Raw genomic sequence first — 60,948 nt, 5'->3', positions numbered from 1 at the left:
TTTCAGTAGTGCATGATCCATTTTGTACAAATTGTGAAAAAATTGCCCGGAAATTTCATTACAAATGCAAATTTGCTTCACAGCCAAAAAACAATCTAACATAATAGTGCTCAAAAACATGTTTTGAAATCTGTTTTTCTAGTTTCTGTAAAGCACAGAAAAAACTTCTAGCTCCAGGCATTTGCTATACTCATAACTCTGGCACAACTTGAATACAATTTGCCTCATTTGATTAAAAATTAAAACAAAAATGGCAGCTAAAGGGGCTCAATATTTGTAAGACTTCCACTCTCATACTAAGGTGAAGTATAATATGAACACCACACACTCTGAGATAATCGGATAAATAAATACTTGGGAGAATACAAGGATCAAAAAGTCACAATAGAAAGAAAAAGCACAAAATGTTAACATTTTATTTACAAAGTTTTTTTTCATACAGAAAGTAAAAATGTAGCTACAACCTTGATTTGTGCAACAGGTGGCCACGCTAAAAATGCTGGCTCACTGGTTGCACAGCTGCTATAGCAATAATTTTATTGTGGGGAGGGGGGAAAAAAGGAACAGAAAAAGACAAAAAAAAACAAGAAATGATAAACCCAACAACAAAAAACAATTCATTCAACAAAATATTAAAAGTACAGACCCAAAAAGTTGATACCAGTCCCAAAGTCCTCACACGGGAGTACATAAAGAGGATGGACAGTGAACGTGGAATGCAGAATGGTGGCTGCCTGAGTCGTTTGAGGCGGAGTCCAATTTGAGAGGGGGAGGGGGGCAGCTCCACTCAGCCCACCCGTCCGAATACAGTCTTGCCCCATGACAGAGCTCTGGGGGTAAGTGTGGATTACAAAGGTGGCGAGTTGTTGAAGGGGACGGGGCATGTGGGTATGTTTGGGATCGGGAAGGTAACTCTGTAGGCTCTCGTATTTTAGTTTAGCTTCTAATCGTCGTCCTCGTCATCGTCCTCCTCGTCTTCGTCTTCTGGGTCTCGCTTCCTCTTTTCTCCTCTGCCGGATTCTACAAGACAAGACGACCGATTAAAATACAAAAAGACTGACACACATTCATATCTTATTAGTTAGAACACTGTATGTGAATGAGAACCATGTTTAAAGGTCCTATATTATGCAACATTTACTCTTGTGAGCTTTTAGTCTTGTTAAATTGTTGTTACCTCATCAAAAACTTACCTGGAGTTGTGCTTTGTTTCATTTCACACAATTTTATGAATAATTTTTTTATTATTAGTCTGTCTAAATCTCCAAAGCTCTAAATCAGGAGTCTCCAACCTGTCGCTCAGGAGCTACCAGTAGCTCTCCACCCCCTTCTAAGTAGCTCGCCAAGGGATTTCTGAATTACACATTTTGTGCTTAAAAACTCAAATCTGATTACCGTATTTACCATTGTAAATATATAATTTTGATGCCCAACTTCTGCACTACTGAATGGAGAATAGTGTGTTTTATAAGCTTCTAACTGTGTCTCTTCTAAGTCTCGCCATGGCTCTTACACTGTCTCAATTTCTTGTAACCACTAAAATTAGTAGCTCCCTGGCATTTTTGTTTTTATAAAGGTAGCTCAGCAAAGGAAAAAGCTTGGAGACTCTTGCACTAAATGCTCTTTTCCACCTTGTGATGTCATGAAATGGTAATTACACACTGTTAACACTGAACATGTGCCATTCAACTATATCTATGTGCAATTATTTTTAGGTCTATTTTTTTAAAAATTATTTTTAAGCCATTATTTATTATCTGATTTATTGTATGTTACCTTTTTCCGGCTGTTCTTGAATTGCGCATTGCAACACTGGAATTTCCCCACTGTGGGACTAATAAAAGCATATCTTATCATCTTATTTTATTTTGTTAATAGCAACCATTTACCTTTTTTTCAGTAGAGATCAGCAATTCCAAGGCTGAAATGATCAAACTTATTCTTGTGACAATATGTGGAGTTTAAAAACGTAGTGGAGCGCTTCCTGTATTACCACATGACATTACAAGGTGGAACTCTTTGAGATAAGAACGCTAAATGTACAGGGTTTGTGTGTTCAACGTGTATGTTTTTGGGGAGGAAACAAGATTATAACACGACTAAAAGCTCACAAGAGTAAATTTTGCATAATACAAGACCTTTAACAGATCATAAACTGTGTAATAAGGGCCCTTTGGGTAAAGAATGAGACTAAGTACATGAACATAGTACATACATAAAAGGTTAGTTACATAATTATAAAGCAGTACTCTACTCAACTTGACACTATAACCTTCTATGCACATTTCTATTCCTTTCCAATTATGTTTTAGTTTTTTTTTTACTTTCTTCCAAGTTGAAAAGCTATAACAATTAGTTCAAAAGCACTGATCCAATATTAAAACATAATATCTTCATAAATGGGTACAGTATAACAATACACACCATCCTCTTCATCGTCCTCCTCGTCTTCATCCTCCTCGTCTCCCTCACCGTCTTGACCAAAATCTTCCTCCTTGAAAAATAAAACGTGTTTGAATCCACAGTCAGACCAAACGCACAGACACACTTGTACTACTGAACTACCTCATCTTCTCCGCTGACCTCATCATCATCCTCTTCTCCTTCTACCTCCTCTTCATCCTCCTCGTCATCGTCCTCCTCATCGAAGTCCTCTCCGTCCTCGTCTTCCTCCTCACCATCTGAAAAAATAATGTTACGTTAAAGTGCGTTTTGACAAGTCTCTAAATTCTGCTTGAGTTGACGAGATAATACTTAGTGTAAATATAAATTATAGTTTTACACCAAGAAGCAATTTGTGAAGTAGAAAAAGAGACAAAACTCAACAAAATAAAAGCTGTTCACTCATATTTTTACTTGTCAAATCATAGTTTTAGAGGAATTTAGCTCCAATGGACAGCACGGTTGCTAGGTAACAGTCATGATTTCCAACCAGAAAGTAAAATTTCAAAAGGTAAAAAAGTGCCAATCTGAGAATACATCTTTTTTGCTAAATCTTAAATATAAAGAGCTCATCTGTGTTTTAGTCAAATGAGTCATCCAGCCTGTCGTAGGCAGTGTAAATGCTAATACACTGCAAAAAACTTGGCCAAAATTTAAGATATAAACACATAAATCTATCAGAAAATGGCTTAAAAGTAGTGAAATTATCTGTCGATGTTGCAAGATAGTTTATTTTAAGATAACTTGTCAATTAAAATGATCTCTAGACTAGAATTAAGCAATCTCAGAACTAGTAAGTCGATAATAAATCTGAAAATAAGATGAATAATCTGATATAAGTTTTAAAAGAGAGAAATTCACAGGGTAGTACGCAATTCCAGCAATAATACAATAATAATACAGTTCTAGACTTAACTTAGGTGGGCATATGTACAGTTATATGTGTATTTGTATCAAAAACTAAGTTGGATTGGGTGGAATTTCAACAGAATTTCATTTGGGTGGGAAATGCAACCCTTTTGTGTAGCTACGGCCCTGGGACAAAGTCTTACCTTCGTCATCCTCATCATCAACGCCATCTCCATCCCCTTCGACCTCTCCGTCCGAGGAAGCTTCCCGGTCTTCCTCATCAAAACCATCCAGGTAGGTGAGCTGAGTCAACAGCTTGAAGACACTTTCTTTGTAGTCGTTCAGGTTCGTGACTTCGCAGTTAAAAAGATCCAAACTTTTCAGGTTGCTCAACTTTTTCTGTTGGTTAAAAAAAAAAAAAAAAAAAAAAAAAAGCACATGTGAATTACTGAAGGTCTTATATTACGCAAAATTGACTCTTGCAAGATTTTAGCCGTGTTAAAACGTTGCCACCTCATCAAAAACATGCCTGGAGTTGTGTTTTGTTTTATTCACACATGTTTGAGTAATCCTAATTTATTAGTCTGTCTACATCTCCAGAGCTCAAAATGCTCTGCTCCACCTTACGAGGTCACAAAGCAGTTGTTTACAAGTCAATTCCAGGGCTGAAATTGTCCAAATGATTTTAAAGAAAGTGTTTAGAGTTCAAAAACACAGCAGAACACTTCATGTATTATCAAATAACTACACAAGCGTCTGAAAGAAGAACCTAAATATGCAGGATTTGTGTGTTAAACATGTGTGAATGAAACAAAACAACTCCAGGTATGTTTGTGATGAGGAAACATTACAACATAAATCAGAAAATAGCTATTATGGCCCTTCAAAACAAACACTCAGTTGCGTTTGCAGGTTGGAACAGTCAGAGCCACATACCAATGGTTCCAATGTGCTGATATCTTTCAATTTGTTGCCGCTCAGGTTTAGATGTGTGAGGTTGGGAAGTTTCTCTGCTAAAACATCGAGTCCGCCGCTGATTCTGTTATCACTCAACTCCAGCTGGAACAAAGGACACACTCCGGGTTAATTCGGAAAAGATGAATTCTTTGTGGGGGATAACATTGGGGGAAAAAATCTTACCTTTTTGAGTTTTGTTAATTTTGGTAGGTTGGCGATTGAAATTAAGCCAACATTTATCAAACTCAGGAATTCCAGGTTAACAAACTCAGACGTGAGGCCTTCTATTTTTCCATCTGGCGACCGGCAATTATCAAGAACAAGTTCTCTAACCTGTAAAAAAATAAAAATAAATAAAAGATTAATTATGTATGCGTTATTATAATTTTTGGAAAGAAATTGATTTGTTAAAAAAAAACAACACTTTTGCACAATTTTGAAGTATTTGGCAAACTTTTGGAGTGCAAAGACAGCAGTAAATAAAGCATGTAATTCTGGGGTACATATGTTCTTTGCTTGTGTGTACATTCAGTATAATATAGGAAAAACAACTCTGAAGGCGGAGTTACTTTGTGTCGGTTAAGCTTTCATTGGTTTCGCAATTGCATGTTGCACAAAACAGCACAAAAGTTGTTGTCAAACGTCAAACATGGTGATTTCTGGAGTAAAAGACCTAATGGCTGCAGGGTTCTGATAAAATAGTTTGTACAGATCGTAAATAGTCTTTCCGCCAAATTGTCTGCACATTGCTCAGTGTAAAAGCGGGCTTGTTCGCATGGCTCCCGCACTAATGACAAATGCATTGGTTTGCAGAGCTAGCTCGCTTGCTAGCATTGCCCTTTTAAACGGAGCCGTGCGATAGAGAGCAGCTCCAGCTCCGTCTGTCCGCCATTAGCGACCCAACAGCAGCGGAAAGGACTGCGAATACACCCTAGTACAGATGACACGCTCCAACACCGGCTTTCACTTGGGAAATGGAATATTTCTCGACGGCGAAACGAAACCGGCTGTTTGGTGCAGGGTACGAGATCGTTTTTGAGGTCGAAATGGCGAAGAAAACATGTGAGAACGGAAATTTAGTGAAAACAAAGATGGAGACAGTTCCTTTCTCCAGAGCTTCAAAGACGACAGAGTGACAACATGGCGATTCCTCAGACACAGTATGCAGCTCTCTGAACACTTCATTACCCAGACTATTGTTTACGATGAGGAAGTATATGTTTATAAATTATATGTACATTAGTATTGGCTATATTTCGTTTTAGCCGATGCATGGGTCGATGAGAAACACCGAGCGTCGAGTTTTTGCTGCCCACGCAGAGTGTGCGGCGCCCGGCTGAGCTCTGTGTCATTCCCGCAGGCGGCCCGGGGCTCCAGGCGGTCAGGGAAAGCTCTTATCCGCGCAGCTTCTTTAAATTTTATCATATTTTCGCATAACTAAGACAAACACTGAGTTATTAATCGTTTACCAGTTTACATTTCGATTTTTTTTCGATTGCATTGAGCGATGTGGCGAATGGGGTAATATGGCGGGAACAAAATACCAACTTACGTGGCTCTTGTCGAATAATCTTTAACCAGAACTACTTAAAATAACATTACCGCAGTTTATAAAGTATATATTAAACAAAGAACACGATTTATTTATTAAACGCATGATCACAGATTTCTCATTGTCCATAAACCTGCAGATTTAACACTCCACGGTGTAAATTGTGCAGTCACACGTCGTTTTTCGTTTGATAACCCGACATAAATTCAGTATTACAGAGGTTTATGGGTAACTAGAAAGGCATGGATGACTCGTGAATCAAGTGACTGTTTTTCGTTGTCTCTGCTGCTCGGGTATGAATGTCCCTGTGGCGTTTTTCGGTCAATACTTTACGTGTGTGAGGATATGGTTAATAAAAACAAATGTACATTTGAGGACGCTTGCAATCTGGAGACGTACGCGATTAAAAGGCGCTATACACTAGCTGTTAGCAGCAAACATGGCTACCAAGGTCTGTATAAAATGTACCACGACTGCCAAACGCCACCAGAAAGACAAATGCTCCTCATATGTGTGTATAGCAAGTTTGGGGCTCGTGTTTTCAGCGGGGAAATAGCAGTGATCCGCGTGTCCCCCCCAATGTGCGGGGTTGTGAAATGGTTAAAGCACCGCAATAATGCCAGCAAGCCTCTTCAAAGTAACCATTGAATATCGCTTTTCTCCCCTCTCGCCACATACGCCCATCGCTGAGGTGAATAAAGCTGTAAGTTTGAAGGAGCGTTTGCCGCCTGAATATAAAAAAGAAACACAACCTAAAGCCCATGTGGTCACCATTATCCTCACAGGTCACTCGCAAAAAGTAGCGAGGCTAGCTAACAGGGCTAGCCAGAAAACTATGGGTTGGTATTAAAAAGCACGACTTACATCAGACGGCGACTTGTTTCGTAGCTCCAAGTGGATCCTCTTTTTCATGTCCATCTTGACCCGTGAAAGTACTTTTGTGTCGTGCGTTTGGTGGGATCTTCAGTCCAAAGGCAGAGATGCCCTAATGGAGGGAGAATATAGGGCTGTATAATGAACAGAGCCAAACGCTAAGTTAGTCGGAGAGAGGAGAAACCATGGAGGGAAACGGGACTCAAACAAAATATATGCACAACAGCGCCATCTCCGGCCAGCGACGCCCATCTCCCGTAAAAAGGCAATGCAGTGAGAACATGACGCTACCCGAAAGAGCCCCCACTGCATTTTACGTGTGCACGCCATAAAAACACATTTACCGCGTATGAAAGTTTGTTATTACTCAATATACTTAAGTCGAAGTCCTGGAAAGTCTATTTGCGTCGGTCTGAACCTAAAAGCTCGACCAAAACCGACCAAACTAGGTCACAGTGTGAACTTTGTTTATCTTCTCCACTCGAGTTAGTTTCGTAAGTTGAACCGTGGCTACGGCTAAAAAAGTATGTTCATGTGCATTGCATGTGATGTGTTTAGACGGTTTTCTCGTGTTTATGAAGTGTACATAAGTTAGTGTACATAAGTGCACACGTATCCAGCTTTCTCTGACGACGCGGAGCCTGTTGAAATGATCTGTCACTTCAGCACAGCGCGCTGTTCCAGGGACTTCTGTTTTGTTTACGGTGCATTTAATTCAATAAAGTGTATGTTTTGTATCAGAGTCTGTCGTTTCTTTTTTAAACTCATTCAAACCACCCAATCCTATTCGAACACATTCCCTTAAAGGAGGGGTATGTTTGGTTTGCAGTAAAGGGAGCATTGTAGGCTACATGTGAGGGGTAACCCCCACCCTGTCTACTACTTCCTGAGATACGCTGCTACAACTCTTTTCTATAGATTTACTTCTACTTACTTCGTTTACCACAACAGGTTTGCGGGAATTTACCCAAAATTGTATGCTCGAATCACCTTCAGCCCATTAGTTTTGTATAATGTCAAGATTCAAATTAGTTTGTAAACAGAACATTTTGTCCTATTTTCTAGGCTGCATTATATCAAACATTAATAGTTAATTAAGATAGGACAAGTCGTTATCATAGCAGTGGCCAAACTGAGGAAAATAAAAATCCACACATTTGAGAGGAACATAAACAGTAAACACAAAGTGTAGTTCGGCCTGTTCGCCACAGGGTGGCAGTGTGCGCGTTAAATTTGGCCGTAGAAGATTTAGCCATTAGTGAAGCCCATTGGGATGATTAACCCATCATCAGGTTTTAAATGACAGATCAAGGAAAACAAATCTGGCATTTACTACTGGACACACTACAATAACAACTCAATTATTAACAGAGAAATATGTTTATTATCCAATTACAACTAATAATTTAAATAATTATAGGTTTTAAAGGCTAACTCAGAAAAAGCAATACAACAACATGCTACAGGAATAAGTGATTTTGAAAGGATGGATTTGTCTGTATTGATTTAGTTTAAAAATAATAATATTGACAAGCCTTTCACAGTTTAAGAGCTAGGACTAATGAAAGAAAATGATCACCACAAAAATTGATTACCAAGGAGTTTAGTTTGCAGCCCTGTAGAAAAGCACATGGGACATAAAGGTTAAGATGAGGTACGAGAGTCTTTATTTGTCCCAAAAAGGGGATATCCAGTATTGCAACACACAGAGAATAGAAATATACACTCAAAAATCAGGCAAATAAATATTAGAAAACAGGCTTTGACAGAGCACTGCAAGTAAAATAAAATAAAAACGACAAAATAAAATAAGGGGCTACGGCACTATTATGCAGTGGATAAATTATCAATAATTAAACGTGGCATATCACTAGTAAAATTTCAAAAATAGAATGTTAAAACCACACTTTATCATTCTCTGTAGAGATGAATCATTTTTATGCCATACTGTGGAATATTACAGGCAAAAAAAAATTCACTTTTCAAAAAAGAATCAGGTTTGTGGAGATACAGCCCATTCACAGTAAAGACGCAAGGTTTTCAAGGCAATAAGCCATGTTATAATGCTGTTTCTTCCTCAAAAACATGCTTGGAGTTGTATTTTGTTTCATTTTCATGTGTGAGTAAATCTTTATTATTAGTCTGTCTATATCCCCAAAGCTCAAAATGCTCTGTTCCAACTTGTGATGTCATGCAGTGGTAGTTTTCAAGCTTCTTTTTACCTTTTATTCAATAGAGATGGGTAATTCCTGGTCTGAAATTATCCAAATGATTCTAGTGAAGGTGTATGGAGTTTAAAAACACAGTGATATCAGAATAACTCAGTCTTAATATGCAGGGTTTGAGCGTTAAACATGCGTAAATGAAACAAAACACAACTCCGGTCTGTTTGCGACGAGGAAACAACATAATAACACAGATCAGAAAATATGAGCCCTTTAAAGCTCACACAGACTCAATGTGGTCTGAGAAGATTGAGAAAACACACCCCAACCGAGCCATGGGCAGACTCAAAGATAAGATGGGTATGTCCAAACTAAAATGAGACAGGATTCCTTAGTTGTAGCACTTCAGCTGTGTCCTGTACAGAATTTAAAAGTATTTGGGGTTAGTATGAAGTAAAATTGTTTCATTATTTACAAAACAAAACAAAACAAAACATTTTTTTAAGTTTAAATGTGCACGGTGTAACTTTTCTGGTAAAGGGTCCCCCACCTGCTTGACGTGATGTTTTTTCTGGAATGTTCTACAGTATGGCATTCAATTTAACTATCTCCATGGTGATGAACAGGCCACGTCACCAGGCCAAGTTACGGGTCAGATCTGTGAAGAAAGAAGTGAACCCGCTCAGAGTAATAACACATGTCTTTGCGTTAGTTTTGCGAAATAAAAACACCTGTAATTAAATAAATACAAGCTCTATTTGTTTAATACCAAACAGCGGGACATGACGGGCAAAGCAATAACATCACCATGGAGACAAGCAAATGCAGTGCACCAGAAAAGTTGCACAATGCAGCTTTAAGTGTAAGTTTGAAGTTTCTACAGGTCCAACACAAACTGTAGAATCAATAGTGTTTAATCATCTATAATTCCAAACAGAAACCATTGCATTGGCGCTCAACTCTAAGCTTCGGTCTGTGTCCTGTGCCAAGTCTTGCAGCTTTACAAACATGATAAGAGCCAAAGCGGCAAGAACTCTCCCAGCACTAGGTAATGTTTAACCAGATAATTCATTTAGGGGTGGGAATAGCACCGGCGTAACTGTGCGTTATACAGTCTGTTTGGTTCCAGCCCGCCTTCTATGATTTGAATTCATTCATCGCGGGACTCAGAATGGAGGAGTCGGTGCAAAAAGACTCACAGGAAAAACAACTAGAAGAACAAAAAGAAACATTTCAAGAAGAAGAAGTGGAATATAAAAGCCAAAATGAGCAAGGTAAGGGAAACATGGGCCTGTGATGCAAAACAGATAATTATATAACGCACAATGACAACTGTATTTGCTACTAGGTCTAAAATAAATGTAATTTAAAGGTGATTTTCGGCGCCGGCTGCGGGACAGAGACCTTCTGAAGAAGAGAAAGGCTGAAGCAGAGGAGAAGGAGACTGATGAATGGGATTTTGGGTAAGTTACTGTTGCAGTTTACATAGACTAATTTACTAATGATTCAAGTAAGAAAACTTAGCATGTTCAAACTGTGTTTTCCACTAATGGAGGAGACTGTGGTGGTCCCCTTTAGTCCAACATTCACCCCTGTAGTCTAAAAACCAGCTGAGTGAAAAAACAAACAAACTTTTTTTTACTTCTGAAGTGTTGCTTCTATATGCGTATGATAACACTAGTGTTATCATACGCATATAGAAGTAACACATTTGAATCTGTAATCAGTGCTTCAAATATAATTTAAATATATTCAAATATCATCACTTCAGGTTCAGGATCACTTATGCGACTGTAGTCTTAGTTTAAAACTGTGAAGAACATTGATTCAAATAAATTGAAAGATATTTCAAAAGCATTTTTTAAAATAAATTTTAAAATTAAATTTCAAGTTGGATCTTAAATGAACTTTCAAATGTTAAAATATACTTCCATGAAGGCAAATACAGTGACATGTCTCTTGTTTAGAGCGTTAGAGTGTCTGTGCGGACACTATCAGACCTCTTCTTATCAGCTCTGGTTTATATTGAACATGAGGCAAGAGCAAAGCAAAGGTCACTGTGGTGTCTGCGGTAAAGCCTCAGTACTAGGTCAAAGACTTTGCTCTTCTGCCAAGTTACAGACCAAAGCGAAATCTTTAATGTACTGTGTTTGTGCAGGACGGAGAGTCCACAGAAGAGAGCGAGGAGTGGGGCCAAAAGAGGAAGAAGAAGAGGAAGACCGCGGAAGACTGAGCCGAGTGTGAACCCTGATTCACAGTATGAAAGTGTTCTGGTTCAGGATGCTCCTGCAGTAGTGACAGAGGCTGTACCTGTCTATGAAGAACTTACTCCTGCACCACCACCACTTGTCATTGCCTTGGGACGTGCCGTGGACATAGCTCCCGCTGTGGTCCAAGATGTCTCCCCAGCTGCAGACTCTGCTTCTCTTCCAGTGCCCCCTGTCCTCAGAGGGCCCATGTTCACAGAGCTTCAGACTAAACCTGCACTAGACCAGGTCCTGATCGAAGACCTGGGTCCTGATGAGGCGGAAGATCTTCCATCAAAGGAAGAACAAGCTGATGAAGGTAAAGAGAGATATACAGATGTTATATAGAGACATACACATATTCTCTTTGTCCATCAATAATGATTCTATACATTTCTTATTATCTGTTCCAGGTTACAGTGAGAAACCAGAGATCAGCACAGCAGAAACTACGTTTCTCTCAGACCCGACATCGTCATCTGCACCTCCACCTCAACAGGAATATGTGCCTGGGAATTCATATTAATTCACTTTTCTTTTTTTAATTTAAAGTTACTTTTATAAAGAATGTCTGATTGCATCCATGCCGGTCAACACCAGTGACTTTTTCTATGATGCTGACTACTAGCAGACTAAAGACTAAAGACTAAAGACTACTGCTTTGCTTATTTAAATATGGATTTTATACAAACCTTCAGATTTATTTATTTAAGGTTTGTGTCTTGACTTTTTTCTTACATTAAAAAGGCTGTTTTATTTTGGTTGCTTTTGTTTAATTATGTGAACTCTTAGTTGAAAAAGTTGTTTTTGATGAACTAAATAAAGTGCCGTGCATGTTCATATTTTAACCATTTGCGTGTTGTATTATATTATATTTGTGTGTAGTATTCATTTCTGTTATGTCGATATAATGAAGTCATTTTATGTAACCACTTAAGCAGAACAGCTATACTAAGCTGCTGTATCTAAGAGTTTGTAATGTTATTAGTCCTGGTTAAAAGTGAGGTTTTAGCGCCATCTGCTGATCTAAATTTGTCAGTAACCCGAGTCCCTGTTTCAAGTGACGTGTTTAATACTTACATACTTATTACCTTTTTACGCAGTGCTCTTGTTGTAGGTTCTGTCAGTGTCTTTGGGCTCTATATATAGAACTATAACACATTTTATTAAAGATCCAAGACTCTACACAGATAAATTCGTCCTGTCGGGGTCCGCGTGCGCTTTTACTGTTTCTGTCACACGTGGAGCTTCTGATTGGCTGTCCTCACCGCTCGCACTTCCGCATCCACACGAGCTTTACTTTGGTCCATGTTTTTGACCATAAACCGTACAGTCTGTGCTTGGATCTTTTTACATCTCCCCCATTTACAGAGAAATCATGAGTCAGCGGTGCGACACGTGTCAGGAAAAGCTCCAGAAACTGACCCAGCAGGTTTCTGTGATGAGAAAAGAAATCAAAAACCTCAGGTACGTCCGCTGTTAGTCTGATGCTAAGTGCTAAGAAAATATTGTACACAGAGCAGACATGATAGGCTGGATATTGTCATTTATTATGTGTATTTGTGTCCATCTTTGTTGTTCTTGGCATGGGAAGTTGGGGTGTTATTAAAGTCATATTACACTATTTTCCAGTGTTTGGGAACTCGAGTCAGACTTGAGTCACTATTTTTTGGATTTGAGACTTGACTTGATGAAATGGACTTGGGACTCGACTTGGACTTGAAGGTCAGCGACTTGGGACTTGCTTTGGACTTGAGAAGACTTGATGCTTAAACTAGCTGACAAATTCACTGTTATTAAGCACTTTTACATCTTAAGTCTTTCTGTTCTGACCGTAATAATTCACACTCTTGACAAGACATTTAAAAAGGAAAAAATAGCATTTCTACAACTCTTATGACATGATTTTTAAAGTACAGTTTAGTTTAAAAGTCATATAAATTGCAAAAATCGAAGCGATATTTGATTCTTTGGTTTAAAGACTCGAAATGACTTGAAGCTCAAAGCAGACGACTTGGACTTGACTTGGACTTAGGGGCCAGTGACTCAAGACTCGACTTGGACTTGCCTTTATTTGACTTGGGACTTGACTTGGACTTGAGGTCAAAGACTTGAGACTTGCAAAACAACAACTTGCTATTTTCTGAAGTTATAATGTTGTTTCCTCGTCACAAACAGACCTGGAGTTGTGTTTTATTTCATTCACACATGTTTAACACACAGACACTGCATATTTAGTTCTTCTCTTAAACAGAAAACACTCTTTTCCACTTTGTGATGTCATGTGGTAATACGGGAAGTGCTCCACTGTGTTTTTAAACTCCATACACCTTCACTAGAATCATTTGGAAAATTTCAGACCTGGAATTGCCAATCTCTACTGAACTAAAGGTAAAATGTAGATATTAACTTGAAAACTACAGCTTCATGACATCACAAGGTGGAAAAGGACATTTTGAGCTTTGGAGATGTAGACAGATTAATAATAAAGGGTTACTCAAACTCCAGGTCTGTTTTTGATAAGGTAACAAAATTCTAACATGGCTTAAAGCGTAATATAGGACCTTTAAAAAAATACATTTTACTTGCTTAATATTTTGTTTCATAATCCAACTCAATAGTTCACCTTTAATTTGGTGTTTGGTATTTATTTCTTTAAGGCAAATGTTGGACAGTGCAACACGAGCCCATCGTAAACATATGGTATCTCTTCAGTCTGTTGTTTCCAAAATGGATCTGAAGGATTTTTGTAAAGCTCAGACTCCAACAAACATCTCGGCCTCCCCAGTGAGTGCATTGGAACAAGGTAATCACAAAGTTAAGTTATAATTTCAGCACTTTTCATAATGACATTTGTAAATAATCTCTTCATTCATGTTTTCTAATGCTAAAGGTGTCATTCAGACAGTTCCCATCGGTTTCCTCAGCTCCTGTTTCTCTGTAAAGAACGGGACCCCCCGACAGCCGACCATCTGCGGTCCGTCCAGGGCTGAGCTGCGCATCGAGCACAGCGTCTTCAACAACCCCGAGCACGCTTTAGTGGGACTCGAACAATACTCTCACGTCTGGTACGAACACTCAGGGCAGTAGACGGGGGGACAAAGGGGTCTGTTGTCCCAGGGTTTAAGGGGCCCATAATTTGACTCTCTTCTTATTACAATATTTTTTGGACTATAAGTTGCTTCGCAGTATAAGCCGCACCAGCCAAAAAATGCATAATTGAAGAAGGAAAAAAAACATATATAAGTCGCACTTTTTTGGGGAAATTTATTTTATCAAATCAGAGACTATTGAACTGACATTTCACCCTGAAAGGCAAGTTCTAGTAAAAACAATAGAACAGAGAACAACAGACTGTTAACGTCACATATGAACAGTTCTTCAGATAAACTATAACATAAACAACAGAACAGTCAAGTTTAACAAACTCTCCATCTCACTCCAAATCACTAAATCTATTGAAGCCTTCATCCTCGGTGTCACTTCTGACCAACTTTGTGACCTCCGGAGGTAAACAGAGCGCCGCTTCCTCTTCTGTGTAGCTGTCGTCAGACTCCGCATCAGTTCCAGTTAGAATTATTCCGGCCTTTCTGAATCCCGACATGATTGTTTCGGTGTCACTGAAGTCCAGGCTTTGATCCATCCAGTGACTTCCAGGAAAGTTGCATGGTGCACCCTCCCGGTTTTTGTGAAGCTGTGTTTTAAATCCTTGCCCTTCGCCAGTCCCCCACAAGTTTATCTTTCACTCCAAACTTTCTTTCTGCTGCTCGATTATATTTTTTGTCGCACCAAACATAAATCGCAGGACCACTCAAACCATGAAAAAAAGTGCGACTTATAGTCAGAAAAATATGGTAATTTATATTAGAGGAGGGACAAACTGCAATAAAATAAATAACAGAATGCAACAGTTAAGTAGTCGGCTTGCATCTGTGTCATAGAAGTTCATAATTTAACCTTCTACAGCTCACATCTCATTGTAGTTCAGGAAATTAAACACAAATTTCCCAGTAGTATAAAGAAAAAGGATAAATACCAACTCCCAAAAATAATCATTTCTGTCATGTACTGAGCTGTGAGCTGATATAGTAATAATCATGATGGGAGAACGATTTTTTTAGGTTTGGAATTGTTATTTGTTCAATTAATTATCTTTTTTTCTGCAGGATAATTTTTGTCTTCCATAAAAACGGTCACCTCTCTGCTAAAGCCAAAGTGAAGCCTCCAAGACTCGATGGTCAGAAGGTTGGAGTTTACTCGACGCGCAGTCCGCACAGACCCAACGCTTTAGGTCTGACACTGGCGAAACTCGACAAGTTCAAGGTCAGTTTTCTATTTAAGTGGTTTTGGGTTACACTATTTTCTGATCTGTTATAATGTTTCCTCACCACAAACATACCCAGAGTTGTTTTGTTTCATTCACACACGTTTAACGCACAAATCCTGCATATTAAGGCTGAGTTTTTCCCTCAAACAGAAAATACTCCATACACTTTTACTAGAACTATATGAATAATGGCAGGTCTATTCACAGTTCCGTCACAAATCAGGAAGACGTTTGGAAACATGCAATGACACCTTCTGGCGGACTCTGTTTGTGGTAGTAATGCCACGTTCTATTGAATGTCTGTAGTCGATAAATCCGATTCAGTTCTCCCGACATCCGTTGTTAATGCGTTCCATTGCAACAGTTGGGGAAAATATGGATGGATATATGGATATAAATATGGATGACTGAGAAATTTTAATGTAAAGTCATGTATCGCTATCTCCCGCTAATAAATAATCTGTTAGTTAATGTTAGTTGTCGGCGACTCAATTATGGCAGTGACTAAGAAAAAAACTTCTTTCTACTATGAAATGATGTGAAAGAAAGTCTTAATGTAACTACACAGTTTTTAGAAGACTTTCTCTACACATACACAACTTAACACATCAAAATTACGAAAAGACAGTTCTCCCTGTTTACTGTATACACCGACATTTTTGTTATGACGTAAATCCAACCAACTCAGTCTGCACCGAACTAACCTGAGTTTGTATTTCAGAAGCCTGATTTGTTTGGCCGTTCCATTGCATTTTTTAGAGGTGGTAGAGGTTTTCCCTGACTCCCAAGTACAAAAGAATGTAACATTAATTTGACAAAATCTAGGGAAAATGAGAAAATGTTCCAGTTTTCTTCACCTACATGTCATTGTAGTGTTCTGTCATGTTCGGCTAATCAACAAATACAACCAAACTCAGTTTTCATCATCTCCAGTGCACTGGGTGCATGAGATTAGAAAAGATGAAGGTGACAAATTCAAGATGATTCCAAACAACACATACATATGCAGTCTTCATTTTACCGCTGATCACATTTACTTCAGTGGGTTTGATCACAGTTGTCATTGCATGTTTCGTAACGTCTTCCTGATTTGTGACGTAATCGTGAATAGAGCCTATTTCCAATCTCTACTGAACAAAAGGATTTCTCAAACATGTGAATGAAACAGAATACAACCCCTGGTTTGATTTTCAGGAGGTAAATGCATTCAAACATGTCTTAAAGCTCACAAGAGTCAATTTTGTCTAATATAGGACCTTTAAAGTTGACCACCCGTGTGTTCTCTTTCTGCAGGTGACACTCTTTATCTGTCGGACATTGACATGATCGATGGGACCCCTGTGCTGGACATCAAACCTTACATTCCAGATTACGACTCCATTCAGTCCAGAGCAGAAACTGAAGTTCAGAATGAAGAGTGTCCAATTATAGAAGAGACAGATGTGGATTTCCCAAAGCTAGAAAATGAAGATATTAGAAAAGATACTAAACGACAGAAATTAGAACGTGATCATTTTGTTGGAGAAGCGATTGACAATGATCCTTTAACTCATTTACAAAGTGCGTTGGAGGAAGTCAAGACCTACGTGAGTCAAAGGGACGTTAGTTTAGAAGAGGAGGAGAAGAATAAAGTTCCCAATTGTCCAAAAAATCCATCGGAGTCTTCGTCAGAGAGGCCGTGTTATGGGGAAGAGGCTTACAGTACCATCGCCAGTTGGATCAGGGAGCCTCCAGTTTCAAGTTTGGAAGTTCGATTCACTGCTCATGCTGAGAAAGAGCTTGCGCAGTTTCTTCCAGCAGGTAAAAATATGTCTAAATAATACATTTTTAATACAACTAAATCTGAAACTGTTGATTAAAGGGCCCATGTAATGCTATTTTCTGATTTAACTCTGATTTAAACTTTGATTTAAACTCCTTTGTTGGCAAACGGGGCTTATTTTATTAGAATACATGTTGAATATAATAAAAATATAATGACTAGGGGGACCAGAATTTCAAAATAAAAAAAACTGGGAAAATTTTTTTTGGTGGTTTGTAATAATAAAACTGAAACGAATACGCAGAGACCATTTATGACTAACATGTGAGCTATTATAGTCACATTTTCTTTGTGTTTTGGTCGTTTTTAAGCAGCTTTTCTGTATTTTACCTAAACAAATGAGATAAATAATTACACTTTTTGACTAAATCTGAAACTGTTGATTAAAGGGCCCATGTTACGCTGTTTTCTGATTTATGTTTTTCTTGTTTCCTCATCACAAACAGACCTGGAGTTGTGTTTTGTTTCATTCACACATGTTTAACACACAGATCCTGCAACAATCCTTGAAAACTACCACTTCATGACATCATAAAGTGGAACAGAGCATTTTGAGATGTGGAGATTTAGACAGACTAATAATTTTTTAATAATTGATTACTTTAACGTGTGTGAATGAAACAAAACACAACACTAGGGATGTTTTTGATGCATCAGCTTTGCGTAATCTAGGACATTTTAAATTCATAGTCCATTTTCAACATCTGATAAATCGTTGTAATAATTTTTAAACTCTTTTTTAATACAGGATGCAAAGAAGGAGAGGGACCCAGGTTCAAGTTTCTGCGCAGTACAGACGAGGCCATAGCTGCCATCAGGGGTGTGCTGTCTGCCGACCCGCGCTCTGTTTACAGGAGGGGGCGCTGTACAGACAAACTCTTCTACTTCACACTGGACACGGCTGATGTCACTTGCTGGTTCGGACAGGATTTTGCAGAGGTTTTGCAAATTCGAGCCGTTCAGCAGCTCAGTGGAGTGGCAAAAGACTCACTAGAAGCAACTAAAATGCCTTGTAAGAGCTCAGAGTGAAAATGAGTTTAAAAAGTGCTTGTACTACCAAAAAAATCTAAGTTATGTTGGGAGACTGGATGTTTTTTTGCATTTTCTTTCCAATAAAGAAAGATTTATATTTATTTATTTGCATATTTGTTATTTAAAGCAGTTGCATTACAGTTATAGTAAAAATGTGTAGAGGCACAGACAAGGTATTGCTATTTCTCCATAAAGAAGACAATAAAGACCAATCCAGACTTGGACTTAGACAAACTTTATTGATCCACAAGGGAAATTACTTGGACACAGTAGCTCACACATCACATTACAATAACAAAGAGTAAAAAACATGTAAACAATGGTAATTATTAAATAAGTAGCAGTAAAAAATATCAAGAGACTGGCATCAATAAAGACATAAATTATATAAATGTATACGCAATAATTAAAGTACAAATATCGTAATGTACTCTATAATCTAATGTAATTTATTGTTATTGAAAGAAATTCACAAACTGCATAAAAAATAAAATGTTAAATCAAAATAGACGTTGTAAAAAACATTAATGTACACAAACATGTGCAGTATGATCATAACATTGTAGATAACTGTCCAAATATGTTATGAGAGTTGGGGTTTGTTAGATTAATGGAACTAAAACTTTAAAAACAGCCTTGAGTTTTGATCAATTTAGACAGAAGAGAACTCTACAGTAGGGGTCTACAACCACCGGTCGGTCTGGAGCCAAAAACCACACTGCAGGCAATCTGGTAAAATATAGTAAGAAAAAAGTAAGACAAATACTATTATATCTTTTATATCTATTAAAAAAAGAAGAAGAAGTACCAGCAAGCATGATTATTACTTTTTTTTTTTTTTTTTTTTTTTTTTTTTTTTTTTTTTTAATGATTAAGAGTTAAAAACCTTTTGTGCTGTTATTACTGACCCTACCACCGGTCTCTTAAGAAAATAAAATAAAATAAAATAGTAAAAATACTATCGATTCATACCCGAAAACAAAGCCGCCATCTTGGTACGGGAGTAAAATGAATAAACTTCAATCGGGGACAAGGCAATATCAGTGTTTCCCACAGACTAAGTAGCATTACAGTACATACAAATTATGTTAGAGGAAGACCTGTATTTTAAAATGTATGTTAAAGTTTAGTTTTTATCTAAACCGTATGAGTAAAAATGACAAAAAAATATCCAACTCCAGGAGGGGGCAGTAATGCTCTTGCTGCCGTACCATATATTGCGACGAAGAAGAGAGACGGACCAATCAGAGCGCAGAGATTTGTGTTTCGAATCAAACCAACGCGGTCGTCATCTCTTCTGTTTATACTTCTGTTTAAACTTCTGCTTCTTAAGTGTCTTTTATGGTTTCTGACAGTTTCCTGATCAACAAAAAGGTAAACGGATTTCATAATAACTTATTTTACTTATGTTGTAACATGAATTGATCCTAATCTAAAAGCTAAATTTATATTCAGTAGCTGTATTTATGCTGCCGTCAAACGCCCGTGTTGACAAACGGATCTTAAAGTGTATAAAGTGTATATTGAATAATTATTAATAACATGTTTATATTGCTACTGAAAGTATCTTATATGGTTTTTAACAGTTTCCTGATTTAAAAAACAACACAAAAAAAAAAAACTCGAGAAATTACTAAAAGGTAAACTGACTTTATAATCAGTATTTCAGTAATGATGTAATATGAATTTATCTTATTCTAGTAGCTGACATCACTTTCTATGACTGTGTTATCAAATGCTTATGTTGAGGGTTTATTTTATTAAAGGGTAGGAATAATTATTAATCTGATGTTTATACTGCTTCTGGAAATATCTTATATGGTTTTTGACAGTTTCATGATTAACAAAAAGGTAAACTGACTCCGTATTAAATAGTTTTACTTATATTGTAGTAAAAGTTGCCCTTAATCTAATACCTAAATTTACACTCAATAGCTGAATTATTTATGCTTCCATTAAATTTCTATGTTGACAAATGGGGCTTATTTTATTAGAGTGCATATTGAATAATTATTAGTAGGATGTTCAACTGCTTCTGAAAGTATCTTATATGTTTTTTGAGCAGTTTCCTGATTAACAAAAAGGTAAACTGACGTTATATTAAGTTTAGTAATGATTAGGGTGATCAGAATGTCAAAATAAAAACTGGAACATCCCCGTTTTTTGTGGTTGGTAATAATAAAATTGTGAAGCAAGTGCGTAATGAAGGAAAATTGTTCTGCAGAGACCATTCATGACGAACATGAGTCAGTATAGTCACATTTTCTTTGTGTTTTGGTCATTTTTAAGCAGATTTTTTTATATTTTACCTTAACAAATGACAATTTATGCCTCTCTTTACTGTTGGTGGGGATCAGATTGGTCAAAAATAGGGACACCTGGGACATTTCTTGTACAAAACTGGGACAAATTACTGGTTTTGGATAAATCTGCTGGGACAGGGGACACAGGGCTCAAAACTGGGACTGTCTGGTCACCCTAGTAATGATGTAATATGAATTTACCTTAGTCTAGTAGCTAATGTCACTTTCTTTTGCTGTATTATTTATGGTGCCATCAAATGCCAGTGTTGACAAGGGCTTATTTTATTAAAAGGTAGGAAGAATTATTAATCGGATGTTTATTCTGCTTTTAAAAGTATCTAAATCTTCACAAATCTCCCAGTTGGACCAGTTTTATGATCACAAAGACTGACATCGGCTTAGGAAATGTATTTTTATTTTATTCTTTAGGCTGGTGAATAGAAATAAGAATGTCATTCCGACTGTCGGCTTCTGCTGGAGACGCCTTGGTAAGTGTTTTTATGTGATTTACTGCCTGTACTGATCAAAAAGGAGTGTTTAAAGATGAAACAGTTACTTTTTTTATCATTGTTTAAAGTGTGCATGATAGGTTTTGATAGAATTTGGTTGTATAATACCTGTTGTTATTACATAATACAGTTTTCCACCAACCAAGAAGCAATTTGTGATGAAAAGCTGAAAAATATGTTAAAAATGACAGGAGGTGGAGAGTTCCATATTACTGAAAATTAGGGAAAATTTTATGTTTGGCATATTCTCCTCTTTTTTTGTTAATTATCTTAACTGTGTTTTTGTAAAATTATTAGTTCAACCTATCCAGCATTTTAATACCAATTTACTGCTCGGCTTGTTTTTAGACCATTGGGGCAAAAAACAGACCATAGGAAGCCACCACAACAAATCAGAAACACTGAAATGCATTTTAAGCAGTCACTTAGAATTAAAATGTTACTGTACGTAGAGGACTGAGATTTCATATTTTTTTTATTATTTATTTTATCTCTGGTCTCTGTTGTAGCAGTCTTTCAGCAGAAGTGGAGCGCGAACTCCTTTGAGAAGTCTACAAAATGAAATTCTTCCGGCAACAGAATCTTCCACCGCCAAATCAAAACCCCTCGTCAGTTCTGAACCAGTGAAACATACCAGGGTAATTATGTTTTTATGTTTATCAGAGCTGCACAATATATCAGAAAAATATCAATATCACAATATTGGGTGAAAGGAAACATATCGCAACAACATGACGTTCTCCATTTTACAGAAATGTATTGAATTTTCAAAGAAAAATTGACAAAAGGGAGATTTTATTCATGATAAATCTTGGTTTAGTCTCTCAAAATTTTGACACAGTTTCACAAGTAAATCAGAGATTTACAAGTTTTTATTTATCTAAAATTGCAATAATATTGTTATGTCAATACAGAACATAATTATGGAATATTGCATCTTTTGTCTTCTTGTGCGGCCTTACTTTTATATTTTGTTTGTATTTTTTATTTTTTTTCTAACAAATTAAAGGTACATTGTGTAACTTTCTGCTGGAGTGTCTGTCAAATACATTCTTCCTTGGTGATGTTATCGCTTCGTCTGGAATGTTCCACAGTATGGCATTAAACCTTTCTACCTTCATGGAGACCAAACCAGACGAAGTTACAGGTCAGATCTGTGGAGAGGCAATCCCACTCACAGTTAGAATGCCTGTGTTTTTAGGGATTTTTGAGCTATAGAACCACATGTAATTTAATAAACGTAACGTAGAGCTGTTTAATATCATATTGTGGAACATTTCAAACAAACAATGAAATATCCATAGAAACAAGCAGGTGACGGGCCCCAAAACCAAGAAGTTACATAGTGCACCTTTAAATATGTTAACTGGTGATATGTTGTGTTTACCAGGTAATTGTTGCACTCGAAGACGCTCTGAAAAACGCCTCTGCGAACGGCACTGATGGTACGAAAGCCCAGTCCAGCCAGGAGCAAACTTCTTACAACACTGAAGAGCCGGACACTGAGCGTACAACTTCTAATTCTCCTAATAATATAACGTTAAAGTCATATGAGTGTGATGGCGGGGAAGTGGAAATTTCAGGCGAGCTTGTTAAAAAAGCAGAGGACAGTTTTGTTTGCCTCCACCAGGGCTTAGTGAATACACACAATATATCCAAACTCTTGATTCAAGTTGTATCTCGGATGTCACTGAAGACTTCAACTTCGAAGAACAAAAACTGGACCACCTTTACTGCAAGAGAGAAGACGGTGCGCCATCTGTAATCAGCACGGGGGACATTTTACAAGACGACAAAGCAACTGACGCAATTACTGACATAACGTTGAAATTTCTGAACTGTACGGGAGGAGAGATCGAAATCGCAGACCCTGAGTGTCTTTATGACCAAACTATTCCTTTACCAGCTGAGCAGAGCGGGAGTGATGCTGAGAGTTACAGCGATGGCAAAGATTCAGCCATTTTCACAGAGGAAGTTGATCATACAGAGCACCCCTACTGTAACAAAAGAGCACTGGAGAGTTTTCACGTCACAAATGAGTCAAGTGATCGTGAAATTTTGCATGAGAAAGATCAGAAAAAAGACAACTACAAAGATGATTCTGTGATTAACCGTAAACTGGTTGACGAAAGTTGTAATATAAGCGTCAAGGGAGCTTCGTTTGTGTCTGAGGAGCAATTTTGTCAAGAGCAACTGGCTACCAACAGCTTATCAAAACAAACTGAGAATGACCTTGAAGAAAACGGCTCATTACAAGTAATAAAAAATGAAATCGTGGATGCCTCATTGACCGAAGATGCGCCTCCATTATTCAAGACTAGTCAATCTGAAAATCACCAACAAACTACACAAGAAAAATCATACCCTTACTATAATGAAGGAGCAGTGGACAGTTTTCACGTCACAAATGATTCCAGTGTTTGTGAAATTTTGAGTGAGAAAGCTCAGACGGAGAAAAAAGACGATGACAAAGATGATTCTATTAACCCTAAACTGGATGACGAAAGTTGTAATACAAGCGTCAAGGGAGCTTCGTTTGTGTCTGAGGAGCAATTTTGTCAAGAGCAACTGGCTACCAACAATTTATCAAAACAAACTGAGAATGACCTTGAAGAAAACGGCTCATTACAAGTAATGAAAAATGAAACTGTGGATGCCTCATTGCCAGATGATGCATCTCTGTTATTCAACACTAGTCGATCTGAAAATCACCAACAAACTACACAAGACAAATCACATCCCTGCTGTAATGAAGGAGAAATGGCCAGTTTTCACGTCACAAATGAGTCAAACGTTCGTGAAGTTTTGAATGAGAACGATCAGACGGAAAAAGAAGACGATGACAAAGATGATTCTACGATTAACCCTAAACTGGATGACGAAAGTTGTAATACAAGCATGAAGGAGCAATCTTGTCAACTGGCTACCAACAGCGTACTAAAGCAAACTGAGCATAAGCTTGAAGAAAACGGCTCATTACAAGTAATAAAAAATGAAATCGTGGATGCCTCACTGACCGAAGATGCGCCTCCATTATTCAAGACTTGTCAATCTGAGAATCACCAACAAACTACACAAGAAAAATCACACCTCGAGCTCAGTTCTATGGGTTTATCACGACATTCAGCCCACCACGAGGCCATATCCGCTCCATCCGACCCTAATCCCGATGATCAAGAGAGGAATAGATCAGAAAGTGAATCGGAAGTCCACTCCAGTGTTCGTCCTAGTCAAGGCAGTGATACAGCAGACAGCGCTCTCGGTTTGTCCTCTAACGCTCCAGCTCCCGTTGTCGCTACCGAGCCAACACAAGCCGAAACCCTTCCTGATGTTTTTAAGGCCATGTCGGAATGCACGCCTCTCCAGTTGAAATTCCTCACTCCCATTGTCCGAAGAGCGTCCTTGGCTTGTAAGCAGGCTCAGAAGGAACTGGGTATAGACCAGGATGATCTTAACCCTGCTGAGTTATGGAGAGAGCAGCTTGACAGCCCGTTGCCGCGGCCTCTCTTCAACTCCACAGAGCTGGTTCAAAGGTCACAGGCGTGCGTCGTCATGGAAGCGAATGGAGATGTTTCCCCTGTCAAGCCTGTGGTTGCTAAGGCTGTTGCAGAGGTCCCCGTGATACCAGAAGGTCCACTGCAGCAGCAACTCCGACAGATGGCAGAGTTTCTCATGTTGGCGTCGGGAAAGATGGGCCCCGTGCACGTGCCCACCCCCGCACCCCCGCCTCCCAAAGCCGAACACCACAGCGTCTCTGTGGGCACGACGCCGATGAAGATGGTCAATCACAGCATCAATACGTCCGGACAGTTTGAGAGAAAGAGGAACGTCTCTGTTGAAGATCAGGGGACGCTGACGGACCCGCTCCTGTGGAAGTAAGTAACAGACACAGTTAAAGAAGGGGCATGATTACGCTTTTTTACTATGTTTTAACGTTGTTCCCTCATCAAAAACATGCCTGAAGAGGTTGTAGATGTCACCCATGCATGTTTCTGTAATTTAGCGGTCTCCCCTGGGCCATATTTGAATCCTCCTTACAGATTAGCTGTAAGATTCTGTGCAATGCTCCACCCACAAGCCTACGTCACCCATGATCTCACACAACAATTCTCCATTAATATACTATAAAGTCCAAACATTTGTGAAGCTATAGACTGACGCGCTGTGCACCTTGTTCCACCTTGTTCCACCTTTTAAAAAGTGTCAATAGTGAAATAAATTCACAGAGAGTGATCCAAGTGCCTTTAAAAACTCTTTACTGAGTATTCACATATAATTGAGGACATACGAATCACACAAAAGGCAAACTTTAACAGGTAAAGAGTGACAGGAGGTAAAAAACTGTCTCCACTTCACTCTCCCATGGCACATCTGCACTTGTAGGAGCCATAGACCACAAAATAATACAAAAAATAAACCTTACTTAGGTAAACTTATGATTAACATTAGCAATAATTAATTGAAATAAAAATGTCAATGGATCAAATTATTTTTAAGCAAATAATTAACAAATAATCACGTTAATCATAAAGAATCACCATAATTACCAAAAATCATGCATTTAAAGTAAATATTAAATCAAACAAAATAAGAATAATTATCTCTAATAAAAAAAAAAAAATACGAAACTGGGTTTAGGCTTCAGCAAATACAAAACTGTACACAGTAACTTGACAAACTCATGCAATGTGCAGTAGTTTCATTAATGGGATGAATGATTGTGTTGTGATAGCGCTCTGAAGGGAGAGTGACCTAAAATGGGGAGCAAAAGGAGAGGAGACTCAGAGTAAAAACAAAAATGAAATTTATGAAAGATATTAATATGTTGTTTTCTGGCAAATATAGCATTTTCAAAACAATAAAGGGTAACATGGTGAGCTAAATATGTTATGTGTTTGCAGTTAATACCCCATAGAAGTAAAATCCCCCTCTTTATACTTGAATTATGTCTTATTCTCTTCATTTTAACATTTTCAGTGTCCCGGTTGGGAGTCTGGAGAGCGTTCCCAGGCCTGAGTTGGAGCAGCGGTTGCTCTCCTCCATGATCATTGTGGAGGCTCTGGTGCAGCAGCTGGGAGCAGCTCGAGCTCAGACACTGCCCCCTGCTGGAACTGCCCCGTCACAGCTCCGAGAGAGGGCAGCGCAGACGGAGCACACAGAACTCAACCAGGTAATGTCTTTGGAGAGGCCTTGAGACTGTATTGTTCAACTGTGAATGCTTGTAAAGTATTAAAAGGCTCGTATTAGTACACTGTTTTCTGATCTATGCTGTAATGTTGTTTCCTCATCAAAAATATAATAGTTGTTTTGTTTCATTCACATGTTTAACACTCAAAAAGAAAACTCTGTTCCACCTTGTGATGTCTTGTGGTAATATAGGAAGAGCTCCACTGTGTTTTTAAACTCCATACACCTTGACTAGAATCATTTGGATAGTTTCAGCCCTGGAATTGCCAATCTCTACTGAACAAAATTTTGACATCACAAGGTGGAGCCGAGCATTTTGAGCTTTGGAAAATGGAGAGTGGATAGACTATTAATAAACGGTTACTCAAACATGTGTGAATGAAACAAAACACAACTCCAGGTCTGTTTTTGAGGAGGTAACATTGTAAGACGGCTCAAATTTAGCGTAATATACAGGTACAGTCTTAAAAAAAGGTCTTGAATATCATGTTCCTAAATTAAGGCCTTAAAAGTCTTAAATTATGTTGTCCAAGTCTTATTTTTTTCACAAAGGTTTTAAATTTCATTAGCCTATTTTTTGTAAATTCAGCCGGGCTGCAGTTCAATGTTAAATGGAGGGGAAAAAAAAAAAACAATGTGAAATCACATAACGGAAATGAACGTCTAATTTGGAGTATGCACAAACAATACTTAGTTTGTTTTCTTAGAATGTTTTAAATGAATTTTTGGCCGTTTTACAAGCAAGCGCATACTACTAAAAATGAGTTCTGAATGAGATTTTATAATGAAAGTATTTTTTGTTTTTTAAATTAGTGGGTAATGTTCATTATTAGAATTGGATCTGGATAATGGGTGCGATGTTGGTCTTAATTTTCATTTAACTGGCCTTAAAAGGATCTTAAATTTGGGATGGTCAAACCTGGGGATACCCTGATATAGTTCCGTTAACAATGAGGTGTGATTTGTTTGTAGACGTCGATGCACAGGGACCTGTACTTGGAAGCTCTGAACAGAATTCAAGAGTTGGAGATGGATGCCAGTTCACTACAAAGTCTCACTGAGTACATGCAGAATGTGAAGACGAATATGGTAAGAAAAAAGATCCATATTTATTAGGGATGTAACGATATCCAAGTCTCACGATACGATATTCTCATGGTAAAATATTTATTGCGATGTCGTGGGAAAGCTCATGATATGGTGGGGAGGCTCACGATTAGGGATGTCACGATATCCAAATCTCTCTGTACGATATTTATTGTGATATTTTGTGGAGGCAAAACAAACAAAACTGTTAATATGATACTTTTTCCTCTTAAAATGCCTTGACAAGACTTAATCCAAAGAACTAAGACTTAAAAGTGTTAGAACTGTTATTTCTTCTTGTAGTCTACACTGAAATAGAGCAAAGGATCATGGTTTATGTAGTTCCCTCTGTCTTTTTTTTTAGCTGTTGCTGCACCATAGCTCTTAATTTAACCAAAGAGACTTGTAATTCGATATATTGTGATGGTCCACGTTATTATTGTTAGAACTTTGACGATATGATATCACGATATTTCGATTATTGTTACACCCCTAATATTTATTTTTAAGTAAATGTGGAAATGTATGTAAATGTCCCAATTTCCTTTTTCCACGCAGACTGTGCTGACCCACGATACTGAAGCAGCTCTACGTCAAATGAAACAACTTGGAAATGTTGTTACAGAAGACCATGATAACCTTGTTTCAAATGTACGTATTCATGCAGGAAAATTAAACACATCTATAGGCCTTGTCACGATAAATATTATATCAACTTCTCACTCAGTACATGACCGATGGGACAATTATTACTAGTTTTTGTACTTTTCTGAAGATTTGAGCTGTAGAGGGTTGAATCAGTAACTTCTATGACTCATTAGGTGTTTCATTTGTATTTTAGCTCATGTTCATGAACAAAACTGTACAAATAGAATAGATTTTTTGAGGAGAACCTGCTTGGATTATCATCTCTGTGTCATAATGGCATTCAATAGTATCGTTTATCATCTATATTTTCTTCCACAATATATCCTACTTCAAATGTGACAGCTATTTTTATTTTACCTTTTATTTTCGGTCTTTTTGTTGTGTTCAGTACGCTCGGATGAAGTCGCTCGTGGGGAGGTCGAAGGAGACTCAAGTGAGAATGATACAGAAGGTAAAGGACGCTTTCCAGGACAGAGAGGACATGCGCACACAGATGGAGGAGGCGTTCTCTGCTAAAGACGCTGTAAGTTTTTATAATCGGCCGATGGTTTCTTAGTTGTTTAAAATTTGTTTTAGTTGACTGAATCATTTTATTTAGAATCGATTATGAACATTTATATGGGACGACAACAAGGAAGCAGGAAAAGTTAGTGAGTTAGCTGAAGATTTGGCATTTTTAAAAATATTTTTCTAAAAAATATTGACACCAAATACGATTTCCTGATATTATTCAGAAGTCCAGAATGATATCTGTCTTTAATCTGGTCCCAACTCCCTCCATTCCGCCTCAAGCCAAACAAACGTGATCGTCCAGTCAGATTTGTTTATTTCAGTGACACGTGTGAAAATAAAGGAACTCATTGGTCACTTAAAGTCAAATTTATCTCACCTCAGGTTTATTTTTTGGCTCATTGATTCTGCAATTTTTCAGTCCTGTGTGATTATTTTGTTCTTTTTTTTTTTCACCTGATACTGTTGGACATTGCATTTTTCTGCATAAATAGTTTTTGTATGAACTCTGGTGCGGGTGTAGTCTTACGAGTCCAGTCTGGATCAGATACATAGAGATACCTAATAGTTTTGAAAGTTTTTGCTTATGGCCCCTTTTTAGTCGACTAATCAATCAGCAGCACATGTGTTTAATCGATTGCAGCCCGAGTGGCCAAGATAAAATCAAATGTAAAAGTTGTTCTAATGCTGCACAGTCTCTTTCTTTCTAATGAGCCTCGTCTCTTTCTTCTGAAGGCCTACGCTGTGATGGACCAGTTGAGAAAACACTGTTCCGCTGAAATCGCTGAGCTGGAGAAGTGTGTGGGATCACAGCAAGAACTGTTGTGCGCGCTGCGAAAAGCTCACCCCGAACAGGTGCCAGAACTTTGGAACAGCCCAGAGTTTATGCAGCAGAATCACAGAATCATAAACCAGTCATGCTTTAGAATATACTGAGGCTGCAGCGTGTGGGTATTGATACTTTGCAGTGACGTTATGCTGGGGATGCTCTACATGTATCTCTCTAACGGAATGTTCAGCAGTTACCATGGTGACACAGAGCACACAAACATTAGCAAACACTGTCAGAAGTTTCAGGAGAAGCCTGTGATCAATACAAGCATTCATGGTCCTGCTTAGGAAAAAAAACCTGTTGAAACTGTTGGATAATTCTAGTTATTTGTGATTGTAATTTTACGTGTGAGAGACTTTAAACAAGTTTAAACAACAGAAATCAGCTCACCTGTCATAGTTCGAGCTGTGGACTTATTTATGGTCAGATTGTGTTAGACTTTAATCTGATCTATATTTTAACAGAGCTTCAGTCAGAGCAGTGCCTCAGTTAGCATCACACACCCAGGGAACGTTGACGACATCAGCTGCAAAGTATCAATGTATTTGTTTTTTAAAGTCTTGTGAATTGTTATAAAAACCTCTTTCTCGTTTTCCAGGTTGCGTTGAATAAGGCTTATTCTGAGACACTGGACTCCGCTTCAGAGCTTCTGTCCAAAACCACAGAGGAACAGTCCAGTCTGGCAAACGAGGTGAGTCGTATTAAAATAACAACCTGAAAGCTGATCGTTTCCATGTGTATTTAGTCCTGTCATCGTAACTTTTTACGATACGATGGTGGAGTATGAAAGGAATGTAGGTAAATCGTCATTTGAAACTGATTTGAATTTGATTTTGCCTACAAAGTGTGGACAATATTTATACTTACACATTACAGTGCTTAATAAAAACATTAACTGAAACAAATAAATAGGAGAATGAAAGACATAAAGGTGCGCTGTGTAACTTTTTTGTTTCGGGGCCTGTCACCTGCTTGTTTCCAGGGTAGCCGCGGGGTCTTAAAAGTCTTACAAAGGTCTTAAATTTTAAATGTTCCTAAATTAAGGCCTTAAAAAGTCTTAAATTATGTTGTCCAAGTCTTATTTTTTTCACAAAGGTCTTAAATTTCATTAGCCTATTTTTTTGTTTACTCGACCAGGAGCAGTGCAATGTTTAAAAGGGGGAGGAAAAAAAACAAAAATTTAGAGTATGCAAAAACAATACTTTGGTTTCTGGCACCGGCGGCAATGTGTAAACAATCAGTAGAGTGGAGGAAGACGCTGGATGGATCATGGAGAAGTGTCAGTTTAATTCACAGTGGCTCTGAAATTCTAGATATAGTAGTTGTTTGGTCATTATTAGAATTGGATCTGGTGTTTTTTGCCCACATAAAGAGTGTGATGTTGGTCTTGATTTTCATTTAAGTGGTCTTAAAAAGGTCTTTAAAAAGTCTTAAATACCCTGGTTTCTATGGATATGTGATCACTCTGCTTGAAATGTTCCACAGTATGACATTAAACAGCTCTACTTTAGATTTATTAAAATTCAGGTAGTTTTATAGCTCAAAAATATCTAGAAAAACAGACGTTCTGACTGTGAGCGGGATCGCCTCTCCACAGATCTGACCTGTAACTTTCCAGATTTTGACAAACCCTCCACCAGAAAAGTTACACAATGCACCTAAAAGTAAAAAACAAAACAAAAAAACGCACAGTTGAGTTTTGCATATGGGCATACTAAAATTATAATGTATATTTTGTTGTTGCTGTTTGTAGTAATTTAATGCCATACTGTGAAACATTCCAGAAAAAGCAATAACATCTCCATAGAGAATCATTTGACGGAGCCTCCACCAGAAAAGTTACACAGTACACCTTTAAGTCATTAGGTAGTGTTTATAAATGTGTATTCAACCATCTTCAGCTCAAATCTCATCGCTTTTGCCCAAAGGAAAAGTCCTCACAATAAATATTCACCACCAAAAATTCCATCTTTTACTGAACGATAAGCTGATGTAGTACAGTTATTATCGTGTCAGGCCTACTACACTAATTGTTTTATTAGATGTACAAGCTCTTAATTATGCTGTGATGTTGTGACAGCTCCGTGCGGTGAGGGGGCTCCTGCAGAAGTGTAGCCCAATACTCCTGAGGCTGAACGAGAAGACCGACGCTGCGCTGAGAGAGAGAGACGAGAGGATCGCTGAGAGGGACCAAGCCGTACAAGATAAACTACAGGTGTGTAAAAATGTAGTTGTTAGTATTAAAAGTAGCATCAAAAAAAGTATCAAAGTAAGTATCAAAAAAGTAGAGGTGGGACTTGATTAAAAAAATAATCTAATTAATTCATCTCAATTAATCTCATAACAATTTTTGCCCCAAAAGCAACATTTATTTTATGTGAATGAATTTTAGTGGACGACTTTGTCAAATAATACACACAGACACGTTTAACCTCAAGATCTTTTAATGTCTGGAAAAATGTCTTGGAAAAAATGTATTGCATTTAATTTCAAAACAGTGGACAAAGGTAAGGTCCCTTAGCCTGATTCATCAGCTGGTTTCACTTCGTAGAAACCGTCTGACCTCGACGTTCACTCGACGGTAGGCGGGGCTAACTGCTACATTAAGCTTTTCCCAAATCCCGTAGGAAGAAGGGCAATAATGTCTTTCCCCTTGATAAAATTCACCAAATATTCTCTTTGTTCTGGCTTTAAATCCTCGATCTCGGGAATCGTTGACAACACAGAATATATGGCTCTTCGCTTCTTGAAACTTACACTTCCGGGGTTCTTGCAAACCGTCTAGTGTATATTGATTCCTGACCTAGTCGCTGTAGAGAAATTAAATGGTCCTTGTCCAAAATTGGAAAGACTAAAGTTAAAGTGCCATTTAACTTTTTTAAGTTGTGACCTTCTGAGCCTCGTGTTTCTGTGCTCGCTGTGACATGTTTTGCATTTAAATGGTGTCGTAGGGTTGAGGTGCTTCTGTGATATGCAAACTCTTTTCTGCACAGTTTTACCGTCCAGTAGACCCACAGCGCTTTCATGCTCCATTGTTCGGAACTGTGTGCGTCAGTATAATGGGCGTACCACGACATGCTGCACTGACAAATGTTCTGTATTATTTGGCATGCAAACTGCGATAAAATGCGTTAATATTTTCAGTGCATTGTTTTCTTTGTAATTAATTCATCATAATTAACGCATCAATGTCCCACCCCTATAAAAACGAGATACTAATCAATTAGGGATGTAACAATATCCAAATCTCACAGAACGATATTTTCATGATATACATCTCATGGTACGATATTTATTGCGATATTTTGTGGAGTCTAAAATTGTGAATATGCTACATTTTCCTCTTATTTCTTCATGTAGTTTGCACCAAAACGAAGCAAAGGATCATGGTCAATGTAGTTCCCTCTGTTTTTTTAGCTATTGCTGCACCATAACTATGAATTTAAGCAAAAAGACTTGTAATTTGATATATTGTGATGGCCCACGATATTATTGAGAGACTTTTGACGATACATTATCACAATATTTTGGTTATTGTTACACCTCTATAATCAATAATAAAACTGATATTCAAACTAGATACTCATTTGAGCAGGTATCGGTACTAAAAAGTCACATTCACAGGACAGAAATGAACATTTTCTGAATAGTTTTAGAATGATCTTGAACTATAAGAGCACATAGACTAGTATAAATACACCCACGGACCACTGAGGGATTACACAGATATGAAACCTCATGGGAATATAAAAAAGTACTATGATTTAATGTCAAAAATCATCACAGTGGTAAATATACTAAAGATGGATAAACAATACACAACAACAAAAAAACGAAAGTGAAACTAAAACATGTTCATATGTTGTTTTTGACGAATACACCTTTTTCAAAACAAAAAAAGGTAACATGGTGATCTAAATATGTTATGTGTTAATTAATCAATTCATACCCCGTCTTTAAAATGTTTGTCAGACTGAAGAGGAGCTAAACCAGACTCTCCAAAATCTCCAAACTGCAAAGGAACAGATCAGCGATTTGAATCTACAAGTGACGATTCTGACATCAGGTAAAGCACATTTATGATAAGTTCACGTCTTGTTACATTGCTGAATCTTATTTTCTGTTTGTAATCCTCGTTTTCGTGACAGAGATGGGAGTGTTGCGCCAAAAGCTGAGTGAGAGTGACGAGGAGCGGGCTCAGCTGGACAGAAAGGCCACAGAGCTGTCGGCCACCGTCTCCTCCACTCTGGCCTCCTACACGTTTTTGGAACAGGCTCTCGCTTCGGAAACTACAAAGTATGAATTCACTCTTCTTTTTCCTTTTCTCGTGGAGGGTCTGTCAAACACTGTTATTGCTGGAGCTGTTATTGGTTTATTTGGAATGTCTCACAGTATGGCATTAAACCTTTCTATCTTCATGGAGACCAAACCAGACCAAGTTACAGGTCAAATCTGTGGAGAGGCGATCCCGCTCACAGTCTGTATGCCTGTTTTCTAGGTATTTTTGAGCAATTAGACCACCTATAATTGAATAAAAGCAGAGCTGTTTAATGTCATATTGTGGAACATTCTAAACAGCGCAATGACGTATCCATAGAAACAAACAGCAACCCTGATCGAAAAGTTACACAGTGCACCTTTTACAGGGCCCATATTACAAAAAATGTACTCATGTGAGCTTTAAAATATGCCTGAAGTATGTTTTTGTGTATTGTTTCATTCACACATGTTTGGAGATGCAGATAGACTAACGCAGGATTACGCAAAGTTAAAAATGCTCTGTTCCACCTTGTGATGTCACAAAGTAGTAGTTTTCAAGTTAAAAGCTACTATTTACCTTTAGTTCTGTAGAGATTGGCAATTCCAGGGCTGAAATCTTCCTAATGATCCTAGTGAAGGTTATAATAATAATAATTTAAGTTTAATAATAATAATTTAAGTTTTATATATAGCGCTTTTCTGGACACACAAAGACGATTTTACAGATCATTATTCATTCACTCTTCCACACTTGGTGGTGGTAAGACATTATTGTAGTCACAGCTGTCCTGGAGCAGACTGACAGAAGCGAGGCTGCCAATCTCTGCCATCAGTCCCTCTGACCACCACCATCATTCACACACACCACTTTCATACTGGGCAATGTGAGTGAAGTGTCTTGCCTAAGGACACATCAACAGTTTTTGCCACTGGCGCCCCCCTGTGGCACCTGATTGCACATTAATGCAGGATTACTCAAAGCTCGAACTGCTCTGTTCCATCTTGTGATGTCATGAAGCGGCGGTTTTCAAGTTATCAGCTCCTTTTATTGAGTAGAGATTGGCAGTTCCAGGGCTGATATTGCCCTAATGATTCTAGTGAAGGTGTATGGAGTTTAAAAACAAAACACAGTGGAGCACTTGCTGTATTACCACATGAAATCACAAGGTGTCTTCTTCGTGCTCAGCCTCAGAACTCAGCCTAAATATGGAGGGTTTGTGATGAGGAAACAATTATAGCATCAGAAAATAGCATAATATGGGCCTTTAACTACTAGTATGTGTTTCTAAATGCAGTTTGTTTGTTTTTTTTAGGTTGCAGCAGTCATGGGCAGACATAAAACAAGCCAAAGAAAGAGCTCAAGAGTAAGTGACTACTCAGCTTTTTTAATCTTGAACTTGATTCTTATCCTTGAGTCTCTGTGTGTTCTATCAACTTAAATTGATCTTTCAAATACATTATGTGCGGCTTTCATAAGAGTTATTCCTGTATTTCTTCCCCTGTTCAGACTTGAGTTGTCTCTGGACCAGTCCGAGCGCTGCGTGAGTGAACTGTCGGCCGCTCTGGCTCACAGTGAGGAGCAGGTCTATCTGAGCTCTGTCTCCGAAGCTCAGGCGCTGCAGCTCCAGCAGCTCCAGGAGATGTGCGCACAGCTCCGAGGCGTGCGCGAGGAGAACGAGGTGAGGCTGCCATTGTCCTGCCCTGAACAAAGACCAAATAGGGCGGTTTGACAGTCAATCATGAGAAATTTAAAGGCGTTTTTGTGTGTTATTCACTTCTTTACGTTTGAGGCCATAAATCTTAAACAAATTACTATTCCCCTAATGAGTTATGACTGTGTAAATAATAAGTGAATTAGACTTAGTATAATGGTTAATGGTCCTATCTTACGCAAAATTGGCTCCTGTGAGCTATGAATCATGTCATAATGTTGTTCCCTCCTCAAAAAACATACCTGGAGTTGTGTTTTGTTTCATTCATACATGTTTTGAGTAATCCTTTATTATTAGTCTACATCTCCAAAGTTCAAAATGCTCTGTTCCACCTTCTCATGTCATGTAGTGGTAATTTTCAAGTAACCTTTCACCTTTTGAGAGGGGTCTGAGAGAAGAACTCAGTCTAAATACGCAGGGTTTGTGTGTTAAACATGTGTGAATGAAACAAAACAAAACACAACTCCAGGTTTGTTTGTGATGAGGGAACAACATTATAACATAGATCTGAAAATAACATAATTTTTCTCCTCAAAATACATTAGAAATTTTAATAGTGACATGCTTCTGTTTTTAAACTATATTTAATGTAAAACCTCAAACTGCTGCTTTTCAGTTTTTGCAAATGGAAAATGAGCTGAGCAGGGAGCAAATGGCGGAGAGCGAGCGCATGCTGAGGGAGAATCTGAAGAGTCTGAGGGAGAGGAACATCCAGTGTGAAGATCTGAACACAGAACTCTGTCAGCTCCAGTAAGTCCGGGCCCCACACATCACGGTCTCTCACTGTATTTATGTGAAATAGAGAAGATACGAGAGCTTTATTTGTCCCACAGTGAGGAAAAACGAGTGCTGAAACGCTCTTTTTAAAAACAAGAGAATAGAAACAGGCATTTAAAATCAAGATAAATAGAAAATTAACTTAAATTTAACACTTCTCTGAGCAAATAAAATAAGATAAATAAAATAAAGGGCTGCAGCGCTGTTATGAGCAGTAAGTGGCTCCTCCTGATCATTTGTTATTGTTTATTTTCTAAACACAAAGACCCTGCTTCTTAGACTTACACTTACACAAACTTTATTGATCCACAAGGGAAATTATGTGGACACAGGAGCTCACACATCACAATATAATAAAATAATAAAACACAAAGGAAATTCAATCAACTCTGGATTAATCTCCCCTGGGACAGACGACTCAAAGTTTTCTGTTTCATGAAGCGAGTTTGGAGCACATTTGGAAAACTCTGATAATAAACCCTGAATTTAGCAGAAGACACACAACTTTATTGAGCCCAGAAAAGAGGATTTACCAATTCAACTGTAAACCAGAGGAGGCTCCCGTTATAGAGGGACAGAAGTCGCTGTGGAAGAATCAGGTTTAATATAAAAGAAATGTGAAGGAGCACGTTGTTTAATCAATTTATTCTATTTTAGTATGAAGGTATAAATAATATTACTCAAAAGGCCTGCATAATTTTGCTGCAGCCTATTTAGATAAAAACATTAAGCTGTAAAATAAAAAAATAAAAATGAGCTAATTACATGTTGAGAGCCGTGCAGCTTATCGAGGTTTTAACTGTATCCTGCATAAATCAAATATTGAACCTGTGAATTAAACATAATGAAGTATGAGCCATAAATCTGACAATGTGCACTTCCCAAAACACTGACAGGCGATGACAGATGAGCCATTAAGTCATTTGAGTAAAATAAGTGTCAATTATAAATGAATACAAGGCATCAGTAATTAAACTCTTGTCAAGCCTAATTAGGTTCACAGATTGAGTTTCCATGGTTGACCTTTGCAGGGTTAACAAAGTCTGAGCCTAAACCTGCCTCTTGAAACTGGGCCAAGTGCTGCGGTAGGCCGTAACCCAGCACAAAACACGCACAAAACGCACAGAAAAACACGCACAAAAAACACAAAAAAACACACAAAAAAGACACACAAAACTCACAGAAAACAATCACATAAAATGTGCACAAGACACACAGAAAATAGACACAAGACACACAGAAAATAGACACAAAACACACAGAAAATAGACACAAAACACACAGAAAATAGACACAAAACACACAAAGTACACACAAAACACGCACAAAGCAAGCACAGAACATAGAAAACACGCACAAAAAATAGACACAAACCACAGAAAACCATGCACAAAACACACACAAAACACACAAAAAAGACACACAAAACTCACAGAAAACAATCACAAAATGTGCGCAAAACACGCACAATACACACAGAAAAACACACACAAAACACACAGAAAAGCTCACACAAAACATACAGAAAATGCACACAAAACACACAGAAAAATTCACACAAAACACACAGAAAATACACACAAAACACACAGAAAAACTCAGAAAATACACACAAAACACACAGAAAAGACACACAAAACTCACAGAAAACAATCACAAAATGTGCGCAAAACATGCACAAACACACAGAAAAACACACACAAAACACACAGAAAAGCTCACACAAAACATACAGAAAATATACACAAAACACACAGAAAAACTCACACAAAACACACAGAAAATACTCACAGAAAATACACACAAAACTCACAGAAAATACACACAAAACTCACAGAAAATACACACAAAACAGAAATACACACAAAACACACAGAAAATACACACAAAACACACAGAAAATACACACAAAACACGCACAAAGCAAGCACAGAACATAGAAAACACGCACAAAACATAGACACAAAACACAGAAAAACATGCACAAAACACACACAACACGCAAACACACACAAAATACACAGAAAAACACATATTAGAAAACATACACCAAACACACACATAAAACAAGCACAAAACACAGAAAAATACGCACAAAACACACATAAAACAAGCACAAAACACACATAAAACAAGCACAAAACACAGAAAAATACGCACAAAACACACATACAGAACACAAAATACACGCACAAAACACACAAAATACACAGAAAACACACACAACATGCACCAAATACACAGAAAAACACACACACAACAGACACACAATACACACAGAAAAACACACACAAAACAGACACAAAATACACAGAAAAACGTGCACAAAACACAGAAAATACACAGAAAAACACGCACAAAACGCACATAAAACACGCACAACACGCACAGAACACACACACAGAACACACACAATACATGTACAAAACACATAAAATACATACAAAATACATAACACACACCAAACGCACAAAGCACGCATAAAACAAGCACAGAACACACACAAAACACAGAGAAAAACGCACAAAACATACACACAAAACACGCACAACACAAGCCCAAAATGCACACACAACACACACAAAACACGCACATAAAGCACACATAAAACACACACAGAACACGCACATACCAGCAGCAGTCTCGGCAGTGTGTCTCTGACCATTCACTGACAATAGGCCCCTCCCATCAGCCCGTCGGCATAGCAACCACGTGTCACATACAAAAGCAGGAACGTTAACAACAACATAAACATTTACAAAACCAACAAAAGGTGTCAACCCTGAACTAAACACAGAATATGTGATCATTATACAAGAGCAGCTAAATCGACTTGTGTGTGTGTTGTATTGTACACGATGATTCATCTAATGATTTAATATAATGTTACAGTATGGAGCTCAATAATGACCACACACCCCCAGGGCTTGGACGCACATTTTCATTCATTTTTCCCATAGACTTTCCATAAAAAAATATTAAAAGTTTGCACGTTTACTCTGTAACTCGATCATTAGTTACCAGCTATGTGGTAACTAATGACCACAAGACCTATAAATGTATTTAAAATATATTTCTGAATCTTTATACACGGCAAAGTTATTAAAACATTTCACAGAATTTTGCGTTTTAAATGTGCTTTCTGTTCTTAAAACGCGTTATGGATGTTAGTCGGCGCATAGCGGGTCTGCCTCATAGATGTCTTTGAACTTTTAATATTTGATAACAAAACACTGTTGTATCAATATATCACTAAGAGTATTTTTTGGTACATTTTACTAAATTATTTCCTTACAGTGTTAGTTTTGTTGCTTGTTTAGAGGAAAGAAACTGGTTTACGCAACACATTTGACATTTTCAGTTTTGATGATTAAAATATTTGTGTTTCATATTTGCTTTGTACAAGAAACACCTTTTTTATTGAACCATTTTGAAACGAGTTGAAATATATTGTATCGGATTAAAAGTGCACTGTATCGACATACATAGTGTATCGTGGCCTATGTATCGAGGTATGTATCGTATCGGCAACTTCTTAATGACACCCAGCCCTACTGAACAATATTTTTTTGTGTGAGTGAAGACTACAGATGTAACGATGTCAAAATCCCTCAATACGATATTTTCACAATATGCTTCTCACGGGTCGATATTTATTGAGATATTTTGTGGAGAAAAAAATGACAAAAATTGTGAATATGCTACTTTTTCCTTTTAAAAGCCTTGGAAAAGCCATTGGTCCAGTTATGATATGAAGAATTAAGTTTTTAAAGTTAGTTCTTCATGTAGTCTGCACTAACGACACCAAAGGATCATGGTCTATGTAGTTCACACTGTTTCCCACTGCTGCAACATGGCAAGGCAAAACACATTTATTTGTACAGAAAATTCGTACACAAAGCAATTCAAAGTGCTTTACAGAATAAAAGACGCTAAAATCACAAAACGAAAACAAATAAATCGAAACATAAATAATCATAAAATTAACATTAAAGCTGCTTTGTGTAACTTTTCTTTTGGAGGGTCCGTCAAATCCTTTTCTCCATGCAGATGTTAAACCTTTCTATCATCATGGAGACCAAACTAAGCCAAGTTACACATCAGATCTGTGGAGAGGCGACCCCGCTCACAGTCAGAATGCCTGTTTTTTTGAGTAGTTTTGAGCTATAAATCCGCATGTAATTGAATAAATGTAAGGTAAATCTGTTTAAAGTCATACTGTGGAACATTCCAGGCAGAGCAATGACATATCCATAGAAACAAGCAGATGATGGAAAAGTTACACAGTGCACCTTTGAAAGAGAGCATGGACAATTAAAAGAAAACGTTCACGTGCGCAGCTAAATGGAAAATTTTGAGCTTGGATTGTAGAAAATACACTTTTGCGTTTTTAAACTTTTTACAGACACGCGAACAGGAACCTGCAGGAAGAGCTGGAGTCGGTCAGAACCAAACTCTCCGCGGGCAAGACGGAGCACAAGGAAAAACTAGAACAGATCGTCACGGAAATCGCCATTCTGCATCACACCGTGAGGAATCTGACCAACGAGCTGCACGATTCTGTAAAGGAAGAGGTGAAAATGCGTCTCAAAGTGTGTTTTTTGTTGATACTTTGCAGTGATATGACGCCGGGGGAGTTCTGTATGTATGCCTATGGGGGAATGTTCAGCAGTTACCATGGTGACACTGTCAAAAAGTTTTAAGATAGTCTGAAAACTCAAATACAAAATTGATTCGAACAATGCATTTTCAGAAGAAAGAGTTCATGGTCCTGTTTATCAGCTGCAATGTATCAATAAAACAATATAAAATAAAAGTGTAATTTAAGTCAGATGGGAATTTAATCCTTTTTTTGTATTTTGTAGCTTTCAGATCGGCTGTCTCCTCACAACACTTCTCCCAGCTCCTTTGTGGACAGCGTCGCTTCGGCACCGACACCTGACAAGGAAGAAAGCCCCGAACCTGGTGAGTAACTGGATGGGAGTCTCTAAAAATTCTCAGCATTTTGTCCATGTCAATCAAAGCTAACTAAGTGCTGCGTGCTGTATAGACCTTTTTCACAACGGTCAGAAGTGTCGCGTTGTAGGATAAACGTCACTTATGTTCATGCTTTTCTACAGCAAAATATCTGTGGAAATGTCTCACGTATTTTCCAACAGCTTCATAAATCTGCCCCATTACCAAATCTTCATCCAACAAGGTCGACAAAAGAGAAACATTCTTCCATAATCAATTTATCCACAACTATCATGGTAAGAAAGACGAAAGCTTAAAGGGACAGTTTGGAATTTTGGACATAGGACCTCATTTCCTAATGAGCCAGACTGTTGGAGACGTGTGGAGACACTTTTTAAAATAATCCATCCAGTCCTTGTATTTGCAGAGGTCGTTGGTGCTAGGCTAGTGCATATCAATGGCCATAGTTAGCCTGCCACTAAAAATAGTCTTACGCATTCCACAAAACACCCGAAACAAATCTATTATTACACCAGACTGTCGATGTAAATGTCTGTGTTGATAGAATAATTTTAGAAGTAAAACCAACCTTGCATTTGAAGGATTTATGTCTGAGCAGCAGCAGCGAGTTGTACTTCCGGATAAAAAGCTCGGCAGTGGCGGACTGATATATGAGAAAATAGTCCCTCAACATGCAACGATTCATGCGATGGAAGGTTAATTTTATATCAAACATTATTCTATCAACACAGACATTCAAATCGACAGTCTGATGTAATAATACATTTTCTTCGGGTGTTTTGTGGAGTGGGTAAGACTATTTTTAGTGGCAGGCTAACTATGGCCATTGACATGCACTAGCCTAGCACCAGCGACCTCTGCAAATATAAGGACTGGATGGAATATTTTAAAAAGTGTCTCCACACGTCTCCAACACTCTGGCTCACTAGGAAATGAGGCCCTATGTCCAAAATTCCACACTGCCCTTTTAAAGGTGAACAATGATTAGCATTAGTGAAGTGAAGTTGATGTAACAGTTATTCAGGTAAATATAGCATAGGAGTAATAGTAGTAGCAGAAAACTGGCACACAAGTCTAGAACGCCCTCTTGCAGCTGCTGGTATGACAATTTTAATATATAAGTTGCACCGGAGTATAAGTCGCAGGACCACCCAAACCATGAAAAAAAAAAGCCACTTATAATCTGAAATATACGGTACTTATTTATACATAAAATATCCTCAAATAGACTGTTAAGCTTATCATTTCAACTTACATGAGTTTGGAGAACGTTTGACACACAAAACGAAATTGTGATCAAAATTCAATTAATTGCAACACTGATGTTGTGATTTCCAACCGGGAAGTAGAATTTGAAACCTAAAAAAATGACCAAACTGGGAAAGAAAGTGCAAAATGTTTAGTAAAATCCTGAATATAATGAGCTTAACTGTGTTTTAGTCAGATTGTCAGAGACACGTAACTGGAAACACAGGTGCATTGTGGGAATAGCTGACAAAGGTTTGGCTCAGACTTTATTGTTGCTGAATTAGGTCATGAGCAATAGGCAGTGCCAGACAAAACGTATTCTAGTAAAACCTGTTTACTTAACCACCCATAAAGAGCATTTCAAATTGTGGTAGATGTGACAAGTGTTATTCAGTGTTACAACTTAAAATCCTGTAGTGTCCTGTGTTTGAAGCTGGATTGCGCAGAAACTTTCAGTTCTATTGTGTTCTTATTTTTGTTTTCACTTAACACTTACCTCCACTCACTGCTCTGTACTTACTTGCAATTATTCAGTATTTTAAACATCTTTTATGATGCAAAATTGACTCTTGTGTGAGCAATAAGACATGTTATAATGTTGTTATTTCATCAAAAATATTCACACCTGTTTTGAGTAATTCTGATTTATTAGTCAGTCTACATCTCCAAACCTCAAAATGTAGTGGTAGTTTGTTTATTGAACATTTTTAACATTAACAAAGTTGGGGGAAAAAAAGTGCATTATATTAAATAGTACTGATAGTACAGATATGACTTATTACAGTAAGTAAAAAAACAAAACAAAAAAACAAACCAAACAAAATATAATAATAAAAATTATAAAATAATAATAATAAATACATAATAATAATATACATAAATAATTATATCAATAGAAAATATAATAGAAAAAAGTAGTAGTAGATAAATTTAATAAATACACAATATAAAGCAATACAAAATAATAACATTAATAATAATAAAAAATAAAGTAGTAAAGTAGGAAATAGAGATGTAAAAGGAGGAAAGGAGCCCATAGAGGTATTTTAGTCATCCTCCAGATCCTGAGGAAGGGTTAAAGAGTCAGCGTGATGTAAAAAGAGGTTCCAGGTAGTAATATTATTGTCAAGACCTGCACTAATCAAGACCAAGACCAGTCCAAGACCACAGGGTCCTGAGACCAGGGTAAGACCAAGACTTTTAAAGGTCTAGACAGAGACTAGACCAAGACCATGGCCCATCGAGACCATCTTGGTCATTTCCTACATTTATTTGTATTTTACAGTTATTTTGGCACATTTATATCAGTGTTTTTTATAAATCTATCTCCATTTGATCTGATTAATGTTCATTTAAGTTTCAAATAGGCCAAGCAAACTGTACTACACTGAAACACTCTATGTTCCTACACTCTTTTAGACCTTCACCCACAGTTTGAAAACCTATTCTTTAATCCCACTTCTATTGGCACTTTACAGAAAACAACTTTAAAGTGATTCAAGTGTTGTTGTTTTTTTTTAAGTTTGTAACATTTAACATTTACAGTTACATTATCTTATTGGTTTTGCAGTGATATTGAGCAGCCGCTGCACATTTACCTTCCGTAATTACTCGTCAAGTGTCAGACCTCGAGTCCAAGACGAGACCGAGTCCAAATGAGCTCAAGGCCGGTTTCCAGACCAAGACCAGTCTCGAGTAATGCGGCCAACAGGTAGCATAGAATAATTTAACAGAGCCTCAGTGAATGTAGTGGTAGTTTTCTAGTCAGGCTGGCACCACCTAGTGCCTCCGCTCAATTTCATTTCTTTCCAGCGACTAGGTCAGGAATCGGAATACACTAGATGGTTTGCAAGAACCTCGGAAGTGCAAGTCTGGGTATCAGCCAATCAGCGAAGAGCCATACATTCTGTGTTGTCAACGATTCCCGAGATCAAGGATTTAAAGCCAGAATAAAGAGAATGTTTGGTGAATTTTAACAAGGGGAAAGACGTTATTGCCCTTCTTCCTACGGGGTTTGGTGCTTTACATATGTCAGGACCAAATAGCAGCGATTGGTTAGAAAAAAAATAAAAAATAAACGCCAACCGTCGAGCGAAAGATTCACACTGTATGGACAGATGGTTTTTACAAACTGAAACCGGCTGATGAATGAGGCTTGTAGTTTTTCAAGTTCACAGCTACATTTCATTTCATTCAAGTTTAACACACAAATCCTAACTCCAGGTTTGATTTTGATGAGGAAACAACTTTATAACATCACAAAATAGGGTAATATGGGCCCTTTTAACTATAAAAAACGCATAATGAAAATCCTCTGCTCGGTGAAATTCATACGTGAAGAGGCCGAGGTTTTTGGTTCGACAGTTTTGAGCAGGAACTCGACTGACCTGTTGCTGTTACTAAACCGTTTTCGATCAATATTGTGGTTTACAAAATGAAAAGTAATAATCTGTGTTGTAGTTTAATACCAAACACACAAAGAAAAGCCTAATACTTTATGTCTTCCACTACTGTTACTTAAATTGATATTTTTCAGCTGATGTCATGTACATTCCCCTGGGGGTGTGATGCTAACTCAAGGCTCTGCTCTGTCTGAGGCTTTGTTACTCCAGTTAGACTTTAATCTGATCTTTATTTTTTAACACAATCCGACCATAAAGAGCGGACTTAGCTGGAAGTACAGCAGGTGAGATGATTTGTGCTCTTAAACAATAAATTACACGTAAGATTACAGCCGTAAGCTCGCTGCTCAATTAGTCCGTTACACCGGCTTTAGTCAACAGTTTTTTCACTTAGTCACTCTCACCTTTTTGTCGAAAATCAAACTCCTGAAACAGAAACGCGAACGCTCGGATCGATCACAGCCTCCTGAACATGCGCTGTTTAAATATATTTTGTGTTTTATTTTTATTTATTTATTTTATTTTTGAGTTTTTAGACTTATTTTAACTTTTTTTTTTTTGGCCGTTATTGCTGATGTGTGTGTTGTGTCACCGTGGCAACTGCTAAACATTCCACCATAGGCATACATGTAGAACACCCACAGAGGGATGTCACTGCAAAGTATCAATTACTACAACTGCTACTACTACTACCTACTAATACTACTGCATACTACTACTTTTACTAGCAGTATCACTACTACCTATAACTACTACTACTTACAACTAATACTATCATTACCACTACTACCACTACTAGTTTCACTACTACTACTTACTACCACCTACTATTACATACTACTGCTACATATTGCTACTGGTAGTTACTACTACTACTACTACTACTATCAGTATCACTACTACCACTTAGTACTACTGCTACTACTACTACTTACAACTACTACTACTTACTACTACTACTACTACTTACTAGTAGTACTACTACTACTACTTCTTACAACTACTACTACTTACTACTACTACTACTTACTAGTAGTACTACTACTACTACTACTACTACTACTACTACTACTACTACTACTACTACTACTACTACTTACTACTAATACTAATACTACTTACTACTACTACTACCACTACTACTACTACTACCACTACTACTACCATTACCTACTACTACTTACTAGTAGTACTACTACTACTACTTACTACTACTACTACTTACTACTTACTACTACTACTACTACTACTACTACTACTACTACTACTACTTACTACTACTACTACTACTACTACTACTACTTACTAGTAGTACTACTACTACTACTTACTACTACTACTACTACTACTACTACTACTTACTACTACTTACTACTAATACTAATACTACTTACTACTACTACCACTACTACTACTACCACTACTACTACCATTACCTACTACTACTACTACTACCTACTACTACTACTACTACTACTACTACCATTTACTACTACTACTACTACCATTACCTACTACTACTACCATTACCTACTACTGCTACTACTACTGCTACTACTACCATTACCTACTACTACTACTACTACTACTACTACTACTACTACTACTACTACTACTACCTACTACCTACTACTACTACCATTACCTACTACTACTACTACCATTACCTACTACTACTACTACTACTACCATTACCTACACCTACTACCATTACCTACTACTACTACTACCATTACCTCCTACTACTACTACTACTACCAGTACTACCAGTATTACCACTACTACTTAACTACACAGTACTGTTAGCACAAACTGCAGTGTTGTGTTGTTTTCAGACGTCTACACAAACTCTCTGTTATAACTTCTCCTGTTCTGTCCTCAGCGTTCTCAGACTCTGATGCTGCGTCTGACCTGCTGTTCAGCGAGAGCAGCGCCTTCACACGCGTCACGGCGGTCACTCCGAAAAGGGGGCGGAGCTCCGACGGCGGCGTGGAGGAGCAGAGCAGCGTGTCGGAGCTGCTGGTCGGGCTGGACTCCACCGTCACAGAGCTCAAAAACATCATGAGCTCTGTCCAACAACGCAAAGATGCAGAGCTGAAGGAGAAACAGGAGACCATGTGAGTGCTGCTGCGTCTGGGCTCTGGGACGGGGACAATGAGAATCACAATCTGTTTTATTAGCATTTTCAGTCAAAATCACAAACTAGGAACTTGCTATGGCGTTTTAGTACAACTTTAAAGGTTTTATATTACACAGAATTGACTCTTGTGAGCTTTAAGACATGTTAGAATGTTGTTATATCCTCAGAAACAGACTTGGACTTTTTTGTGTTTCGTTTCATTCACACATGTTTGACTAATACTTTATCAGACTGTAGCTGTCAAGTTAACAGTTCAGTAGAGATTGGCAATTCCAAAATTATCCAAATGTTTCAAGAGGAGGTGTATAGAGTTTAAAAACACAGTGGAGCACTCCCACTTTGTGATGTCATGAAACTGGAACAGAGTGTTTTCTGTTTGAGAGAAGAACTCAGCCTAAATATGCAGGATTTGTGTTAAACACAACTCCAGGCATGGGCCTTTTAAATAAAGAATAATAATATAAACTATGATGAAATAAAAATAAGGACATGCATTCAAATTAAAAGTTAGTTTCAGAGTAGTTTCAGTGTATTTAGCTCCTCCCTTCAGGCAGGTATAAGGCAGTGTCCACCAGTGTATGACCAGAACTGAACAAGCTGCTTGGATGAGCTGTGAAACGTATTCGATTAAAAAAAAAATTGTCCAGTTGACAGAAGTGAATTTCTCCTTTGTATATCAAAGTCTGTTTTTTTACCTTATTTTAATGGAAATACAAAACATACAGTATGGGCAGAACAGCAGAGCAAGTAGACTAATTACAGCTGTTTAAAGAAGAACTATTGTGCTTGTGTCTGCTCTATAGTTATAATTTATGACAACCGCGGATTTAGGATGTAATTTGTATAATTCAAATCACAATATTCATCTAAAACAGCTTAACAAAAGAAACAAATCTGATGACTTCTGCGTTAGAAAGCGGGGGTGTCCAATAGCAGCTGACATTGCTGTAAACATCACCACAATGTGATGGAAATTTATCTTGTGGAAAGATTTGTCTCAATCTGTCTTTGTGTAAATTAATGTGATTTGTACCCAAGGCCAGACCCCCAGAAAATATTGATTATAATTGATTAAATTAAAACAGTGATTATCTCTTAGACACACATTTGGTCTTGTAACTAAAACTCATTTGGTTTGGTCGTTAAAGACGGTGTTAGAAAGACCCTTCAGTGTAAACTCTTCTGTTCCCTTTTGCGTGCCAATTTTGTCAGGAAGTGACAAATGCACGTGAACACGGAGGCCAATCAGATCAAGCGCATCTGGCCACACCTCAGCAGGAGTCGTCACCTTCTCACTTTGAAATGTATGTCCTCTGGTCATCTCAGGCTGTAAACCTGGTGCTTTGTAACATTAGGGGCTGAGAGGGACGTACTGCGGGGGGAGGCCTAAACCTTTGTCTGTATTAAAAAAACTCACCAGCCTTCGCAAATGGATTAATTATTTATCACCAAGAGATTTTTTTTTTTTTCCACAAGAGCCAGACAGCTGTTGGCACCTCCTGTCGATAGCTGCACATCACAATAGCAAGTTGCAGATTTTTTTTTTTGTACCAAAATAATTACGCGACACTGCTGAACCTTAAAAGTATCATCAAAGAAAATATTGTTCAGACATGCACAGTTCGCTCCAAATACAAAGTCAAAAAGGTACATGAGAAGGAGAAAGAACTATGTCATGGTTAAAAGCTCTGAAAAGCAGGGAGGAAAAACTGCTCTTGTTGGGAGAGGTAAAACAGGAAAGAGGAAAATAAGGGAAGGGGCTTAAGTAGTCCGTGGGTGAGAAGGGTCAGCTGTGATCCAACCTGCCCCTGAGACCTGGACACGTACATGCTTTTAATAACATGTATTTATTTTTATTTTATTTAATTTTTAGAATAATGCCACATATACAGTATAAAAGGGCAGTCAGTTGAGTGTGTGAACTCTTATAAGTATCTTGGAACATTCATTGACTCAAATTTGAGCTTTGACGATAATCATAATGCTGTGTGTAAAAGAGGCACCAGCGCCTTCATTGTATGAGGAAGTCGTCCTTTTACCGTGTAGACAGAACCATGATGACACTGTTTTATAAAATGTTTAGGGACTCAGTTTTAACTTTTTCACTGGTCTCATGGTTTGGGTAGCCTGATACATCAGCTGATTTTACTTGTTTCCCTTCATACAAACTGTCTGACCTCGCAGTATTAGAATTCATCCGCTCGATGGTAGGCAGGTACTTTTTATCATGTAACCAATCGCTGCTATTTGGTCGTGACGTATGTAATGCGCCGCTAACGGGGCTTTTCCCAAATCCCGTAGGAAGAAGGGAAATAACGTCTTTCCCCTTGATAAAATTCACCAAACATTCTCTTTATTCCGGCTTTAAATCCTCGATCTCAGGAATCGTTGACAACACTAATATATGACTATTTGCTGATTGGCTGGTGCCTGAACTTGCACTTCCGGGGTTCTTGCAAACAGTCTATTGTATTTTGATTCCTGATCTAATCACTGTAGAGAAATTAAATTAAGTGGAGGCACTAGGTGGCGCCAGTCTGGCTATGGTTTGGGAGCATTTCTGCTAAAAACAAGGACTCCCTGAATCAGTTCTTTAAATGAGTGAGTAAAGTGATTGTCCATCCTCAGAGCGGCCTGGTCTCTCAGGACAGGTACAGAGGATGTCCCAGAGTATTTTAAAAGACGTGCAACATCCCCTAAACTCAGAGTTTCAGCTGCTTCCTTCTGGTCAGAGACTTTTAGTCCCAAGATCTAGAAGGAATCATTTTAAAAAGAGTTTTGTTCCTGCTTCGATCGCACTTATGAATAAATTGTAAGCTATTTATCTATCAATTTTAGTACCTGTATTGGAAAAAATGTTTGTTTTTATATACATTTAATATTAATTGTGATTTTAGCCAAGCGTGATGGATGAATTTAACTAATTGTTGAGCACTGGAGCACTGTAACACTTTATTTTGGGATTGTGTTTTTATACGTGTTTAATGTACATTATGTGGATGAATGAAATGTAAAATGTGGAACCGGCCTTTCAAATCTGCAAAACAAATTTAGCTACGGGTACGAAAAAAACAACCCAACCTAACCTTATAAAATTAATTACTACTACCAACTTCTATCATCACCTAACACCCACTATCTGTCCACCATATTAATAAAAATAGATCAATATTTTTAAATAAATAACTGATAAAATAGATAAAACATTATATGACATTATAAAATACAATAGACAGAATAAACGGGCCAATTAAAACAGGTCAGTGAAGAAAGGCAAGTCCATACAGGCGAGTCTTTAAATTAGTTCAAAATGACTCAACAATGACTCTCACTGTTCTAAGATTAAGAGGAAGTGCTTTTTATTATTTATGTACAACAGATTTGAATTCTTGGTAACCCTTTGTTTTGAATCCAAAACTACTTTTTAATGTGCTCACTGCGTATATGTTAACAGTAGTACAGTGATTAACCTCTAGTCACCGTGTCGCTCCAGATGCCGCCTGCAGAGGGAGCTAGAGGCCGCGAACAGCGCTCACCAAACCGAAGTGTCAGAGCTGCAGTTTGAGCTGAATCGGCTCAAGGCTCGAATGGAAAAGGCCAATGCAACTCTACAACAGAGAGCCCAGGTGAAAACACAGATACAAACTAATTAAACACAAAAAAAAATAATAAAAAAACAACTCAGAATAATAGTGCATTTTAAACGTGTTTTCTCGTTGCAGGATGAGAAAACGGTGTCAAAGTTGGTAGCAGAGATAAGTGAGATTCAAGAGATGCACAACAAACACAAAGCTGACAACATAGTAAGTATTAATAGATGTTTCTTTATTAAAATAGTATAATAAAAAATGTGTTAAAAATGTAAATTAAACCTGAATTTCCTTCTGGATCAATAAATTATTTATCTATCTGAAAAATGTTTAAGTAATTAATCATCTCCACACAAATTTCCTCTCATTATTTTTTATTATCTTTTAAAGTAAATTAAAATAGATCTTTCTCTAAACCTTTCCCGTTTTGTTTTTTTGTTTTGTAGGAGTTGCGTAAAGAGCTGGTGGAGCTTCGTCGGTCTCTGCAACAGTCCAAGTCCGAGGTGCAATTTCTTCGCGATGAGTTAAAGAAACATGGAGCCCAGACCGCTCCAGACTTCATGGACGAGAAGATCGGCCTCTTAAAGGAGGTAGGACCATGTCCAGCGCTGTCACGATGATGTTAAATACTCTATAAACTTAAATATACGAAGGCTAGGATAGTATATCTCGCAGCTCAAATATTTATCGTGTGTGTATTTTTGTTGCTATAGTGGAGAGATTTGAGGCAAGATTTGAGCTGTAGAGGCTAGAATATATAACTTTTTTGGCCAATTTTGGGTTTATTCTGCTATTTATTTGTTACATCTCATGGCTTTTTAATGATACTGTAGATTTAAAAATGGTTTTCATGACAAATGTGTTTAAAAAAGTGTGTGTACGTATTTAAATTTCTGTATGTTTTAGTTGGAGAAGCTAAGGATGAGTCTCCAGGCCGAGGAGCAGGCACGAAACAAGCTTCTGGAAAGAGCGAAAAGACACGTGAGTTTGGACAGAACTGCGAAAATGTGTCGTATAAAAATATCTTGTATTAAAAAAGTGTTTTGTCTCGTTTTTTTTGCAGCAAGGAATCTACCTGACCAACCAGCAGAAGAGCGAGAAGGAGCTCCAGATGTTAAACAATATGATCAATAAAGTCCGAGAGGTGAGCTGGAGACTTTTAAACATGTAGTAGTAGTAGTAGTAATACTGCTACTACTACTACTGTTACTACTACTGTTACTATGACTAAGTACTTTCAATTTGGGCTGCACAGTATATCACAAAAGTATTTATATCGCAAAAAAATGCAGTTTTAAAAAAGAATTAATGTTAAATAATGCTGCTTTTTATGAATATTTTTTAGTTTTTATGTTTGTAGAGTAAATTAAAGCATGTTATTTTGTTTGTCTTATTATAACTGGAAATTATTGGGTCAAAAAGTGTTTAAAAATATTGCAATAATTTAAAATATTATTGTATTAGTTCTTGTATATGGCAAAGTTTTTCCATATTGTGCCTCCTTAATTTCAGTAATAAAATGTATTAAAAGGTATTCATGATATTTCAGTACAGTATTGAGTTTTGACATTTTAAACGAATAAAAATTATAATTGAAACTATTTAAATATATGATTAAAAACTGTATTTTTTCCCTTTTGCAGACGCTGCTGTCTTTGCCTGCGAGTGTGAGAAAATGTGAACAGCTCCAGCAGCTCATCGAGTACGTTGGATAATGTTTCTATGTTGTATTTATGTTTTCTATTTGTTTGTTTTTTTTACACCTTTCCACCTCGTTTTAATGTTTCTGTAATTAAAATGTAAGATATTTCCTTTTTATGGGTAAATAAACATGCCTTCTACTACTGATAAGTCCTAAGCAGTGTTTAAGTATTGTCTTTTTAATTACCCCTCAATAATTCACAAAAATCGTAACCGTATATAAAAACTATAATTGTTTCACCCTCGAGGGCTTCCTCATTACCTCTATTTAATATTCTATTTCAACTGTAACCACAATAAAATTACATTAGATCATTGGTCCATTCTCACGTACTGACATACCTGATTACAGGGATTATGCAGAGAAACCGCTGTTAGAAATCGTGATGCACTCAAGAAAAATTAGCAGCTATTCAACTCTAATTTGCCTCAGTCGTATCTGTCAACAATGGATTTTTTTCGCGAAATCAAGTGTCTTCTCCGTAATGAGGCGTTTTTTTCCAGTCCCGTCTTGTCTGTTGTACAAACACGCTGTAGCTGTGGTCCTTTTGTCAAAACAGAGGTCTCGCCACTTAACTCACAATATCAAGTTACAGGTGAATTAGTTTTCCTGATTAGCGGTACATGGGAGATTTAGCGTGTGTTTTAAGTGCTGCTGATGTCTGGACATGATTATGGCGCTAATACCAAGGCTCCAGACGCCACTTCAAACCTGCTGAGCTGAGACTGAGACCAGCAGCTCTCCGGCGCGCTTAAAGAGGAGCCCTGTTGGGTCTTGTTGGGGCAGATTTTAATAATCTAACACAAATATTAGGTTGAATAATTTATTTTTTTATTGGCAAAAATAAGTGCTAAATAGCAGAGCTTATGTCCTAAAGGCATCCTAACAGGCTGTTTCATTTGTCCTAAAGGCGTCCTAACAGGCTGTTTTATTTGGCAACAAGCGTATACAAACAAAACCTACATTCTTCATACAATTAAGCCTTGCAAAACCTATAACCGCAAAGCACTATTTTACACAATAATTTATACAAATTACTGTTGTCGAAAGCTCACCAAAATGGCAATAATAATAACAACACACATTCATTTCAATCCTAAAGTCGTTTTCACAAAGGACTATGATGGAGCATAGTCGACAAACCCTGATACTGTAGAGGGGACCATCAGAGGATGGCTGGTAAAGTCGTGGCATGTCACAGTTGAGTCATTTCACAGAGACTGAAGAATAAACCTTGAGTTTGTGCGCTGACGCTGGCTCCACGGGGCCACAGAGTCCAGACAGTTTGGAGAGTCTGCAGAGTCCGCAGAGTCTGGAGCTAAATCGCAGGTACAAACCTGTCCATGTTCCCGGCGTATGAGGGGTGCCGTAGATACCCGCCACTGTTGGAGATGGGAGCAGAGCTGTTGTACTGAGAGAAGGAGCCCAGCTGCACGGGGGAGATCCGGCCGTAGTGCTCCATGCTGTCTGTGGAGTGGAGGCGCCCCGCCGCTCCATAGCCCTGACCGGGGTGGCCCTGTGTGTAGGAGCCCTGGGGGCCATGGTGGGGCGTGGGGCTGGAGTAGAAGCCTGGATGAGCGGAGGAGCGGCTGGACACTGGTCCCGCACACGACTGACTCTGGAAGGCGCCCCCCAGGCTGCAGGGGCTTGGGCCCTCTGGACTGAAGCTTCGACTGGACTGCTGCATCAGCTCGGGCCCCTGAGCCTGGAGCATGCCCCCTGGACCCGGGTGTGCGATGATGTTATTGATGCTAAACATGCGGCTCTGAGCGGCCCCAAAGCCCGGCGGCGATGAGGAGGGGTAATAGGCCGAGGGCAGCTGCTGGCTGTAGGACGGGCTCACCGTCATGTTGGGGTAGATGGAGTTCGTGTAGGGTGTAGTTCTGGTCACGTGGACGGGGGAGAAGACTGCGCTGTCGTGCACATAGGTGTTATATGTGCTCAGGTCACAGCGTTTGAACCTCTTCCTCCGCCGCAGGAAGCTCCCGCTCTCAAACATGTCCTCTGCGTTGGGGTCAAGGGCCCAGTAGTTGCCCTTCCCAGGCCGCCCGGGCTCTCTGGGAATCTTCACAAAGCAGTCGTTTAGGGTCAGGTTGTGACGAATGGAGTTCTGCCATTTCTTTGAATTGTCTCTGTAAAAAGGAAAGCGCTCAGTGATGAACTTGTAGATGCCTCCTAAGGTGAGCCTTCGGTCTGGGGAGTTGGCGATCGCCATGGAGATGAGGGCGATGTAGCTGTACGGGGGTTTTCCTCGCTGCAGGGGTCTCTTCCTCCTGCGTCCTCGGGGCTGCTCCTCCGTCTGTGGAGGAGCACTGGACCCTGACACGCTGCTCTCCACAGGCGAGCCCTTCTCCACTTTCACTACCGGCATCGTCATCTCTGACACAAAGGATTTCAAAATAAACAAACAAAAGTGTCCGTACTTAAAATGTGCAGAAATCCAACAGCCTCAAAAAGACGTAGCTCCAAACGTCCTCAGTCCAGTTCAGTTCAGTGGAGCCGTGGAGCCGTGGAGGAGCTGTGTGTGTGTGCGTCTGCTCTCCTCACTGAGCCGGAGCCATGTGCTGTGTGCAGGTATGTGACACTATGAGTCACTGGGGCTTGACTTCAGAGTAATACCTGCAGACACCTGAGGGCCACACCCCCTCAGCGCGGTCACATGCTCCTGACAGGGCTCTGCTTTAAGGGCCTATTGTGCCCAGCTCCACTCTCTCTCTGTGCACAGACTTTAAACATGAGCGACTGAGAAGGTCATACGTGTAAAAACCCTGTGGGGTAAGTGCTGCGCACAGACACGGAGCGACAGCGTTAGCTCTGCTTGTGAAATAAAAACATTTTAAAAAGGTCAAAAAGGTCAGAGGCTGCAAACATTAAAGGGCACATGTTACACTATTTTCTGATCTATGTTATAACATGCCTGACATATTTAGGTATTTAAGAGTTTTTTCTCTCAAATGAAAAACACTAAAAACATTGGATAATTTCAGCTCTGGAATTGTCAATCTACTGAATTAAAGGTAAAAGTAGCTGTTCATGACATCACAAGTTAGAACAGAACATTTTAAGCTTTGGAGAAGTAAAGAGACTAATAATAAAGTGTTACTCCAACATGTGAATGAAACAAAACTGAACTCTGGGTCTGTTTTTGAGGAGGTAAAAACATTATAAAATAGTTTAAACCTCACAAGAGTCAATTATGTGTAATATAAAACCTTTAAACTTTCCTTTGCTGCATTCTAACTTTTACACAGCACATTTACCCAACACAAAAACATGCTCCATTGCAATCGTAAGAATGTAGAGCCCAAAACTGACAGTGACTGATTTCTAGGTCTGAGCTAATTAAGGGATTAATAAGTCCAGTAAAGCCACAGTGTGCGCTTTTGTTATTTCGACTGCACTAAAATCACACACCCAAAAACAACACACTCATTACTCACCAGTGCTGCATTAGCAATTCATATCTTACATTTTTCAGACAGATTAAAAGACTCTCTGAGCACTCGCTAAAATATAAACATAATTCTGTTCTATTTTGACCCTGAAAGTTAAAGATCCACTGTGTAACTTGTTGTTTTTATGGATTATCAAACAGGAAGTAATATTTTAAACCTCCGAAATTGGGGGGAAAAAAGTAGAATCTTTAGTAAAATCTTAAATACAATTATTTTAACTCTGTTTTAGTAAAATGACTCTAACCTGTCGTAGGCATTTTAAATTTCAGCGATATTGACAGTATTTTTTTGTGAATACAGTTTATTACTAATAGGCTTTGTTCCTAAACCCAACCCTGATTGTAAAACTGACCTTAAAGGAGCACTGTGTAACTTTTCGGTTGCGGTCTGTCACTTTCTTGTGAAAAAACTCTGAAAAACTATTGAATTATTTTTATTCTGAATGGCAGTTGATGAAATTAAGTGAGCATTTTCAAAGTGTTTAAAATTCAATATAAAAAAAAAAATCTGTTTAAATATTCAGCACAAATATTTTCAAGCCCTCAAATTCATCAGTCAAAATTCAGAGTGTAAAATTCGCAATGAAAAAAATTCGCAGCAAAGATCCAAGATGCCAAGGCCTAAGCAATCGATCCAAGTGATCCAATCTAATTTAGTAACAAATAGGAAATGGTGCGGTGAAGCGATCTGATTGGTCGGAATTAGCCTAATCAAAACCTCATGTCTTTTATTTCTTAAGTGTAAACCCCGCCCACAGATGAGAACAGCCAATAGGAAACAGCCTCTGACCTCCTCACTCACACAGGATCAACTGCTTCTGCCTTGGCATCTTGGATCTTTGTTGTGAAATTTACCCTGTGATCGATTATCCTCCTGAATCGGTTTTCTGAGGAAGTTGCCAAGCGACACGCGAGACACGCCCTTTTTCCTGGTACTGCGCGACCCGGACCTCGGTGGTGGAAAAAGTCGACCGAGCAAGGATTCCGAGTCAGAATCCATCATGGCTACGCCCACTGTGACGTGTAAATATGAAGTGTTTTCATTGTGTTTGGACACTTTGGTGGTTTAAAGATAGTTTCAGTCACTTGTATTACTGCAGTACTTTACCGCGTCCGCATCACTGCCTTTGGGTTTGGTAGTCGGTGTTGTGGTGAGGCCAATATTGAACAAATACTTGATTTAAAAGGCGTTACCGTCCCTAAGGTTGTAACGGAAGAGAAATCATAACATAAAATGAAGTGCAAATTCCAAAAATCTAATTAATTAAAGTAGCAGCGTTTTCATAAGATGAGGGAATAGTAATAATCATAATCAAAACATAATAATACCCTTCAAGCTCAGATGTGACGTTAAATCCGAGGTCAAAGTGGGAGTCGGAAGATAATCGAACGCAGGGCTTGATTACTTACGTGTAAACCCCGCCCACAGATGAGAACGACCAATAGGAAACACCCTCTGTCCTCCTCATTCACACAGGATCGATTGCTTCTGCCTTAGCATCTTGGATCTTTTGTTGTGAAATTTATTACAGAATTTTTACTGTTGAATTTTAGAGCTTGAAAATGTATGTGCTTAAAAGTGTATTTTAAAATTTAAACATATTGAAAAAGTAAAATTTCAGGAACTAAAATTCAGAATAAAAGTTAAAAAATCAAAAGTGAAAAATTCAGCCGTGTTTAAAATTCAAAATCTAATGAAACAAATGATCTTCTATAGTCATTGCTCTGCCTGGAATGTCCCACAGTACGACATAAAACAGCTCAAACCTACTTTTATTAAATTACAGGTGTTTTTATAGTTCAAAAATACCTAGAAAAACAGGCACTCGCCCTTCCACAGATCTGACCTGACCTCTAACTTGGTCCGGTTTGGTTTCCATGGAGATAGAAAGTTTTAATACCACACCGAAACATTCCAGACGAAGCAATAACTTCTAATCTCCATGAAGAAAAGCATTTACGGACACCCCGCCAGAAAAGTTACACAATGCGCCTTTAACTCGCTTGCCAACTAAACCACCCAGTCTTTTTATGAATGAAACTGTCCACTATCATTAACTCCCCATATTCAAATGCCTCCCTAAAGTCAGCCTCAGCTTATTTAAAAAAGTGGAAAATGGTGCATGCTGTTTGGACGTTGAGCACTAAAAGCCCTCTTTAGTGGTAACTTAACCTGGGAGTTGTTTTTCTACCCTGCTTCCTTGTTTTCTTTGTGCCAGTGGTTGCCCAGGCCAGCTGTGTCAAGAGATGTAAATGTTGTCCAGGCAAAGGCAGTCCTGTGATTTCAGCATGCAAAATACAGGCCATCATCCTAATCCTCAAATGCAACCCGAGTGACAGGAATAACCAATGCACGGGCGGAGAAAAGCTGCCTCAAATGGACCTTTGTTTGGCCGTGATTTCAGAGACGGGCCGGCTGCTTTGAAAGTCAATCAGACAAAATAAGGATTTGTTCTGATTTGAATTCTGACTTTGTTCACTGCAAAAAAGCTTGGCCAAAACATAAGATATAAACACTTAAATCTATCAGAAAATGACTTAAAAGTAGTGAAGTTATCTGTCCATGCAGCAAGATAAGTTATCTTAAAATAAACTACCTCTAGACTAGAATTAATCAGTCTCTGGTCTAGTAAGTTGATAATAAATCTGAAAACAAGATTAATAACCTGAAATAAGTTTTAAAATCTTGGCCAGATCAGAGAAATTTGCAGTGCTGAGCCTGAGGGGAGATGCTGTTTATTTGCTGTTTTCTTCTTTACAAAGTGTCAGGACTTTATTAATTACCTCTTGAGACGCCTCCACAGTTATTAAAGGTTCAGTGTTACACAAATTTGACTTGTGTGAGGGTTAAGCCATGTTGTAATGCTGTTACCTCATCAAAATGAAACAAAACACAACTACAGCTATATCCTGTAGTTGTTTTGTTTCATTCACACATGAGTAATTGTGGTTTACTAGTTTGTTCACTCCTCTGAAACTACAAACACTCTGTTCCACCTCGTGATGTCATGTAGTTGTAGTTTTTAAGATAATTTAAGATCTAAATGATTCTAGTGAAGATGTATGGAGTTTAAAAACAGTGGAGCACATGACATCACAAAGTGGAACAGTGTTTTCTGTTGGAGAGAAAAACTCAGCCTAAATCTGCAGGATTTGTGAGTTAAACAGGTCTGTTTATGATGAGAAAACAAAGTTATTACGTTATTTTCTGATCAGTGTTATAATGTTAAGTACTTTGTAAGACTCCTCAACAACTATTCAATCTTGACAATTTAGAATTTGAAGGAAAGTCTGTTTTTGAAAATAAGGGCGCACTCACACTACGACTTTAGAACCGTGCCATGCTCAAGCACCATTGCGTGGGGTTCAATGTTCCGCACTCACACTTTCACATCCAAACCAGATCACGGCCCAATAACGTCATCACACGGCGCTGTTTGTTTACATGTACTATCACTTTTAGCAGAGAAAAAACGTTCAGCGGCAGAAATATCCATTAAATAGTGAGGCAGATGTGCGTCCTCTTAGGATACGCGCTCCTCCGTGAGTTCATGGATATAAAAACAACGCGGAGCAGTGATGACAGCCGGGGGCCAGAGGCAGCTAAACTTCATTATTGAAGATAAGCACGGATTCACTCTGTGTTTTGGAGCAGATTTTATTCACTGTATTCCTCGTATGAGTAACATAAGCGCACCTGACAGCGATCGTATAGTAAAATCCTACATGTGCTTGTGCATGGGAAACCGTGCCGTGCTTTGGCCCACTTTTTCCAACCAGGCCAATGTCCCATCCGTGTCGTGCCTGGGCATGGTCCGATTGCACTCACACTGGACAAATGTCGCTTTAGGGGCGATCCAGGTTTTAAAGTCCTAGTGTAAATAAATAAATAAATGGACACTGAACATCTGAATCTACAATAATATATATATTAACAAAAAGAAAGTCCTTTCAGCTGACAACAAATACAATTTAGCGGCTGAATTATGCACCGCACTTCCAAGTAACTGTAAAAAAAATCGTCTTCTCTGCCATCAGTGAAAAAATTTGAACTCAGTGACAGTTTTTGTTCAGTGTGGACAGGCCCGGTCACTACAAAGATATTAACGTTAAAACCAGGACAAAACATCTGCGCTCTACAGCTCTGAACAAGAAGGTCTCAGGTCTGGTTCCTGGATCTGACCAAGCCTTTCTGAATTTGCATCTTCTCGGATGTCTCCACAGCGTCTCTCCAGCCAGAGCGTCACACCAGTCGAGTCTAAACCACCAAGTCTGTGTCATGATAAAAACAGTGTATATATGAAGAGTTACACCATTCATTTCACTAAAACATAAAGAGAAAGATTTTACTGATTTCTTTTATTGTGGTGAGTTTTATAATTTCACTTTCTGGTTGGACACGGGCAGCAGATGAGAGTAATTTGTTTCTACATTTTGGATATGAATTCTGACGTTGATAATCCCTTTTAAAACTCACCAAACTCACTTTCTGTATTTGCGTACTTTTCTTCACAACATTTTTTCCACAAACTCAAACTATGATACATCTTTATGGCAAATATGGCTGCTACGAGTAACAAAGAAAGGAAAAAAATATCACATGGGGCTTAAAGATCAGAGATTGAAGCACTAAACTCTGAGGTGAGAGAAATTAAATTATATTTGTAAATGATAAGTGGCCAGTGAGCTCCTTCGTTTCAAATGCGTCACTAAAAAAACAAACCTGATTGTACGATTAAGTTTTGGTTCTGGATCTGGATCTAACATCATAAAGAAGTCGACTGAGGGTATTTGGCTCCAGTCAAACGCAGCTCATTGAGGTCTGCGGTTATGGGGATTTGGAGCCAGCTTCATATTTGGAATAGATTTTCGGAAAATAGCGAAATAAAAACACCAGGATCATGTAGAGTGGGTTGATACGAACATTTTAAGAGCAAAATGAGGAGCGAGAGAGCAGCAGTTACAGAGAGAGGGGCTACAATTTCTCAATACAACATGAATTGGAGCCAGAGTCCTGCCTGGGTCCATTTTTGAAGACCCGCACCCGCGCAGTACAGCACCACGTCCACCCGTGATTATATCAAAGTTAAATCCCATCCAAACCCGTTAACCTTCCACCCGTTACCCGCTCGTGCCTCTGATAAATCGGGGTCAGCTCATTAGTCCAACAGCCCAATAGTCCAGGACTAAACGAGGAATAAATAAGGACTGAACCTATGCAGCATCATTAGCGGATTACAAATATATACACGCTGCAACCTCTGATCACCAGGACTACACCAGGACTGGACCATGACTGAACCAGGACTAAATCGGGTCTAAACAAGGACTAAACCAGGACTAAAC

The 60,948-nt window shown here is 38.3% G+C and overlaps 5 protein-coding genes across 8 annotated transcripts; 3 read left to right on the top strand and 2 right to left on the bottom strand.

Annotated features, from left to right (window-relative positions):
• Positions 1–402: 402 nt before the first annotated feature.
• On the bottom strand, positions 403–7,007 carry anp32b (acidic (leucine-rich) nuclear phosphoprotein 32 family, member B). Of its 2 annotated transcripts, none has more exons than XM_055157876.1 (7): positions 6,665–7,007; positions 4,432–4,581; positions 4,228–4,350; positions 3,495–3,690; positions 2,584–2,681; positions 2,425–2,494; positions 403–1,020 (listed from the first exon to the last, which is right to left on the bottom strand). In XM_055157876.1, the coding sequence occupies exons 1-7, from the start codon at positions 6,716–6,718 to the stop codon at positions 944–946; spliced, it is 768 nt and encodes a 255-aa protein (XP_055013851.1). In that variant the 5' UTR covers positions 6,719–7,007; the 3' UTR covers positions 403–943. The 2 variants fall into 2 exon arrangements, with proteins under 2 accessions (XP_055013851.1, XP_020773417.1); XM_020917758.2 differs by having other exon boundaries at positions 2,566–2,681; positions 6,665–7,003.
• Positions 7,008–9,910: 2,903 nt separating this feature from the next.
• On the top strand, positions 9,911–11,932 carry hemgn (hemogen). Its single transcript, XM_020917805.2, has 4 exons — positions 9,911–10,112; positions 10,211–10,301; positions 10,997–11,403; positions 11,498–11,932. The coding sequence occupies exons 1-4, from the start codon at positions 10,010–10,012 to the stop codon at positions 11,608–11,610; spliced, it is 714 nt and encodes a 237-aa protein (XP_020773464.1). The 5' UTR covers positions 9,911–10,009; the 3' UTR covers positions 11,611–11,932.
• Positions 11,933–12,059: 127 nt separating this feature from the next.
• trmo (tRNA methyltransferase O) lies at positions 12,060–18,366 on the top strand. Its single transcript, XM_055157877.1, has 6 exons — positions 12,060–12,551; positions 13,745–13,890; positions 13,978–14,152; positions 15,251–15,411; positions 16,705–17,211; positions 17,982–18,366. The coding sequence occupies exons 1-6, from the start codon at positions 12,463–12,465 to the stop codon at positions 18,260–18,262; spliced, it is 1,359 nt and encodes a 452-aa protein (XP_055013852.1). The 5' UTR covers positions 12,060–12,462; the 3' UTR covers positions 18,263–18,366.
• Positions 18,367–19,517: 1,151 nt separating this feature from the next.
• On the top strand, positions 19,518–52,304 carry spag5 (sperm associated antigen 5). 3 transcript variants are annotated; one of them, XM_055158386.1, is made up of 25 exons: positions 19,518–19,639; positions 20,998–21,056; positions 21,590–21,715; positions 22,468–24,952; positions 26,055–26,247; positions 27,237–27,353; positions 27,909–28,001; positions 28,387–28,521; positions 29,244–29,363; positions 29,939–30,031; positions 31,421–31,555; positions 33,313–33,406; positions 33,489–33,636; positions 34,914–34,964; positions 35,108–35,279; positions 35,929–36,062; positions 40,495–40,663; positions 40,955–41,054; positions 46,599–46,833; positions 50,350–50,482; positions 50,579–50,659; positions 50,893–51,036; positions 51,353–51,427; positions 51,510–51,590; positions 52,090–52,304. In XM_055158386.1, the coding sequence occupies exons 4-25, from the start codon at positions 23,712–23,714 to the stop codon at positions 52,159–52,161; spliced, it is 3,816 nt and encodes a 1,271-aa protein (XP_055014361.1). In that variant the 5' UTR covers positions 19,518–19,639; positions 20,998–21,056; positions 21,590–21,715; positions 22,468–23,711; the 3' UTR covers positions 52,162–52,304. The 3 variants fall into 3 exon arrangements, with proteins under 3 accessions (XP_055014361.1, XP_055014359.1, XP_055014360.1); XM_055158384.1 differs by having other exon boundaries at positions 21,587–21,715; XM_055158385.1 differs by lacking the exon at positions 19,518–19,639 and adding an exon at positions 19,835–19,905 and having other exon boundaries at positions 21,587–21,715.
• Positions 52,305–52,962: 658 nt separating this feature from the next.
• foxe1 (forkhead box E1) lies at positions 52,963–54,715 on the bottom strand. The gene has a single exon (XM_055158387.1). It carries the CDS (start codon positions 54,523–54,525, stop codon positions 53,467–53,469), a length of 1,059 nt encoding a protein of 352 aa, XP_055014362.1. The 5' UTR covers positions 54,526–54,715; the 3' UTR covers positions 52,963–53,466.
• Positions 54,716–60,948: the final 6,233 nt, after the last annotated feature.

Source organism: Boleophthalmus pectinirostris, unplaced genomic scaffold (assembly GCF_026225935.1).
Source record: "Boleophthalmus pectinirostris isolate CB_2022bp ecotype Guang Dong unplaced genomic scaffold, ASM2622593v1 HiC_scaffold_22, whole genome shotgun sequence".
Lineage (NCBI taxonomy): Eukaryota > Metazoa > Chordata > Actinopteri > Gobiiformes > Gobiidae > Boleophthalmus > Boleophthalmus pectinirostris.
This window is presented reverse-complemented; position numbering and strand designations above follow the sequence as displayed.

Excerpts from the sequence above, each read along its gene's own strand:
- anp32b (XM_020917758.2), bottom strand. The coding sequence starts at position 6,718 with ATGGACATGAAAAAGAGGATCCACTTGGAGCTACGAAACAAGTCGCCG. Across the intron at positions 2,682-3,494 it reads TGATGATGAGGATGACGAAG|ATGGTGAGGAGGAAGACGAG; the intron begins GTAAGACTTTGT and ends TTATTTTTTCAG. Across the intron at positions 2,495-2,565 it reads AGGTCAGCGGAGAAGATGAG|GAGGAAGATTTTGGTCAAGA; the intron begins GTAGTTCAGTAG and ends TTATTTTTCAAG.
- hemgn (XM_020917805.2), top strand. The coding sequence starts at position 10,010 with ATGGAGGAGTCGGTGCAAAAAGACTCACAGGAAAAACAACTAGAAGAA. Across the intron at positions 10,113-10,210 it reads TAAAAGCCAAAATGAGCAAG|GTGATTTTCGGCGCCGGCTG; the intron begins GTAAGGGAAACA and ends TGTAATTTAAAG. Across the intron at positions 10,302-10,996 it reads ACTGATGAATGGGATTTTGG|GACGGAGAGTCCACAGAAGA; the intron begins GTAAGTTACTGT and ends GTGTTTGTGCAG.
- trmo (XM_055157877.1), top strand. The coding sequence starts at position 12,463 with ATGAGTCAGCGGTGCGACACGTGTCAGGAAAAGCTCCAGAAACTGACC. Across the intron at positions 12,552-13,744 it reads AAAGAAATCAAAAACCTCAG|GCAAATGTTGGACAGTGCAA; the intron begins GTACGTCCGCTG and ends TATTTCTTTAAG. Across the intron at positions 14,153-15,250 it reads GAACAATACTCTCACGTCTG|GATAATTTTTGTCTTCCATA; the intron begins GTACGAACACTC and ends TTTTTTCTGCAG.
- spag5 (XM_055158386.1), top strand. The coding sequence starts at position 23,712 with ATGAAAAATGAAACTGTGGATGCCTCATTGCCAGATGATGCATCTCTG. Across the intron at positions 29,364-29,938 it reads GAAAAGCTCACCCCGAACAG|GTTGCGTTGAATAAGGCTTA; the intron begins GTGCCAGAACTT and ends CTCGTTTTCCAG. Across the intron at positions 41,055-46,598 it reads GGAAGAAAGCCCCGAACCTG|CGTTCTCAGACTCTGATGCT; the intron begins GTGAGTAACTGG and ends TTCTGTCCTCAG.
- foxe1 (XM_055158387.1), bottom strand. The coding sequence starts at position 54,525 with ATGACGATGCCGGTAGTGAAAGTGGAGAAGGGCTCGCCTGTGGAGAGC.